The sequence below is a fragment of the Mesocricetus auratus genome, unplaced genomic scaffold (genome assembly GCF_017639785.1).
Source record: "Mesocricetus auratus isolate SY011 unplaced genomic scaffold, BCM_Maur_2.0 Super-Scaffold_100007, whole genome shotgun sequence".
Taxonomy (NCBI): Eukaryota; Metazoa; Chordata; class Mammalia; order Rodentia; family Cricetidae; genus Mesocricetus; species Mesocricetus auratus.
Window position 1 is genome coordinate 32,795,808 of NW_024429191.1, and position 59,640 is coordinate 32,855,447.

The 59,640-nt window shown below is 49.1% G+C and overlaps 1 protein-coding gene, 1 long non-coding RNA gene and 1 other non-coding gene across 11 annotated transcripts; 1 reads left to right on the plus strand and 2 right to left on the minus strand.

The window, feature by feature from the left end:
• Positions 1 to 1,010: 1,010 nt before the first annotated feature.
• Positions 1,011 to 6,511, minus strand: LOC121141330. The gene is made up of 2 exons (XR_005878204.1): positions 6,390 to 6,511; positions 1,011 to 1,841 (listed from the first exon to the last, which is right to left on the minus strand). It is a non-coding gene; the product is annotated as an uncharacterized LOC121141330 (long non-coding RNA).
• Positions 6,512 to 15,020: 8,509 nt separating this feature from the next.
• On the minus strand, positions 15,021 to 15,127 carry LOC121141714. The gene has a single exon (XR_005878668.1). It is a non-coding gene; the product is annotated as a U6 spliceosomal RNA (small nuclear RNA).
• Positions 15,128 to 25,437: 10,310 nt separating this feature from the next.
• Septin8 (septin 8) lies at positions 25,438 to 53,506 on the plus strand. Of its 9 annotated transcripts, none has more exons than XM_040748625.1 (10): positions 25,438 to 25,729; positions 38,002 to 38,122; positions 39,492 to 39,687; positions 40,006 to 40,186; positions 40,988 to 41,149; positions 41,608 to 41,704; positions 42,129 to 42,297; positions 42,481 to 42,613; positions 42,728 to 42,918; positions 52,196 to 53,506. In XM_040748625.1, exons 1-10 carry the CDS (start codon positions 25,700 to 25,702, stop codon positions 52,359 to 52,361), a joined length of 1,446 nt encoding a protein of 481 aa, XP_040604559.1. In that variant the 5' UTR covers positions 25,438 to 25,699; the 3' UTR covers positions 52,362 to 53,506. The 9 variants fall into 9 exon arrangements, with proteins under 9 accessions (XP_040604559.1, XP_040604562.1, XP_040604558.1 ...); XM_040748628.1 differs by lacking the exon at positions 52,196 to 53,506 and adding an exon at positions 46,062 to 48,796; XM_040748624.1 differs by having other exon boundaries at positions 25,440 to 25,729; positions 40,000 to 40,186; positions 52,199 to 53,506.
• The last annotated feature ends 6,134 nt before the right edge of the window (positions 53,507 to 59,640 follow it).

The window sequence follows — 59,640 nt, forward strand, 5'->3', positions numbered from 1 at the left end:
AAACAGGTGTGCTGTTGAATGCTTGCAACTTCAGCTTTCAGGGTGGTGGTGGAGGCAGGAGGAACAGAAGTTTAAGGCTAGCTTTATCTACATGATACTGACTCAAAGAAAGAGGTGGCAGAATTCGTGAGGCCTGGTGACTGGTGTTCTAGACCATGGAGATACATCTTCTGGAGAAAATTTATACTCCTCTTCAAGGGAGTAAGTTGGATCTCTTGGGACTAGGTTAGTTATCAAAACAAGAGTGAGGTCTTAGAAAGGGAGGTCATCTCCTCTGTCTTCTACTTTTGCTATGCTGTTATTGGTTAAGGAGGTCCTCACCAGGACTCTGGCTTGCTGTTTAGATCCTTCAGCTACCAGAATAGTAGGCCTAATAAAGCTCTTTAGAAAGTGTCGTCTACCCAGGCTCAGGCACTTTGTAATAACAACAGACACTAGCACATACAGTGTCCAACAACTACCTCTAGTGATAAAAATGGTAAACAATTTGGCACATGGTAGTAAATTTTTTTTTTTTTTTTGGTTTTTCGAGACAGGGTTTCTCTGTATTGTTTTGGAGGCTGTCCTGGAACTCACTCTGTAGACCAGGCTGGCCTCGAACTCACAGGGATCCACCTGCCTCTGCCTCCCGCATGCTGGGATTAAAGGTGTGTGCCACCAACGCCCAGCCATGGTCGTAAATTTCATCATTCTGACTTTCATTTCAAAATGAGGTCAGGGAAAGCATCTTTGGCTGAGTCAGTACTAGGTTATATTACAATAGGTGAAAATGGTCTGGTCTCACTCCTTTAGGATCTAGGAGTGGGTTCTTAGGAATATTTCTCTGAAACTTTTACTTTGTTTTAATTTTAATTATTTGGTTTTTGGAGGCAGGGTTTTTCTGTGTAGCCTTGACTGTCCTGGAAATCGCTCTGTAGACCAGTCTGTCCTCAAACTCACAGAGATCTGTCTGCTTCTGCCTCTTGAGTGCTGGGATCAAAGGTGTGTACCACTATGCTGGGCTTGTTGTATTTGTTTCTTGGTTTATTTATTTATTTTAAGTCTAGGTCTCCCACCCAGGCTGGTCTTGAAATCTCTATAGCCCCAGCTCCTGACCCTCCCTCCAGTGTCTGAGTGCTGGGATAACAAATAAACTCTACCATGTTATGCTCTGAGGATGGTTTTGAACTCCTAATCCTCCTGCTTCAATTTCCAATTTTTTTTCTGCAGGTAAATTTCAGATGTCAACTGAACATAGAATTGTTAGCAACACAAAAACCCATTAGGCCAGATATGGTGGCTTACACCAGTACCCAGCATTCAGGGAGCTGCAACTGGAAGATCTCCATGGGTTGAAGGCCAACCTGGGCTACAGAATGAAACCCTGTCCCAACATCTCCCCCTCCTCAAAAACAAAAAAACAAAAAAACAAAAAACAAAAAACGAAAAACAAACCCCACCACATTAGCCTTTCAGTGCCTCAATTCTAGACAGAATGGCAGAAGCCAGAGCAGGAAACAAAAAAAGAAAATGGTGTTGGGGGGAGAGGGGCTTGGGAAGAGCAAAGCCTCGTTTCATCTTGGGAACGTGCTCCCGAGAGAGTCGGGGCTGGCCTGGTGACTTGTGTGTGGCGCTGTGTCTTCCTCTTCCTTGTCCAGTCTCTCCCTTCATTAGCAGCTATCACAGAATTTCTCCAGCAAAAGAATCTTTTCTTTTTCTTTTTTTTTAGACTGGAAAAATTTGGCAAAATGTCACAATGTTCTCGTGTCCTAGGAACTCAACATCACTGGGTCTCAGAAGCTCTCCAGGGGACAGACAATAAGACCACAGTCTGCACAGAGCCTTCTGTGTGGCTTCGACAGCTGGGACAGAAACAATCAGATTAATGTTTGCTAGAACTGGCCCCCCCCTTCTTTCTTTCTCTCTTTTAAACAGCTGCTTCTTGGTGGTGGTTTTTCCACTCCAGTGTTCCATCTAATTTTTTTTAACCAATATTGTTTATGTTTCCCATTAACAGAGATTGTTTATTGAGCTGGAGAGATGGCTCAGTGGATCCAGTAAAGGCATTTGTCACTCAAGTTTATGGACTGGGGTTCAATATCCACAACTACAATGGATGGAGAAAAGACCTCTTAACAGTTGTCCTCTGACCCTACACACACACACACACACACACACACACACACACACACACACACACACACACACTGTGGCATTTGACTACACACCAATAATAATAAGTAAACCTGAAATTTAATAAGACAAATTGTTTTTCTATCTCAAATACATCTACGTCCGTGGCACACTCAGAAGTTATAGCACAGCAACTGTCAACCTTCTAAAAGATATATGTCACCCAATTCATGAAGGTGACGTTATTTGAACATCTTTGCAGACATAATTAATTGGGGATTTAGCACAAGATCATCTTTCCTGCGGGGTCACTCTGGTGGGCCCTGAGTGTGCTGAGTGCTCGTGTGACACAGTGAACCTGGAGGCATGTGCAGATACAAGGGGCAGAAGAGGAGACGAAGCAAGAGAAAGGTGGGAACAGCTGACATGGGAGTGATACTGCCATTCGCTGCCTGGGGTGTCTAAGGGCTGGAGGGGCGATGACAGATTCTCACGTAGGAGACATTGCCTTTCTGGCCTTAGGAACTGCGCAAAGTAAATTTTAGTTGTTTTACCATACTCAGTGTTGGGTGTGGTGATACACACTGTCTCCCCAGCCCTCAGGAAGTCGAGTTAGGAAGATTCCAAGTTCAAGGCCAGCTCCAGCTACATACTGAATTTGAGTTTGGTCTGCATTATGTAAGACCCTAACTCAAAAACAAAATAAAATCAAGGCACCCAGATTGCAAGAAAAGTTTCTCTCTCTAAGAGGAATCCTTGTGCTGAGCCTGTGGGCCAGGAGTGGCTTTAGACAGTTGGCTGAACTGGTCCTTATCTTCTCTACTTGTGATGCCCTCACAGTCCCAGTACCAATCCCCCTTACATTGCCTGCATCCCTCTGGAATGGTCTACAAGATAGCATCCAGGAAGTGTGACTGTCTAGAGCAAAATGTGGTACCCAGTCCTTCTCCTTTACAAGAAAGCATATAAAGGGTAATTCATGGCACACCTGCCTTCCATATTTGCAGCAGCCATATAAGCAAATATACGGAAGGGTGTGTTCAGAATGAGGAAGCAGCCTGTGAGCCAACTGGGTGGGAAGGAGGGAGAAGCCTCATCAGAGCCGCTTGTGACCAGGACCTGGCAGAGCCTGAGAAGGAAGGTATTGTAGGTAAAGTACCATGGATATCTGTACCTTGAACTGTTGGGGGATACCCTTCTGTATACTGTGAATATATGTTTCTCTTATTGGTTGATGAATATAGCTGTTTCAGCCAATAGACAGGCAGGATGTAGCCATGCAAGAAGTATAGGTGGGGCTAGCAGACTAAGAGAATTATGAGAAGAGGAACACAGAGAGTGAGTCATGAGAGACACCTTGTAGCTACCAGGAAGGTAGGACACCTGGGCATTCTTCAGTAAGCCAAGACCACATGAAGATACATAGATAAATAGATATGGGTTAATAATTAAGAGAGAGCTAGCCAATAAGAAGTCTGAGCCATGGGCCAAACAATTTATAATTAATATTACCCTCTGTGTGTTTATTTGGGACTAAACAGCCGCAGGGCTGAGCAGGACAGAAACATTCATCTACATGTGGTACCCAACTTGGGGTGCCAAAATGTGAATGGAGTTCTTTTTTTTTTTTTTTTTTTTTTTTTTTGGTTTTTCGAGACAGGGTTTCTCTGTGGCTTTGGAGGCTGTCCTGGAACTAGCTCTTGTAGACCAGGCTGGTCTCAAACTCACAAAGATCCGCCTGCCTCTGCCTCCCGAGTGTGAATGGAGTTCTTAATTGGTCTAATTAATAAAGCCTGGAGTTAGACAATAGAAGAACATGCTGAGAGATCGGAGAGAAGAAGGAGCAAGCCACAGACACACCTTACCTCCTTAGTGTCTCAGCAGACCCGAGATCGAGGTCCTGTTTCTGTCCACTTATATCCTGTCTCCACCCAGCCATATCCTTCTTGTCTGTCTGTGCAAACCTCCAGACCTCTATGGTTAGCTAGTGGCAAGCTCCATTCTCTGACCTCCAGACAGGCTTTATTTGTACAAGCAAGATAACACCACATTGAACAGCAGGATGCTCAGACTGACAGCTCAGGGCCAAAGGGGAAGTTGAGCACAGAAACAGGTCAAAGAAGGTGCATGGTGCCAGGCTGCTCAGGGCAGTACACATACTCCACGACTCACACTAACTTTTCCAAACCAACTGGCCATCTTCTCTCTGACCAGGCTATATGGCGTGATTCTGTACCTCCCCAAATCACCCAGCTCCCCTGTTCCTATGCCAAGCAGTCACCGATTTCCCGGAACATCTGCCCTGGCCCTTCCTTTTCTTTGTCTCTGGCAACCCACCCCTGGCCCTCAGTCTGGATCCCCTGTGTCCTGTTCGGTACCTAATACCAGAGGGCTCCACTTAGAAAACCATCTAATCCAGATGTCTGTGCAAAACACTATAAACTGAGGGCATAGGCCCCGGAGTAACACGGCTTTTGATAGAAATGCTGCAAGCAGCAACAAGGAGTCCACAGCAGAAGGTGAAATTCCCGGTGGCCCTCCCTGGGGATCAGGACACTTCTTCCCCTGAAACACTCTACAGCCAGTTCTAAGCTCTAGTGCCGAGCAACTGTCGGCTGTGGTTGTTGATCTTCATGCTCCCAGAGCCCCAGAGGATGTGCTCACTTCTTTCTTTCTTTCTTTCTTTCTTTCTTTCTTTCTTTCTTTCTTTCTTTCTCTCTCTCTCTCTCTCTCTCTCTCTCTCTTTCCTTCCTTCCTTCCTTCCTTCCTTCCTTCCTTCTTTCTTTCTTTCTTTTTTTGAAGACAAGTTCTCATGACCTTAAACTCAGTATGGAAGTGTGGATGAGGGAGACAGGGAAAGTTGCCTAGGTGGTCTTTTGGCTACTTTCCTCTGGTCTCTCACTTCAACAATGAACACAAAAGACTTTGTGATTACAAATGGTGTTAGTCCTTTGTCAACTCACTACAAGCCAGGCTCATCTGGGAAGAGAGGCGCTCAGTTGAGAAAATGTAAGATTGGCCTGTAGGGCTGTCTGTGAGCCACTTTCTCTCTATTTTTCCTTTTTTCTTTCCTTGTCTTTTTTTTCTTTCTTTTGTCTCTCAAGACTGAGTTTCTCTGTGTAGCATTGGCTGTCCTGGAACAGGCAGTACAGACCAAGCTGACCTCAAACTCAGAGATCTGCCTGCTTCGGCCTCCCGAGTGCTGGGATTAAAGATGTGCACCGCCACCAAGGAAATGCAGTGGAACACTTTCCTTCCTTCCTTCCTTCCTTCCCTTCCTCCCTCCCCCCCTCTATTTCTTTCTTTTCCAGACAGGGTTTCTTTGTAGCTTTGGAGGCTGTCCTGGAACAGGCTGGCCTCTAACTCACAGAGATCCACCTGTCTCTGCCGCCCCCCCCACCCCAGTGCTGAGATTAAAGGTGTGTGCCACCAGACCACTGTTGGGAGTGCACACAGCTGCTCCTCTGAAGCCAGGCTGTGGTGCTGCATGCCTTTAATTCCAGCACTCAAAAGTAAGTGGATCTTTGCAGATTCAAGACCAGCCTAGTCTACATAGTGACTTCCAGGACAGCTAAGGATGCACAGAGAAACCCTTTTGGACAAAACAAAGCAAGCAAACAAACAAACAAAACAAAAAGAAAGAAAAGCAATCTGAGCAAGCCAAAGAAGCTAGCTTTGTTTCCCACCCTTCACTCCTCTGCTCGCCACTTTAGTTCATGTTTCCAGGTTTCTGCCTGGCTTCCCTCAGTGGTGGACTGTGACCTGGAAGCCAAACCCAAATTAACTTTCTTTCCCAGGTTGCTTTTGGTCAATGTTTTAACATGGCAGCATAGAGGCAAATTAGAACAGAGCAGGAATTCTGCAGCAACCCTGACCAAGTGTCCTTAGTACGTTCATTCCTGATACAATGGTCTACCTGAGAGACCATCATGTCCCAGAAACCAAAGGTCAGCCCTAGGACAGTTCCTATTTTATTTTAAGATTTATTTATTTTTATTTTATGTATATGGGTGTTTTGCTTGCACACCTGGTTCCCAAGCAGGCCAGAAGAGGGCATTGGATCCCCTGAAACTGGAGTTAGAGATGCTTGTGAGCCATCCTATGGGTGCTAGGAATCAAACCTGTGTCCTCGGAATCAAACCTGTGTCCTCGGAAAGAACTGCAAGTGCTCTTCACTATGGAGCCATCTCTCCAGCTCCCCCCACTCCCCTTCTTAATCTTTGCTTCTGACCTACTCACCAGCTGTAATAGAGTCCCGTCCCGGGAAACAGGCTTACCTGTTATTATACTATGAAGGAAATTACAAAAATCACATGAAGAGATGGATGGCTTGAGGTTCAGAAGACAGGTACAAAGTTTCCTTATCCTCTCTGAGTGTTCTGTCCTGCAGGAATCTCTGCCTGCCAGCTGTCCAAAAGCTCTCTGGATCCTGCCCATTGGGTTTTTATGAAGAATGCATTCCACAGGCGTGATGTGAGCACGGACAACTAAGGACAAAGGTGATTGGGCAAAAAGCCTGTCATCTTATGCAAATAGACCGGGTGGAGAGACCCAGCGGGGCCTGTCAGTTCAGATTCTTTAGTATTTGGTGTTGAGTGGGCTGTCACTAAGTGGTGGAGTGTTTCCCTAGTGTGAGGCCCTGGATTCCAAACCCTGGTACTGAAAACACAGTAGCGTAGCGTTTGTCATCATAGGCAGTGGGCAGCACCTTCTGGGACATGGGGATCTCACAGGGATGGGTTGTAGAATTTTCGAGACAGGGGTTCTCTGTGGCTTTGGAGGCTGTCCTGGAACTAGGTTTTGTAGACCAGGCTGATCTCGAACTCACAGAGATCCACCTGCCTCTGCCTCCTGAGTGCTGGGGTTAAAGGTGTGTACCACCAACACCCAGCAGGGTGTAGAATTTCTTTATGGCTGCTTCAAGCCAGGAGCAGGGGTGAGAGGGAGAAGTCCGAGGATTGCAGTTTCTGTAATCTATCCATGTTCAGAACCATGGATGAAAAGCATGAAAAGAAATGATAATATCTGAGCCGGGATAGTAGTGGCACACACTTTTAGTCCCAGCACTCAGGAGGCAGAAGCAGGTAGATCTCTGAGTTCAAGGCCAGCCTGGTCTACAGAGTGAGTTCCAGGATATCCAGGGTTACACAGAGAAACCCTGCCTTGAAAAACTGAAGGAGGAAATATATATATATAATAATCACAAGGGTGATGTTTACATTTAAGAAATGTTAAAGAACTTTCTTTATTTGTTGTGGATGTGGGTATGCACATACATACATGCCACAGTGTGCATGTGGAGGTCAGAGGATAACTTGTAGGATCTGGTTCTCTTCTCCACTATATGAAAGGTGTGTGCCACCGTGGCCAGCTTGTGTGTGACAGGCCCTGGCTGTCCTGAAACTCACTCTTTAGACCAGGTTGGCTTTGAACTCAGAGATTCACCTGCCTCTGAATGCTGGGATTAAAGGTGTGTGCCACCACCACCACCACCACCACCACCACCACCACCACCACCACCACCACCACCACCACCACCACCACCACCACCACCACTGCCCAGTTTTGGTGTATATCCTTCTCCTTCCTTCCTTTTTTTGTTTTGTTTTTTTGAGACAGGGTTTCTCTGTGTAGCTCTGGCTGTCCTGGAACTTAACTCTGTAGAGCATGCTCACAGAGTTCTCCGAAGGCAGAGGCAGGTGGATCTCTGTAAGTTCGAGGCCAGCCTGGTCTACAGAGCAAGTGCCAGGATAGGCTCCAAAGCTACACAGAGAAACCCTGTCTCAAAAAAAAACCAAAAAGAAAAGAAAGAGAGAGAGAGAGAGAGAGAGAGAGAGAGAGAGAGAGAGAGAGAGAGAGAGAAAGAAAGAAAGAAAGAAAGAAAGAAAGAAAGAAAGAAAGAAAGAAAAGATTTATGTGTGCCCTTGCCTATCCGTACACCAATCTGTGTAGCTGCACTCAAAAACCAGAAGAGGGCGTCAGATCCTCTGGAAATGGAGTTACAGGCACTTGGAGTCACTTGATATAGGTGCTAGCAACAAATGTTCTTTCTTTTCTTCTTCTCCTTCTTCTTTTTCTTCTCCTTCTTCTTCTTTTCTTTTCCTGAAACAGGATTTCTCTGTATTGCTTTGGAGCCTGTCCTGGTATTCCCTCTGTCGACCAGGCTGGTCTCAAACTCACAGAGATCCGCTGGCCTCTTCCTCCCTAGTGTTGGGATTAAAGGCGTGCGCCACCAACTGCTGGCTGCAACAAATGCCCTTAACTGCTGAGCCATCTCTCCAGCTCCCCCACCCCTCTCTTGTGGCGAATTGTCAGTGTGGCTTATTATAGAATTCTGGGTTAAAAATACTTTTCCCTGAGAACTTTGACGCATTTTCTTCTAAGCAATCGGGGTTCTTTATGAGAAATTTAAAGCCATTCTGGGTTTTGTTTTTCTTGTTATGTGGTCTACATTCTATACTTTGGTGTGTGGGTAGGTGGCTGTGTGGGGGTGGCTGTGTGGTGTATGCATGTGTGCTGCGTGCCTGTCTGATGTCTGAATCATTTTTTCGAAGGTTTTGGGTTTTTTTTTTCTTTTTTAATTCATATCTTTGGAGGCCAGAAGAAGGCATTGGATCCCACGGAGCTGGAGTTACAGATGTTTGTGAGCCACCTGCTTGGGTTCTGAGAATCAAACCTAGAAAGTCTGCACCAGTGGTGAGTGCTCCTGACTGCTGAGCCATCGCTCCTGTCGTCCGCCTCAGTTTTTGAGGCAGGGTCTTGCTCAATCTGAAGGGTCCACTCACTGATTCATCTAACTGGTGAGCCAGCACCATCTGTCTCTCTCTGTCTCCTGCACGGAAGCTGCAGTTTTTGCCACACCAGAGTGTTTGCCTCATGATTGCTGGGCATCTGACTCCGGCCTTTATGCCTACACAGCAATACTTTACCCCCTGAGCCACCTCCCTCCCACTTTGTTCTTTAAAAATTAAAAAAAAAAGTTTACTTCTCTTTTTCTCAGCCTTTATTTTTATTTCATGTGTATGGGTGTTTTGCCTGCGGGCATGTGCTCCACCCCACTTTTGCGCTGTGCCTGTGGAGGGGCGGATTTCACGTCTGCAAGCTCTCCTCTGACCTCCACTTGAGGGCCGTGGCGCATGCGTGTGCGTGCACGTGTGTGTGTGTGTGTGTGTGTGTGTGTGTGTGTGCCTACGCACAATAAATGAGTGTAAAAAAAGAAAAAAAAGATGTGTCAACCCAGAAAATGGGGGAGGTGATGGGATTCCCCTCTCTTTCCTTTGTAGTATTTCTGATATAGCTGACTCCTTTTTTTCAATAAGCATATCAGATTACTGAGAAAGTGACAGAGGTGTCCTTCTGCAAGGTTGGAGTAGGACCAGATACTCCAGAAAGCCATTGACCTTGGTTATTAAGGGGTCATTGATGGTTGCAACACGAAGTGTCCTTAAGGCTGTGACTTAGGTCAGTGATAAAGTCCTTGCTTTATGTGCTCTAAGCTCTGAAAGGACACATCAACACACACAGCTTCCTTTAAGGTATGTGACAAAAGACCAAAGACCCAAGACACAAGTGAGCTGAAGGGCAGAATGCCCAGCATGAGGACCCAGAGGCAGTGTTGCCCTGAATTTCAGGCTAGCCAGGGATACACAGCAAGACCCTGTTGGATAGATTATTTCTTTCAGGAGCTTGGTCAGCAAAAGGCAAGAATGATGAGAGGGAGCCAAAGAAGTTTAGGTCAACCCCAGGCTTTTTAGCTGGTAGAGTTGGGGAACTTGAGTGTGCTAGGAGGGTAGATGAAGGAGGGAAGAGGAAGAAGGAACCGCTGAGGCTGCTGAAGGGGACAGATAACCCAGGAAGGGCTGGGGAGATGGCTTGGTGGTCAAAGCTCTTGCCAGAGTTTGGATCGCACAGATGCAAGTAAATCCATAAATACTGGTTGGGTGTTTCGGCCCACCTGAAAGTCCAGCCTCAGAAGGTGGAGACAGGATCCTCCTGAGCGACACTGGCTAGCAACACTAGCCATCTTGGCAAGTTCGGGGTTTGATTAACAGACCAGGCCTCTACAAATAAGATAGAAGAGTGGTTGGGGATGGTTTCCGCTGATGCCTTGGGCCTCCACGTGCAAGTGCACACACGAGAAAACATTCGTGTAAATGCATGCACATCACTCACTCCCACACAGGAAAATGGAAGAAGAAGAAAAAGAAGTAAACAATCCTCGAGGAGGAGCTGGGGCCCAGCTTTCATGGGGCCCAGGCACCGTGGCACAGTCCTGGGATGGGTGCTCAGTGCTGGAGGGACTGAGAGGAAGGGGTCAGAGGTTAGCCCGGACGGAATGCCAGCTTACTAAGGCACAGCTGGCCTCCTGGGCCTTCTGGGTTGTATTTTCCTGGCCCCCATTGCCCTGTGAGAACAGGAACAAGGCTTGATTCATCCTGTGTCTCCAGGGCCAAGTAGGGCCCTCTTTCATATTTATTGACTAGATTCCAAGTCTAGGCCAAGTGCAAAGAGATGGAATGGTGGTTGACAAGGGTGGTGGCGGGATTAATCCTTGGGACAGCCTGGCTGGGGAATGGGGCCTGGGGGTGAGTAGGCGGGACCTTCCTGCAGGAGGCCTGCCGGGCATAGATGTCAGGATGTGGAGCAGTCAGGCACCTGGCTATGCTCCTTTTTCTCTTCATACCATTCTGAGCAGCTTGGAGCATGCAGAGAAAGCAGATGGGTTTTTTTGTACTGCGATTTGACCTGCTGTCATACTCTCAGTGGGGACCTGGAAGAGTTGTGTAGCTCCCCAAGACCCTGGCTACGTTCCTGGAGACTGTTTTTGCCTTGGGTGGGCTCGTATTTTCTACTGAAAGCTGCTACTGACTGTAGCAAATTAGTGTTGAAACCTCAGCTCAACTGTCACGGCCAAGGGGACCTTCGGCCTTCCTATCCTTCCTGGTGTTGGCCTCTGGATGCTGGCAGGAGACACCGAGTCGGGGCACTTCCTGATTGGTGTGTGCCCCTGTCCCCTCAGGCCATCTGGGCAGGCGGTAAGGGAGCAGTTTTAGCATGGTGGACTCCTCAGAAGTCTGCCTGTGGGCTTCCTGTAGCACAGCCCAGATAACAGGAACAGGGGCAAGGATGCTCCTTAGGGAGCAGGGTTCTGGAAACATCACCTGAGGCAGGGTAGGTGAGCCAGACGTAAAAGGACAAGTGAAGGCTGCTAGTGAGAGATGTAAACAGGCTGTTATCACGAGGCAACTGGGGCTACAGGCTTCATAATGCTGGTTGATGGTGCCCAGTGAGCTGAACACCGGTTTTTAAAAAAAAAGGTTCCTGGAAATTGAAGGTTAAAAAGACAACCTGTGGGAGTTGGGTCTCTCTGTCCACCACGAGGGTTCCAGGGATTAAACTCAAGTTGTCAGCCAGTTCCTTTACCTACAGCCATTTTACTGTCCCACCAGAAAAGACTCTTGAAGGGATGGGCTGTACAATATTTATTTATCTTTATTTTGAGGCAGGGTCTCTCTTCGTAGTCCTGGCTGTGCTGGAACTGCATATGTAGACTAGGCTGGCCTCAGACTCACAGAGATCGCCCTGCTTGAATGCTGGGACTAAACTGTGCTGTGCTCTCATGTTGACGTCTTAGCTATGGCAGCCGGTAGCCATGCCTTAGCCATCTTTTGCTCACAGCATGTAATAAGTGTTTAGTAAATCTATTTTTTACTTTTTTTTTTTTAAAGACAGGTTCTCACACTGTAGCCCAAGGCTGGACTCAAACAGCAACCCTCTCATCTCGGCCTCTTGAATGCTGTGTTCACAGCCATCCATTCTGGCTTATAAGGAAATGGTTGTATAATGACTAAGTGACCTCAGTGTTCAGGCTGCAGTTTGGAGCTGGACTGTCGGCCTTAGGCTGTGTGTTCAAGGCTTGGGGCTATCCTATGGTACTTTTGAGAGATGATAGAACCTTCAGGAGATGGGGCCTGGTAGAAAGAAATGAGGTCGCGGGGCACATGCTCTTGACGGGGATAGAAGGACCCTAGTCCCCGTCCCACCCCACCCCTCTACTCCCCACCCCCCTGCTCCCCACCCCCATACTCCCCACCCCCCTACTCCCCACACCCCTGCTCCCCACCCCTGCTCCCCACCCCCCTGCCCCCACCCCCTGCTCCCCACCCCCTACTCCCCACCCCCTGCTCCCCACCCCTGCTCCCCACCCCCTACCCCCTTGCCCCCACCCCCTGCTCCCACCCCCTGCTCCCCACCCCCTACTCCCCATACCCCTACTCCCCACCCCTGCTCCCCACCCCCTACTCCCCATACCCCTACTCCCCACCCCCTGCTCCCCACACCCCTACTCCCCACACTCCTATTCCCCACACTCCTGCTCCCCACCCCCCACCCCCTGCTCCCCACACTCCTGCTCCCCACCCCCTACTCCCCACCCCCCACCCCCGCTCCCCACCCCCTGCTCCCCACCCCCTGCTCCCCACACCCCTATTCCCCACACCCCTGCTCCCCACCCCTGCTCCCCACACCCCTGCTCCCCACACCCCTACTCCACTGTCATGAGGTGAGCAGGACTCCTCTTGCACATACATACTCCATGCCACAATGTACGGTGCCACCACAGGTCCCAAACAACAAGACCAAGTGACAGTAGACAGAAGCTGTGAGCCCAAACAGACCTTTCCTCCCTGCTAGTCAGTCACCCCAGCTGTGTTGTCACAGGTATGGAAAACGAACACAAGTTCAGAAGTGGCCATGGCTAGAAAGATTTGGGCAAGCCTGGCTGTCTCCTCCCCAACAGGAACTTCACTGATGAGAACAGACTCTGAAGGCTCTACTCTGTCATTTATCAAAGAGTTCTTCCCTTTATCTCAAACGAAGTCAGGGTATCTAGCTTGAAGCTCTGAAGCCTTCAAGCTTTTGCCCAACAGCCATTCTCCCTTTTGCCTGATGAACAGGGCTCTGGTTTTGTTTAGACAACTGTGTTTCTAGTCTTAGGGGATAGCCATTATTTATTGCTTGTCACCAGTGGAATTATCTTGGTACAGGATACCCACTGAGTCCTCTCTCAGGCAAGCAGTCTAGAGGTCATGAAAGACTCACTGACCAATTTCAGATGCTTAAAAATTGCTAGTTTCATCTTTAGACTCACAGTGAGGGGCTGTGGGTGTGGCTCAGGTGGTAGAGTGTTTGCAGACACGAAGCCCTTCAGTTCCCAGCTCTGTAAAATCCTGGTGTGGTAGTGCATGCCTGTAATCCCAGTACCTGGTAGGTGGAGGCAGGGAGATCAGAGGTTCAAGGTCGACCTTGCCCAAATGGTGAGTTTCAAGCCAGTGTTGGACAGGCTGTGTTGCAATACACCTAGCTATAGCTAAAGAGTACCAGAGACCCACCTAGGGAGGACTCCCAGCTAGGGAGGAGCTAGTAGGAGCATACGGGGGTCTCTGTGGAGTCAGAGGGGAGGATAACAACTCTCAATCTAGAGTTGGCAGAGTTTTATCTCATCATTTTGAGTTTCTTTAAAAAATTCATTTAATGGCACTGGGCGGTGGTGGCGCACGCCTTTAATCCCAGCACTTAGGGAGGCAGAGGCAGGTGGATCTCTGTGAGTTTGAGACCAACCTGGTCTACTGAGCGAGTTCCAGGACAGGCTCCAAAACAATACAGAGAAACCCTGTCTCGAAAAAACAAAAAAAAAAATTCATTTAATGTGCCAGGCAGTGGTGCCTTTAATCCCAGCACTTGGGAGGCAGAGGCAGGTGGATCTCTGTGAGTTCAAAGTCAGCTTGATCTACAGAATGAGTTCTAGGATAGCCAGGACTCTTACACAAATGTCTCAAAAAAAAAAAAAAACCAAAGCCAACCAAACAAAAATTATTTAATGCATATGAGTGTTTTGACTGCATGGATGTGTGCGATACATCTGTCCTAGAACAGGGTTGTTGGATCCCCTTGGAATTGGAGTCACAGATGGTTGTGAGATGCCATGTGGGTGCTGGAACTCTAACTTGGGTCCTCTGGGAGCAGCCAGTGCTCTTAAGCACTGAGCCATCTCTCAGCACCCCAGTGCCTTTCCATCTACAAGTAAGCCTCCTCTGTGCCTTTTCTTTTCCCTTGGACACCCGGGTCTCATTTATTCGGCATCTAGTGAGTCTTACAAGTTGCCATCTTGCTGTCTGTACCAAACACATCTTAGCAGCTTTGTCTGCTGTTGTTTCTTAGTTTATCTTTCTTGTCTTCTCCCTCAGACTTAATATACTCATCAGCACAGCTGACAAGTATTGCATCAGCCTGGGCCTGCCTTTTACAATCCTGGGACCTATCATAGTCACTTGACTCAGCTCTGGTCTGGGAGGCCCCATGGGACCAGCTTTGTTGCTGTGACAAAATGGCTGGCATGCACAACTCTCCTGGTTTACTTTCTATTTCTGTGATAAACACCATGACCAAAAACAACTTGGGGAGGAGTGGGCTCATTTCAGCTTACGCTTCCACGCCGCAGCCCACCAATGAGGAAAGTCAGGCAGGAGCTGAAGCAGAGGCCAATGGAGGTCTGGTTCTTACTGGCTTGCTTTTGTTTGCTTGCTCACTTGGTTTTTGTTTTACTTTGTTTTTTGAGACAGGGTTTCTCAGTTTCTGGCTGTTCTGCTCTCCATGGCTTGTTCCGGCTACTTTCTTTTCTTTTCTTTTTTTTTTTTTTTCTCTTTTTGTGTTTGGTTTCCTTGTTTATTTTTTTTAATTTATTTTTAAGTTTAAATTTAGATTAGAAACAAGGTTGCTTCACAAGTCAGTTCCAGGTCCCTCTCCCTTTCCCTCCCCTCCTCCCGTGCCCTCCCCCCAACCCCCCATTATCCCCTCATTTCCCCAGGGAGGGTGAGGCCCTCCATGGGGGTGTCCATAGTCTGTCATTTAAAAATATGGAATGCTACACGAATTTGCGTGTCATCCTTGCGCAGAGGCCATGTTAATCTTCTCTGTATCGTTCCAATTTTAGTATATGTGCTGCCGAAGCGAACACCCGGCTGCTTTCTTATACAACTCAGGACCACCTACCCAGGGGTGGCACCGCTCTCAGTGGCTCGGCCCCGGACACACCAATCACTAATCAAGACAATACCCCACAGACAGGCTTACAGGCCAATCTGATGGAGGCATTTTCTCAGCTGAGGTTCTCTCTTCTAGGATGGCTCTAGCTCATGTCAGAAGAACTCCAGGGAGTGGTTCACTTAGGCTCCAGTTTCAGAGGGCTCAGCCAGTAGAGGCCAGGAAGGCAATAATGTAGGGGGAGGGGCTCTGAGGAAGTAGCAGGGAATGGTAGAGCTCCTGCTGTGGCCAGCTCAGCGAGCAGAACAAGCTAAACTGGGACATTCCAGTGACCCACCCCAGCCAGCTAGGCCAAAGTCCTTCAGGCTCCACAACTCCCTAACTGGCACCCCCAGCTGGGCACCAAGTATTGAGACATGCAGGAGGGTGTTGGACACATTTTGCATTTAAAACTGTACCAGGAAGCATCTGGAAAAGTTATCTTCTTCAGGCATAGGGGGCTGGGGAGGAAGCTCAGTTGGTAATAATGATCGGTGGCCAAGCCTCTGAAACCATGTAAGAAACAAACACCAGTGGTGGTAGTAGAGGCTTGTCATCCCAGTGCAGGGATGGTAGAGATGGGTGGACCCTTGGGGCTCCTGACCGCTAACCTAACCTTTCAGGTGAGTTCCAGGCCAATGAGAGACCCTGCTTTTGTTTTTGTTGTTGTGTTTTAAATAGACAGTTATACAGTGCCCAAAGAATGACACCTGAGCCGGGCGTTGGTGGCGCACGCCTTTAATCCCAGCACTCGGGAGGCAGAGGCAGGCGGATCTCTGTGAGTTCGAGGCCAGCCTGGTCTACAGAGCGAGTTCCAGGACAGCCTCCAAAGCCATACAGAAACACTGTCTCGAAAAACCAAAAAAAAAAAAAAAAAAAAAAAAAAAAAAAAAAAGAATGACACCTGAGTTCTTCTGGCCTCCATTCGTACAGGAACACAAATGTACACACACACACACACACACACACACACACACACACACACACACACACACACGAGGGTGGGGGTTAGTTTTAATTCTAGTTTGTTTTTTTTTTGAAACACAGTGTCACTATGTAGCCATAGTTGGCCTGCAACTTGCTATGTAGACCAGACTGGCCTGGAACTCACAGAGATCCACCTGCCTCTGCCATCCAAAACACTTGCAAATCAGTAGCTTGAAGCGGACAGGTGTACTATGGAGCCTTAGCCACTGTTCATCTGGCTGTCTAGGTGGGTCCTGTGCAGTAGTCAGGTCCTCAGGTTTCTCCTAGGACCTGTGCTTCTCTTTATTGCTTATTATTTCCTCTCCTACTTAGAGTAATTCTGGCTGGTCCCCCCCCAACTTCTCCCCATCTTCGTGGTGGACACACTGGTGTCAGGTGAAACTCCTGTTCACTCTCCTAACTCTGCCTCAGAGGTTCCTCCCAAATCCCTCCCCACAGCAGCCTTTTCCGGAAGTTATTCACGTTGTCTCTGAATAACTTCCCAGGAGTCGCGGTTTCTGGCTTATTTTTAGCTGTAGCAGAAGCCTTTGTTGAAGTTCCAGCCTGATGTATAAAGCAGATGGAGTAGTAATTTGGGGAGGGGGAGGGCTCCACCTGCTGGGCCCTTTCTCTTTGCTTCTTAGCCTCTCTGGGCCCAGCCGGATGGCTCTGCCGGGTCTTCCGTGTTGAACCTGGTCTCACAGATATACCTGCTGTCTTTTGAGCTCTTTCTTTGGCATGACAGCCAGCATGAAGCATTCGTTTTCTTGAAGGTCATGTCTCCCCCCCCCCCAAGAAAAACATTTTAATTTTCTCATCTCTGCCTTGGAGGGCAGCTTGTTGCCAGCTCCCCTGTTTGAGCTGCAGGGTGGGAAGCTACACTCCGAGTCCTCTGTGCTATAGATTGCACTTCCTTGGTTCCTGGACAGGTGGCTCTTCCCCACCCCACCCGACCACACCCCACTCCAAAAGTTCTTTTTGACATAGTTAAAACAAGAAAAAGTGCCCTAGAGTTCTAGTGGGCCCCAGGGCAGGGCAGGCCACAGACTGAGAATCTGGACAAATTGTACACGCCTTACAAAGTCCAAGGCTTCAGCAGAGGCAGGCAGATCTCTGTGAGTTCAAGGTCAGCCTGGTCTACAGAGTGAGTTCCAGGATAGCCAAAGCTACACCGAGAAACCCTGTCTCAGCACAAAACAAAACAATTTGAAGGCCTCTCTTAGACAGGCTAGGCTTAATGTTGCCTCCCTGCTGGGTGGCTGTGTACAGATGCTTCATTAGGATCCTCTGGAACTGGAGGTCAGGGTCCTCTTTGTGGTTCCTTTACTGAAGGCATTCAGGGCCTCAATAAAACAAGGAGACTTCCATTTCCAGGCTTCTCACTGGCAGGTGTCCCTTCCAGACCCTTCTTGTGTGTGTGTCCGTGTCCGTGTCCGTGTGTGTGTGTGTGTGTGTGTGTGTGTGTGTGTGTGTGTGTGTGGCCCCAGTTTGTTAAACAGAGCCTCAAGCTAAGAGCATGCAGAACGATTCCAACAAAGTATGCAGTCTGCTACTGTCCAACTCTTTTGCTGAGTACTCCCTCTCTTCAGATGAGTGAGGCACATGTGCAACTGTAAAGAGGGCCTATGCTGCCTTCAGGGGAAACCAGGCTGGAAGGTAGTAGGACATGGTCAGAGAGTCAAATCTCTCCCGACACAGGTAAGAAGTGTAAAGAAAGCTGGTGGTGGTGCATGCCTTTAATACCAGCAGAGGCAAGCAGATCTCTGTGAGCTCGAGACCAGCCTGGTCTACAAGAGCTAGTTCCAGGACAGCCTCCAAAGCCACAGAGAAACTCTGTCTTGAAACACCACACCCCAAAAAAGAAGTGTAAAGAAGATGTTGGTGGTGCATACCTGTCCTCCTACATCCCAGCAGGTAGGAGGTGGAGGCAGGAGGATCAGAAGTTAAAGGTCACTTTTGGGTACATAGAGATTTGAGGCTAGCCTGGGCTACATGAGAGATACTATCTCAATGTACACACACACACACACACAGAGACACACACACACAGACAGAGAGAAACATACATATACACACACACACACAGACAGAGAGAAACACACACACAGACACACACACACACACACACACACACAGAGCTACTAAACCAAAACAAAATGGGACACATGGCAACAAAGAGAAAATTACTAATGATTAATAATAGGGAAACAGAGGGAAATAAGGGTTCCTCCCTTTCTTCCCTAAAAATCCTAACAGGAGTTCCTTTTAATGGCTTCATGCTACAAAGGCAGTTAATAAGAACATAAGGGCTGGCAAGATGGCTCAGCAGGTAAAAGTGCTTGCCTCCAAGCCTAAAGACCTGAGTTCAATCCCCAGGACCTGAGGTGGAAGGACAGAGCTGACTCTGACCTCCATACACACACATACTGAGCACATGTGTGCTCATACATACACACTAATAATAAAAATAAGTAAAAGACTCAAAGAGGGGAAAATGAAACCAGAAAATGGGACAAAAAGGATGACAAACTGAAGACAAAATTCATCACAGAACAAACAGATCGGTTAGAACTAACAGACCAGTGAGCAAAAGAGTGGAGCTCACCGATGCCAAATCATTAAAGCAGGTGAAGAGATGCAAATAGTTCTATAGGATGACAAAGGTGACATGATGGACATTCTACAAGAAACTCAAGCCAGGACCAAGGGAGGCTTCCTTTAATGGAGAAAGCAGAAACACAACAAAACCTCCAGCCACGGCAGACTGAGAACAAATGATGTTCCAGAAAATGAGATTTGGAATATTGAATACTAAGACATCTCATAATTATCAGTTTTTTAAAAATGAGCTGGGCCGGGCGTTGGCGGCACACGCCTTTAATCCCAGCACTCGGGAGGCAGAGGCAGGTGGATCTCTGTGAGTTTGAGGCCAGCCTGGTCTACAGAGCTAGTTCCAGGACAGTCTCTAAAACAATACAGAGAAACCCTGTCTTGAAAAAAACTAAAAAAAAAAAAAAAAAAAAAAAAAAGAGCTGGGAGAGTGATGGTGCACATCTGTAATTCCAGTGCTTGAGAGGCAGAGGCAGGTGGATCTCTGTGAAACCCAGGCCAGCCTGGTCTACAGATGGAGTTCCTGCACAGCCAGGGCTACATAGAAAGACCCTGTCTTTAAAAAACAAACAAATAAATAAGGTGAAGAGTGATTTTTTTTTTCTTCCAAAGAGAAAAGCATCAACTCTAAGGGAAAAATTCAGGCTGCCTTCAGACTCTTCCTAGAAGGAAAAGGAGCCAACCCAGCACACTCCATGCTGGGAATAAAGGTGCGCCGACCTTTACTTGCTAACTGACATTCTTCAAAACAACTTTTCCTTATTACATGTGGGGGGGCAGGACATGATTGTACCATGGCACACACACACCTGTGGAGGTCAGAGGATAACTTGCAGGAATTGGTTCTCTCTCTGCTTCCCCAAGTGCTGGCATTGAAGGCATGTGCCGCTCTGCCCAGCATAACTGACATTCTTAAGCATCCTAACCCTTCTTGGAAAAACAACTAAATAGATTCCTCCCATTAAGAGTGGAATTGAGATTTTTTTATTGCAAATGGAAACATATAGTGACAGAACAGTTGATGAGCATCAAATTAATTAATTTAAATTTTAGACTGAGTTATTGTAGAATTCTGTTTCCAGAATAGAATGTGATTGTTCCTAGTCTAGACACTGTAAGAATAACAATTAACAAAGCCAAGAAGATGAAGAAAGCCAACACAGTAATGGCAACACATATAACAGATGTGAACTTTAATCCCAGTACTGGGGAGGCAGAGGCAGGAGGATTCTGAGTTTGAGGTCATCCTGGTCTACAGATCGAGTTCCAGGACAGCCAGAGCTACACAGAGAAACCCTGTCTTGAAAAATAGAGAAAGAAAGGGGGTTAAGGGAGGGAAGGAGGGAAGGAAGGAAGGAATGTGAACTTGAAGAAAATGACAAGTCTCCCCAGATAGTGTTGCAATTTTCTTTTTTAACCTTGGTGGTGTCTTTTTTTTTTTTTTTTTTTTTTTTTTTTTTTGGTTTTTCGAGACAGGCTTTCTCTGTATTGTTTTGGAGGCTGTCCTGGAACTAGCTCTGTAGACCAGGCTGGCCTCGAACTCACAGAGATCCGCCTGCCTCTGCCTCCCGAGTGCTGGGATTAAAGGCGTGCGCCACCAACGCCCGGCTTGGCGGTGTCTTTTAGGAAATAATATCTCCTGCAGTCAGGAAAAACTCTTTGAGGCCTGACTCTTCTTTAAGATTTCACTCCAACTTTCTTTTCTATTAAGTTCAAATACCATTAAACAATGCTTCATTTCAGTAGCATCAGTATTACAGATCAAATATTTATTTATTTGGCCTTATTTTATTTTTTGAGATAAGGTCTCATGATGTAGACCAGGTTGGCCTCGAACTCACAGAGTTAAATGTATGTATCACTATACCTGATTTACATTTGTTTATTTATTTATTTTTGGGTTTTTTTTCGAGACAGGGTTTCTGTGTATTGTTTTGGAGGCTGTCCTGGTATGTATGTGTGTATTTGTTCAGACTGCAGTGCCTGTGGAGTTGGAAACAACTTTCAAAGGTCAATTTTCCCCTTTAACCATGTAAGTTCTAGGGATCATCAGACTTGGCAGCAAGCACCTTTACCTGCTGAGCCATATCACTGGCCCATGGTGGATACTTCTATATCTGTTACTTTTCCTCCTGTCTGTAAACAGCCACATAAACCTTTCTAGAATAATGTACAGCAATGCTTGTGCTGGTGGTTTCTTGATGGTGACACTGGGACTATTTAAACTTAACTGTACTGTTTAAATTATTTAAAGTGTATGTATATAATTAAAAAATAATAATAATAGCCAGGTGTTGGTGGTGCACGCCTTTAATCCCAGCACTGGGGAGGCAGAGGCAGGTGGATCTCTGTGAGTTCAAGGCCAGCCTGGTCTACAGAGCGAATTCCAGGACAGCCTCCAAAACAATACAGAGAAACCCTGTCTTGGAAAACAACAACAACAACAAATCAATAAACATTTATTTGATACAGTAATTTTAATACATACAATTGATGGCCCACCACCGTACCACTCCTGGCCAGGGGATGAGGATGGGGACAGATAATCACAAGGCGGGCAGGATCCAAGCTCACCTCAAAACATCTTGCAAATAAAACACTTAGTAGATAGAATATATATGCATGGCCGGGCGTTGGTGGCACACGCCTTTAATCCCAGCACTCAGGAGGCAGAGGCAGGTGGATCTCTGTGAGTTCGAGGCCAGCCTGGTCTACAGAGCAAGTTCCAGGACAGCCTCCAAAATACAGAGAAACCCTATCTCAAAAAACCAAAAAAAAAGAATATATATGCATGTATATCTATGGTTACAAGTGATAGCCACTTGTGTAATGAGAACTGCATTAAAACCAAACCAAGGAACCCACGGTTTAGGAGGCACTGCAGTCTGGTGTGAGAGGTGACCTGGGAACCAGGTCTCGGGGCAAAAGGCCCTGTTCCACCCAACAAGGGAACACAGAAACAACTTCCCTCAGAACCACCATAGGGACAGGAAGTCCCCAAAGGCCCCAGGAGGCACCAATATCTGCCTGTGCAGGAACACAAAGTGCACTCTGGTTGTCCCATGAAATGTCTGTCCTTGGCACTTTTCTGGTTTTTTAGGGCAGGGCAAGCATTGAGCCAGAGGTAGATCTGTAGAGACCATGACTTTTACATTTTGCCAAGGACCCAGGGTTTGTTTGGGTCAAGCCCCCACCTCCTGGAGATCTGCCATGATGGTCCCTCTTACAAGGGTCTGTGTAGGCTGGCCTTGGGGCCAGAGTAGGAAAGTGGGCAGACTGATGAACCCTACCCAGGGAGGGCCTTACCACCTTGGAAGAGCTTTACAGACTAGCTTGCCAAAACCCCTTACCAGCCACCACCAGCTGGTACCTATCCAACTGCCACTTTTGCCTGCTGCCCCCAATCCCACCTCAAAGACAAAAGAGTTAAAGTGCTACGTGTATCATTTTTATAAAGTTTAGCAGGCTGACACCCACAGCACTGGAGTCACAGATGTGCGCTCCCACACTGGGCGTTTCAGGTGGGTACTGAGAATCTGAACTCAGACCCTCAGGCTTGCACAGCAGGCACCTTGCAGACTGAGCCTGTTCCCAGACCCTTTTCTAGAATTTCATAGAATGTTTAGCTATACATGTGCTGGACAGAATAATAAAGACCTCATTTCCCAGCTCTGGCTAGTGTGGTGTCAGCAGAAATAGTAGAGGTACATCGTGGCAGCCTCTGGAATTGTTTGAGAGTGTTTGCTCTTTTCCTCAATATCATCTCCATCCCTGTTTGCTGCCTGGAGTGCAGACACACCCAGTGTCACCACACTGGACCAAGAGGGCAAAACATGGGGTCCCAACAAGGGGGGCACTAGGGGAAGAGGAGTCAGCAAAGCACTAGGCTACTTCCCTGGACAACATGGGAAGGCAGGGATGAGGAGGGAAGAAACTTTAATGTGGTTGAAGTGACCGTTCTAATTCTAACTGGTATGTGACCTACATCCATACAGAAATGTAGTTTGTAGTTCCCTTTGCATTGTGCATCAGTGGAGAATATGAAGCAACTGGCTTGGCATACTCTTAGACACATCATCTACATCTGACAGGGTTTCTTTGTGTAGCCCTGGCTGTCCTGGAACTCACTGGGTAGACCAGGTGAGCCTGGAACTCAGAGTTCTGCCTGTCAAGTGCTGGGATTAAAGGTGTGGACCACATGGGGGAATCACTCCTGCAATCCAGCACTTGAGGGACTGAGGCACAAGGATTGCTGCAAGTGTGAGCTCAGCCTGGAAAAGAACAGGTCAGGGAGATGGCTCATCTGTACGCACACGTGGACCTGCGTTCAGATCCCCAGTACCCATGTGAGAAGCCTGCACAGTGCGCATCTGTGATTCCAGCGCTGGTGGTAAAGGCAGGTGGATCCCAGAGGCTCTCCGGATGATCAGGTCTGGTGGAAAAGGGAGCTCCAAGTTCAGGAGGAGACCTACACACACACACACACACACACACACACACACACACACACACACACACACACACACTGGGGAAGAGATCGAATCTCGAGTCTCTGGAATGTGCCTGTACACACATGCACACATACATCTCTAACATGCACACCCAGAGAGACAGCATGTACAGAGAGAGAGAGAGAGAGAGAGAGAGAAGAAGCAGAAGAAGTAGTAGTAGTTAATCATGGTTATACCTGTAATCCAAAGAGACAGAGACAGGAGGATCACTACAACTTTAATCCTCGCTTGTTCTACAAAAGCAAGGGTAACGTGATGAGACCCAGTCTCAACCACTTCCCCAAATATATAATGAAAACAACAACAACAAAAAGTACAAATAGAACTCTAAGAACAGACTTAGCAAACTCACTGCAAGGCTGTGGGCTTGGCAGTAACCACAGTACACAGCTCCTGGGTGTTGGGGACCAAACACAGGGCCCTGCTCCTGCTAGGCAAGTGCTCTGCCACTCAGCCACCCCAGCCTCCCATCCTTGGAACTTTTTATGAACTTGGGATAAAGATCAAGACCTTTTCCCCACCACCACAAGGGTTGTGACAGTCCTCAGGCCCCTGTTGTCTCCCCCCCCCCATCCCCAGCTACATCCCAGGCTTTTTATTAAAGAAGAAAAATGAAAGTCATAAACAAAAATAACAGGGGAACCATGAAAAATTTGAACCTGTATGACAAACTCTACACAGACACAGGAGGAACAGAGGCCAGGAAGGCCCTGTTTCCTGGTAGGCCTTGTTTAGATTCCTGCTGATTTTGCATGTGGGTGGGGATGGATGGTGTGGGGGGGGGTAGAGAGTAACATAGTCTGCTTTCTCTGTGACAATGCACCTCAGGCATCACAGTTCCCATTCAAAGAGGGAAATTTGCCACCACTGATCCACCTCTCCAATCAAACCACTGAACAGCACCCCCACCTTTTTTGGGAGGGACAGTTTCTCCTGTGTTCCATGCTAGCCTCAAATTTGTTATACAGTGGAGGATGATCTTGAACTCTGAATTGTTCTGCTTCCACCTCCCAAATGCTAGGATTATAGATGTGCCCTGTCACATATGGCTTATGCCGCTTTGGGGACAGAACTCAGGGCTTTCTGAATGCTAGGCAAGCAAGCACTCCAACAACTGGGCTGCATGCCCGTCCCATTTCTTGTCAGAGAAATGTACAAGAAACAACAGCACGCAAGAGCATACAACAAAATAAAACATTGTTAAGTCCAGCTGGGTGAGATGCCAGTTCACCTTGGAGACAAACTATGGTTTGTAAAGAAAGAAGGGAAAAGCCACTTCAGGGAGAGAAGGTGAGTGGTACCACAGCTATTCGGGGAGGGGGAGTTGGACGTGTTCTGCAGCATGGGGGTGGACCAAGTCCAGATGTGGTCTCCAGATACCTCCAGCAGTCACAAGTTTCCAAAGAGTGGAAGGACAGGGTTGTTTCTCAAGAAGACATTGGAGGTCGGAGTGGACATTCATGGGAAGTAGGGGGACAGAGGTAAACTTTGCCTTATTATCAGGAAGACCAGAGAGAATGTCGCGGAAAGGACTTGGGGAGAGCTGGATCTCGTACAGTCACTGGAAAATATTACCAAGCCCGTTGAGACGTTTGTGTACTTTTTTGAGTGGTAAGGTTGGAAAAGAAGATGAGCATGCTGTGGGAAACAAGGTCCTCTTTGCATAATGACATAACTCCAAACTCGTGGGACAGGCAGGGTGAGGATGGCAACCAATACGCTACGTAGATGGTGGAGCTCCGCTTTCCAAACTGTGCATCTTTCTCCGGTTCATCATTGCGCAAGGAGCCAAAGGCTGCCTGGCCGGACGCACCGGTCCAGCCTGGGGTTCCCGCCCTAGCTCCTGCTTAGAGCATCAGGTGGGATCCACCGGGCATAGGCAGAAGAGGCTGAGGGGGCCTCTCATGGATCTGCAGAGCATGAACCCTTAACCTGGTGGTCCCAGGGCATTTGCAGGTTCCAACAGGGACAGTCAGCTTGGAGGCGGAGCCCCAGGGCGCACGCAGCACCCCTCTGTGCTGTGCACTGAGCTAGCTTCTCAGGGACACGCAGCAGGCCTCGGGAAGCGCTCCGGGTCCCCCAGACGTGGCAGTCCGGGCCCCCCCACTTCTCGGACTACAAGTCCCAGCAGCACCCGCAGCTAGTACCTCCTGCCACGCCGCGGAGACCCCCGGTCGGTCCTAGCCACGGGGAGCCTGCTGAGCTGGGGCTGAGCCGGTTAGGGAGGCCGGTCCCGCGGGCGGGGGCGGGGCCCGCTCCGCGGCTTCTCCCGCCGCCGCCGCCAAGGGGAGTTTCCAGGAAGTGGCCATATTGGATCCATTCAGCCGCAGCCGCCCGGGCGGAGCGCGTCCCGCAACCGGCTCGTCCCCGCCGCGGCCCCGGCGCTCCCCGTAGCCCGCCCGCCCGGTGCGCAGCTCGCCATGGCGGCCACCGACCTGGAACGCATCTCGGTGAGGCCCGCGGCGCGCGGGTGCGCGGGAGGGGGCGCGAGGTGGGCTGTCAGCACCGCTCGGCGGGACCTCGAACCCGGGGACCCCTGAGCTAACCCCGGGAGGGGGTCTCGGATTGTCGGGCTTCGCGCGACGTAAGCTCCTTTTCGCGGGAAGAAGCCAAGACTTTGGGCAGGTGTGAAGACAGACTCGTGTCCAAAGGGGAGGATCCCGGACGCCCCCCGAATCTCCTTGCCCAGGGTGTTCCTGCACCTCTGGGGACTTAGCAGTGCTAGTGCTGTTAGCTGGGTGCAAAGAGTTAGGATAGAGCCCCAGGGATCCAGGGGGTCCCCCCACCCCGCAATACACACACACACACACACACACACACACACACACACACACACACACACACACACACACACAGAGCACACGAGTGCTCAGGGGAGTTGCAGACTTTAGTCCTGAAGAACCCAGGCCTGCTCATCATCTCCTTTACTGTCCCCTAGGAGCCTGGATGCAACTCCAGACAGGTCCAGGGCCTCAGTGGTAGTAGTCTGTGGGTCTGCGGCAGCCATTCTCAGGAGCTGAAGTGATTCCAGATCCAAACCACTGAGTGTTTGTTTGGGCTCCTGGCAGGGAATGCCTTCCTCTGGGCTGATGTCCCTTGGTGGTCTTAACAGGGTTGTTTGTTGACCTGAGCCAGAGCTTAGCACGTGGAGGGAGGCCTTTTGGGGGTTGTCTGCACTCCCTTGGTGTCTAAGGCTGGATTTGGGTGTGTCTGGGAGGCTAGGCTGTGACAGTGAAGGAAGCTGTGTCCTCTTGCCAGCATGTGAGGCCCTGGTCTGCTGGAAGGGGAGGAGGGGAAGGGAGGGAGGAGGTGGAGGAGGCCCAGGGCTGTTGGAGGGAGGGAGAATTCTGAATGTGTGACCGATAACGAATTGGTTCTGGGGCTAAATAAGGGAGCCAGGACTTATGTAATTATGCTATAAATATTGTCATCTGAATTTATATATGCAAATTTCTTTAATCTGAAAATACATTTGTTGGTCTTTGGGACTATGCATAATAACACAGGAGCTCTTGGTTTCATAATGTGTAGACTAGTGTGTTCTGTGCCCCTTGGGGAGGGGGGACTGTGTGTCTGTTAAGTAAGTTTGACTACATTCGGAATCTGCAGAGGCTGGGCCAAACCAAGATCCACTTCACTCCCATGGCTGTAAAATGATGGAATTTATGTACTCCAGGAAAATAGCCGAGTTCTTATAAACCTGCTGAGTCGATGGAGACCGAGAGATGTGTGTGTGTGTGTGTGTGTGTGTGTGTGTGTGTCTGCATGCCACATTTTCTGTGCCTAGCTGACCGGAAGGTTATGTCTGGGTTTGCTTTGAGGTCAGAGGCTTGTCTAACAGTTGATCTTGCACAGATGAGAGTGTGTGTAGAGCAACTGGAACCAGTGGCTGAGAGGATTCCTTGAAATGCTACTTGTTGGTCATGGGACCTCTGGCAAACACTCTGTGTTCTCATCTATGCAGCAGGAGGAAATGTCGTCTCCCTCACAGAGCTGTGTGGCTTCTGTGAAGGAATGCAGGTGAGGTGCTTGAGGTTTGTCAGGTCCATGATAAGGACTCAGTAAACCCCGTGTGTGCGATGGCAGTGGGATGTATGTGCCTGGTTGTGCCTCCGTTGGTCACTGTGTGGCCAGAGATGGTCGTCAGAGGGTCAGCTGAGTGTCTACACTGTATAGCTGAGCTTGGGAGGACCTGACTCTGCTTGCTTTTGGATCATTTCTGTGGGAAGTCTTCACATTATCCCCACAGGGCACCAGAACACAGGGAGGGGACAGGCTCAGTGCAGCTGTAGTGCTGGAATTCTGGGACCTTGCTTAGTGTGATGGTTACTATAGAGGGATGGATGCCTTCCCCGCCCTCTGCACTCTGGGCCATCAGCCTCCTGGGAGGATTTGTATGGGATTGAATTTGGGTGGAGATACTGGGTGGAGTTTGGCTGGAATTTAGAAGTCTGGTCTTTTTCCTCCCTTTCTTGTCATCCTGGGAAGGTAATTTCCTCCCTTATCTTGTGCATAACCATACTGAGTCCTTAAGGAATTTTTTGAAGGTTAACTGTAGTCTTTGGATTATTGGAGACATGTTTGGATATTTTTTCAGCTGCAAATTTTGGTGGTGCTGTGGCAGGTAGCCACTGCCCCTCTGGCTTGTGCAAAGATGGTCAGAGCAACCCTTGAGGACCTGAAAACTGTCTTAGTCTGGAGCCTACAGATCACACAGAAGGGTTTGGGCTATAGCTCAGGGGTGGAGAACTTACTGAACTTGTGTAGGAAGCCCTGGGTTCAATCCCCAGTGCTGCCTAAAAGAAAAACTGAACTCTGAGTGATGTACTTTGTGCTGGAGATCTGTTGGTATCTTGACCCACTCTTCCAGCATGCTGTGCGCACCATAGGCCTGTCTTTATTATATTTTACTTGTTATGTGTGCCTATGTGTGTGTGTATGGTGTGCAAGTGGAGGTTGGAGGACAACTTTGAGAGTCTCTCTTTCACCATATGGGTCCTGGGAATGGAATTCAGGCTGTCAGATGTGACAGCAGGTGCCCTCACCCACAGCCATCTTGCTGGCCCCACATCTTTGACCTCTGACTGGGTCCTGCTCAGCCTTGGCCAGCTCCAGCTTAGGTTGATGGCTGTTGCGTAGGTGTGTGGGGGCAGCTCTCAGCAGGTTCTGTCATCCCTTGCTCTCCCTGGGTAGTCAGACTCCTGCCACACTCTTGCTTCTTGGTCTCTGACTCTGAGGCTCACTCCCCTCCTATCCTGACCAGCTGCTCATATGACTCTCCTGTCTGCCTCTGATGGAGCAAGGTTCAGACTCCTAGGTGAGGGACCCGGTAGGTCCCAGGCAAATGAAGATGTGCGGGGGAGAGGAAAGAAACGTGAGGCTGCCTCATACTTGGCATTCTTCCCAGCCAGTCGCTTACCCCCCCCCATCTCCTCTTTATCCTCGGCACCATCTGTTACATCCGTTGTCACCCTTGTAATCTTGACACTTCCCCAACAAGCATGCTATCCAAGGAGTGCCTATTTTGTCCTCTAAAGCTAGGGATGTGGGAGGCAGCCTTCTCACCCAAATGTGGCGCAAGGCCCCTGTGCCTGGGATCTCCGTAACCTGTGTAAATGACCAGTAGCCATGCCAGGCCTTTCTGGGCAGGAACGATAGATAGCAGAACAGAAGATACCTGTGTAGCTAACTCCCACTGGCTAACGTTGAGGGGTCACATGCGAATGCGTCAGGCAAAGTCAAATCCTACACCCTTCTCTAGGAGGTGGGGTTGCCCTATCCCTCCTTCCCTATTTACCATACTAGGGAACCAACCTTACTGAGACCTTATGGGATAGATCAGAGGTATGAGTCTGGTGAGAAGGTGTTGATGACCCAAGGGAGCATTTAACTATGGACTGCTTGGGGCAGGAAGAGAGAGGATGGCAAGAACAGACTGACTGACCACAGTACCATAGAGGAGGGAGGGCAGGTGGAGGGGGAGCACTTAGGGCATGTCCTAAAGCTTTGGATGGCAGGGTGTGGGGGGGTGCGGGCAATGGATGTTTTGAGCTCATGTCTTCTGATGTCAGCAGGTTGAGGTTGGGTGAGGAAGCCAATTTTGGTCAGTCAAAGATGGGCCCAATACCCAGCTGCTAGCTTCCATCTGATGGCTCCTTGAGCTGATGGACTTTTGAGCCCTAGGATGAACTAGGTAGTGGTGTGTGTTTGGGACAGTAACTATCCCAGATGCCTTTATGGCTGAAACCCAGCTTCCTTGGGGCCATGTCCCAGCTGCAGGATGACAGAGCAAAGAAGCAAGGACTGACTGGCCTCCAGGTGTCTCTCAGGGCCTCTTCAATTTCCTACTTCTGTGCTCCCTGTAGGGTCTTGGGACTACCAGATAGCTGTATTCTACTGTGCACTAACTTTGTGGACAGCCAGACGTGGGGCTGTTAGGTAGGAGGGAGACACGTCTGCTTGGGGATGTCTCCCAGAATCAAAATGCCCTGTTCGGGGGCTGGGGTGTTCTCTATTAGCTTCTATAGGAGTTTTCGAATCCTCAGAGCTTCCTGTGGGGGAAGCCTAGCTGGACAGGGCAGGGAGCTTCTTGGTAATAACTACAGTTGCCCCGTTTGCCTGGGGGCAAATTGGTTATTCTTGGATTAGTAGCTTCCGGGTACGTAGTAGGTATTGTGACAGAGCCAAGTTAGAGGGACAGAGCCAGAGGAAGAGAAGTAAGAGTCCATCCATCTCTAGCCATGCTGTCTGGCTGTTCTCTGTGGGACCTTTTGGGTATGGGCCTCCCAGAACCTTGGCTTCAGTGGGCCTGGACCCAGAATTCTCTCCACAGGGATAAAACTGACTCTCTGCCTGCTGCTGGGGTGGATGGGCAACAGAGATGCATAGCTGTGTCTACACAGCCCCCTTTGGCCATATTGGTGCAAGAGCACCCCTCTGGTTCTTGACAGCATCACTATCCATGCGGAGGTAAATAAGGCAGGGACATTTTGGAACCCGCATTCTCCATTCAAAGGCTGGTGTTTCGTTTATGAGGAAACGGAGCCTTCTCCTTTGAGTGAGGTTGGACCACTTTGTGGCTTTCCCTATTGGCAAATAGTGGTGGCTGCCTCTAGAGTCTCCAGCCAGGTGGGGAACTGGGGCTGCTATACCTTCATCAGCAGAGCGCCCCATATGTGCTTTGGGAAGATGGGACATTTCCTCTTCCTCCCTGCAGCACATCAAAGCCTAAGAATGTGTCTATCCCAGGCCTTGTGGGTGGTGGGGACAGGCATGGGCCCAGGAACTGTGCTTTTTTCTTTTTGGTTTCTTGGAAATCTGGTTTTGATAGAACTATGGATTGAACCATCAGTTGATGAGCTTCAGCTTGACTGTAGGAAGAGGGAGAAAAGTATCTTGGATAGAAAACCAAGTACTGGGGCCTAGGGAGAATGGGGGTAGGAGTAGGGGATAGTTATGCTACCAAGTTCCAGGTCTTCCTACAGGAGGGTGGGGAATGACTGACTGGTCTAGTGAGAGTGACTGGTGGCCCAGCAGCCGCCTCCCCACTGTTAACCCTGTGGGCCACCACGGTGCTACTATGAAGGTTGATCTGGGGCTGAATCTTCTCCCAGGTGTTCAGTTGCTACTGTAGAAGAGAGACACTGCTGCCCACCCAGGTGTCCTGTGGATTGAGGACAGTGTGTCCTGCTTCTGTTCTCTGTAGGTCCAGGATGACACCTTCTCCATCTTTGCCCTCCCACATACAACCTTTTAGTTATTTCCCGTAACCTCTGACCTGGGTTTAGAAGTTTGCTTGGAATCCTGGGATCAGAGCCTAAGCCTTTCCTGGGAAAATTCCTAGGATTCCTCTTGGGCTCAAGGACAGTTGTGCTTATAACACCACAGTTCTGGCCAGAGGCCTCTGCTCTGGCTATTTTTAAGGCCCAGGCTACTTGGGAGGAGAAGGCTCAGTGTCCTGGGTCCATTGCTTGGGATCTTCTTCCTCAGCCAGGGCTAGTGTGCTCCTGGGGGTGGGCTTCCTGTCTAACTGGCAGGGTGTACCCGAAGATGCCTTGAGAGGAACAAGAGGGCAAAGACTTTGAATTTTAAATCCTAAGATAGCCTAGGAGGCCAGCGGATGCTGGTACAGGAGCCAGGGAACAGATGTGTTCAGAGACCAAGGCACTAGAGAAGTCTGTCAAAGACCTGGCATTAGGGAACTATGCTTGATCCAGGATTCAGGAACCACATTTCTTCGATTGAATATCTACTCTGATACCCTCCCAACAAAAAAACAAAAACTGGGATTCTTTTTTTTTTTTTTTTTTTTTTGGTTTTTCAAGACAGGGTTTCTCTGTAGCTTTGGAGGCTGTCCTGGAACTCACTTTGTAGACCAGGCTGGACTGGAACTCACAGAGATCGGCCTGCCTCTGCCTCCCGAGTGCTGGGATTAAAGGCGTGCGCCACCAGGGTTCTTTTTTTTTTAATTAATTAGTTTATGTGCATTGATGTTTTGTCTATATGTATGTCTGTGTGAGGGTGCTGGATCCTCTGGGACCAGAGTTATAGACAGTTGTGAGCTGCCATGTGGGTGCTGGGAATTGAACACAGGTCCTTTGGAAGAGCAGTCAGTGCTCTTAACCTCTGAGCCATCTCTCCAGCACACCCCCCCCGCCCTGGGCTTGGGGTTTTTCATGCATCTGCAGCTTCGCCAGTCTTGTTAGTACGGATACTTGAGCTGATGATTTACAGTCTCAGTATCGTCTGCTTTTGTGTGGGGACAAACTCCAAGGCCTGATTTCTCCCTAGATGCCACTTTAACTCCTGGTGAAATGGGCAGTTCTTCATGTCTGTCAATAAGGGCCGATCGTGAGGGTTCAGACAGCCGTCTGGACCAGGAGAGGATGTCCCAGTTACCCACTGAGCTGTATAGTAAACAGGTTCCTCTACTTTGTTCTGGATGGCAGGGCATGCAGGACTGCATCTCTTAGTTAGGTTGTTTTCTCTGCTGTGCCAAAGAAAGGATGATGTAGAAATCTGGGGCTTGGCTCAGGATCCAGGAGCTTGTTAGTGATTAAAGAGAGGATCTTGGCCCATGGAGTTTCTTATTGTGTGCAGATCTCCTCTCTCTGTCTCTCTGTCTCTCTCTCTCTCTGTCTCTCTGTTTCTCTCTCTCTCTCTCTGTCTCTCTGTCTCTCTCTCTCTCTGTCTCTCTGTTTCTCTATCTCTCTGTCTCTGTCTCTGTCTCTGTCTCTGTCTCTCTCTCTCTCTCTCTGTCTCTCTCTCTCTCTGCCCAGGGGCCCCTTTGAAGATGTTTAGAGCCCCTAATGAGCACCCTAGCTTGCTGGATGTGAAAAGGGCCCGAGTCAGCAAGCTCTGTGCTTGTCTAGGGCCTGTCAATCTAAAGGCTCATCCTCATGGAACTGTCTTCCACAGCCTCCATGCCGCCAGAATGGAGTGGACACATCATTCCCCAGGTTATCCTACAAGACTAGCTTGTGCAGTAATGTCTTTGCCCTAGATCCATTCTCTAAAATGCCAAAATACCATGTTTGGCCCAGTATTTACTTCCTTTTATTCTTTTGTTTTTATTTCCTCTTTCCTTTTCAGATTCTTTCTTTTTGAGACATAATCACATGTAGCCCGGGCTGTCCTCAAGCTTGCTAAATACCTGAGGATGGCCTTGAATTCCTGATTCTCTGTCTTTTGCATCCCAGTGCTGAGAGTACAGGTGTGTTCCCCCATACCTGACTTCTATTAATGGTATACACTTCTTGTTTTCTTTTCACCTTGTTTTGCTTGGGGAGCTAATAGGGATAGAACTTGGGGTCTTACAGGCGGTTAGACAAGTGCTTTACCACTGAGCTACATCCCTAACCCTAGGCAGTCCAGGCTGGCCTAGGAGTCATGGTCCTCCTGCCCTAACCTCATTTGCTAATGGCACGTGCCACCATTGCTTATGTTTTGTAGTTATGCTTTGAGACAGGGTCTCTCTATGTAGTTCAGACTAGCTTTGAACTCCTGATCCTCCTGCCTTAGCCTCTCTGAGGTTGGGATTGCACATAGGTTGCTGTGCCCTGCTTGGATCTCTTGGGAGAGGGGGTGAAAGAATCAGATTTCTAAATAGTAGACAATGCATCTCCACAGTTGACTGGAAACGCAGACCTGTGGCCACCCTGGGCCACATCTGAGCATGGGCTCTGCCATTTCCACCTCTTCCTGAAGGATTCTACACTTGACCATGTCAGCTGCTGTCAGGAGGCAACAGAGTAATGTGACCAGAAATGTGAGTTCCCAGTCACATTGTCTCCATTCTGATCCTGATCTTGTAAATGGCCACCTCACTGTGCCCCTGTGGTCCTCACGGGGCTGCCGTGTGGAGTGAGTGGGATGGAACTTATAAATGGTAGCTGTAACTGTGGTGGTCATCAGCATTGCTATATCCACCCTTTGTCCATTTACAGTGCCACCCTGACCTTCGTGGCACTTGAGTTTAAGAACAAGCCTGGGGTCACGGATGTGGTGGCCCCACCTCACTGCTGACTGTCCCACTGCCTGCTGCACAGCAAATGTGTCCAGTGATGACTGGGATGGATTGGGAGCCTTCCGATACAGAGCAGAGTGCTTTGGCTAAGTAAGGGCTTGCTCTGCTAGCCATCCCAGGTGGGAAACATTAAGTGAGAGACTGTAGCTGTTTTGGTTTAGTTTACACAGGCGGTTTTTTAAATGTATTTACTTATTAGATTTATTTATTTATTATGTATGCCTGCATGCTAGAGGAGGGCACCAGATCTCATTAGAGATGGTTGTGAGCCACCATGTGGTGGCTGGGAATTGAACTCAGGTCCTCTGGACCTTTGAACCATCTCTCCAGTCCCACAAGGTAGTTCTTTGTTTCTTTGTTTGTTTGTTTTGAGACAGGGTTTTTCTGTTAGAACTTGCTCTGTAGACCAGGCTGGCCTCGAACTCACAGAGATTCGCCTGCCTCCGTCTCCCGAGTGCTGGGAGTAAAGTTGTGCACCACTATCGCCCGCACGTCCCCCCCCCCCCCCAGGTTATTCTTAACAAACGACAGATTGTTTGTGAGCTCCATTCCTCTTTGAGGCTGCAAGCTCAGACGCCTTGGCCTTCCTTGCCTCCTCTTAATAGCAGTCACAGGGCTTAGAGGTGTATGCCACACGCGTAGCCAAGTGTCCAGAGGTAGGGCAGAAGGAGCTCCCTAACTGCTCTGCTGTTTTCTTGGCCCTGCTGCCCTTTCTGAGAGGGCTTTAGTCCTAGGCTAGCTCCACAGGGTAGTCACAAAGGCTCCCCGAGCCACTTGGCTCTGCGTTGTGCTGATTGTTCCCCAGCTGGAGACCTGGTATTCTGTCTGAGTCCTGGTGACTGCATCCATCATGTAGGGGACACTGGTTATTGCTAGTTCTTCCTATGACTGCTCAGCTTAGCGAACATCTGAGGGGAGGGTGACAGTTTGCAGTAAGTAGGACACTTTGGGTCATGAGTTATTGATGGCAAATGTGTGATCAGGAAGAGTGGCATTAGTGAGAGTCATCCCTCAGTAAAGCCAGAAGGTCACATCAGTTTCCTGAGGACAGGGAAGGACGCTGTCTCTGTTAAGGCAGTAGCCCTTATTCTGTGTGTAGGTACACCAGAGATGGACGTCCACTCAGGTCCCTGATGCCCCTGGGCACAGTGCAGCCTGGGCAATAACTTGGGGGTGATGACCTCCTCATCCTTCACACGTCATAGAGAAAGCCACACTGTGTAAGGGGAGAGGAGGCATGGCTGCTAAGCCTGGTAGGTGGACTGGTGCTGTCCTCAGTGCTCTTTAGCCTGTGGAGCCCAGAAATGTCAGTGAGGCATAGGCTGGCCCATTCTTTCCCTCTCTCTTTCCTCTCTCTCTCTCTCCTCCTCCTTCTTCTGCAAGTGTTTTGCTGTGGAGTATGTGTGTATATGTATGCATGTGAGGTATGTGTGTGTGTAGTGTGGCGTATATATGCATGTATGTGTATGTGTGTGTGTGTGTGGGTGGTGTGTTTGTGGGTGGTGTGGTTTCCAGACACAGCTGACTTGGTCAGTTTTGGAGGCAGACTTCAAGATGTTGGATTGCATCTTGATTGTGTCACCCTTGGAAGGAGAGCATGAATAAATATGCAGCCTCCTTGGCAAGCACAACATGCCCTCAACTTTGGAGATTTTCAGTTCCACCTAAAAATAAGCTCCAGACTGTTCTGTCCTGCATTTGATCCTCAGGCTGTCACAAGCAGGAAGGAAGACTGAATAATGAAGTCCCAGGTAAGGTGGGCAGGTGGCACCTCCAATGAGGTAGCGGTTGAAGATGGTGTCGTGGCAGGCAAGGGTGGAAAGCATAGGGAACACAGGCGGCTTCTCCCAGCCTGTGCAGAGCTTCCTGAAGTGGGGAGAAGAGGTGGAGAACCTGGATGCCTAAAATGTTAAGGGTTGGTGCCAGGAAACAGGACGCTGTCTGGGAGGGTCTGATGTGCTGTGTAGGGGCGAGCTAAGGTCAGGTGCCAGCAAAAATGCAGAGAGCCCTGAGAGCCCAGGAGTTCAGGGAACCTGCTGAGCTTAAAAGGGAGACTTGGGGGCTGAGAAATGAATGGCTCAGTGGGTGAAGGTGCTTGCTGTCAAGGGTGACGACCTAAGTTCAATCCCTGGAATTAGATTCTACACTGAGGAATTAGAGACCGGACAAGCTGTCCTTTTACCCCTACAGGAGCATTGTACATGTGTGAACCCACCCCTACCCCACTAAATAATTCATTAACAAAATATGTGGCATAGGCCTGGCTCACGGTAGTTTGCTCACCTACATGTCCTGCATAAAACTAGGTATGGCAGCAAATGCTTGTGATTCCAGTACTGGGGAGGTAGTGGCATGAGAATTAGAAACTCAAAGTCATTCTTGGCACAAGTTCAAAGCCAGCTTGGGCCTGTCTCAAAACAAAACAACAACACCCCCCCCAAACACACACAGAGAGAGAGAGGGGGGGGGGCTGGAATGGAATGGAATTGAGCCTGTGAGGAATACCTGAATGCCAGGCAAAGGGGTGGTGGCAGGGGAGACTCTATGTATTGTTTCTGATGAGGGCATCTGGGAAAGAAAGCCCCCTGGTGGTGCCTTTGTCAGGTTACATTTGCAGCCCCTAGGGGACTTGTGAATGGGTAAATTGGGCCATGATGCCCTGGGGATGGTGATAGGAAGGAAGGGTCATTGTGAAAAATAGTCTCCACCAAGAGTCCTTGAAAACAGGTTTAGGGCAAACCTGGCTTGTTTGTAATAGGTAGAAGAGTCACGTAAGATCTAGGCTACTTATAGGCATATTTAGGCATGATGGGACAGGTGCCAGTATCGTAAGGCAGGTTGGATTTTTGTGCCAGAAGCCAGACAGGCAAGAGGTACGGGCCAAGCGTGGCTGCAGAGAGCTGATGTCTAGGTGCTGAGGAGGCTCTTGTGTAGCGGAAGCCTCAGGTGTCTAGGTGCTGAGGAGGCTCTTGTGTAGCGGACGCCTCAGGGTCTCCCGCCTACCCCTGACTCCTTTGCCCACAGTACTGTGCCCACATTTTCAAAAGGGGTTGCTGTGACACTGCTTGGAGCTCCACTGTGGAGCTGTAGACAGGAGAGACTCCTGTGTACCTTCTGGTGGTGGTTAGGGCATGGGCACAGAGGAAGGAAGGTATGATTCTGCCCAACATGGAGCTCTGTGGACTGCAAACCTGCCCTTGGGTGGTATCTCACTCCCACTCCCAGGGAAGCCAGAGAAATTGTCCGCACAGAGTTGAGTCCAGCCTTGACTGTCTCTTCAGACCGTATTGTCTCTCTTACAGTGCTATAGACCAACTTCAGTGGGGACTGATGCCCACTTTTCTGCTGAGGTCAGGCTTCAACTTTCTCTCCCAGAATCCTCATTCTAAATAGTAATTGCTAGGGTAGGCTTGGAGACCCCTCCAGATCCTGAGGTCTCCAGAGACTACCACTGAGGAGGAAGCAGACTCCTCCCCTGAGCCCTAGACCTGGGTCCATCTTCAGGAGTCTTGGCTCTTCCAGCCAGGTTCCTGCAGGGACTCTGTGTATGATACATACGCAGTGGAAAGTGGTTGTGGAGGACCACCAGCCCAGCCTGATAGGGAGGGCCGGGAAAGGGCCAATGAGGGAGCAGCAGCATTTCCACCTTCCTCCGAATTGGCTGCATGGAATATACACTCCAACCTGTGCCTTTTGGGCTTTTGAAGATCCAGGGAAGGGTTGGGGATCTAGCTCAATTGGCAGAGTTTCTGCCTAACATTCATAACACTTGGGGACCTAGCACCACTTAAACCTGGCATGGAGTGCATGCCTGTAATGTCAGCACACAGGCAGTGGAAGCAGAAATTGAAAACTGAGTATTATTCTTGACTATGTAGCAAGTTAAGGTTATCTTGGACTACATGAGACTCTGTTTAATGAAAAGATCCAGGGAACCGGGTGGGGTGGCACACACTCATCATCTTAAACACTTTGGAGACTGAGGCAGTGGGATAGCAAGTTCAAGACCAGCTGGCCTCTAAAGTGAGGGGGGACTCAGGGACCCTCTCTGGGAGTGTGGCATGGAGTTGGAACCCTGATAACTTCAAGGTGTGTCCTGGGTGGTGCTGAGAACTCAGGCACCAGCGTCAGGGCTGGTTTGACACAGACATATCTTCCCTCGGGGGGCTCACTGTCTCGCTGTGCTTTTCTTGGCAGAACGCAGAGCCTGAGCCTCGGAGCCTGTCCCTGGGCGGCCATGTGGGGTTTGACAGCCTCCCTGATCAGCTGGTCAGCAAGTCAGTCACACAGGGTTTCAGCTTCAATATTCTTTGTGTGGGTAAGTGGTGGCCTGGTCGGGGCGGGGATAGGAGAGACTTCTTAGAGATGGTGCTCTGCTGTGCTGGTACCTCTCAGGCTGGGGTGGAGGGTTCCCAAGAAAAGGGAGATCTTGGGTTCAGGCTTTGGCCTTGCCTCTGCAAGGATCAAGAACAGGATTAGAGCCAGGACCTGACTCAGAGTCACCACAAAGAGGAAACAGAAGTGGGTCCATGAAAGTGCTGCCTAAACAGTGGGTGTTTATCATAGAAATTCCACAGTCACTAGTTCATTCATTTATTTAAAAAAAGCACAGGGCTGAGAGATGGCTCAGTGCTTAAGCTCTTCCAGAGGATGGGGCATCTGCTCCCAGCTCCGGGCGATGTCAGATGGCTACAACTACTTGTAGCTCAAGTTCCAGGGGACCGGACACCTTCTTTCTCGCTTCCCATAGGTATTCACACATACATACACATAGAAATAAAAATAAATCTTTAAAAAGTTCTCTTCTTACTATGTGACAAGGATACAGTGATGAATGAGACCCTGCTTTATCACCAGATCACAATGTAAAGCTCTAGTACGCTTTGGAACAAACACAACCTGACCGGGGAGGCTCCATGTGTCCAAGGCCTAGGACTCCCAGAGGCACAAAGACTGTGCAGGGCCCTCTGCAGGTATCCCTTGGGAAGGAGACCACAGGAAGCTGAAGCTGCTCAGGCTACAGCTCCTGGTGGTTTCAGGTCCTGCTCCTGTGGACCCATGACCACCTTGACCTAAGACGGGTGATGCTCAGAACAGGCTGTGTGTGTTTTATGACTAGGTTCCTTTGAAACCAGCCTACAGTGGCGTCTCCATAGCCTGGTACTGCCTTTTTCCCACTCCCTGGGGAAATGTCACATGCCCTGCATAGCCATGTCTTACATCAAAGGCTTCCTTTATGACTCTTTCTTCTGAATATTGTTTTCTTTTCTTTTCCTTTCCCTTCCCCCTCCCCTTTAAAAATTTATTCATTTTACTTGAGGGGGCCCATGACAGTGGAAGTCAGGGGACAGCTTGGAGTCACTTCTCCCCTCCTACCATGTGGGTCCCAGGGATTAAACGGGTTGCTAGGTTGGCAGTGAGTGCCTCTACCATCCCCCCACCCAGCCTTTTCACAGACCTTTGTTGGGGTTGGGATGGAACCCTAGAACCTTATACATGCCACGCAAGTACTCTAAAAATGAGCAGCAGCTCAAGCCCCCACACTTTCCAGAGGCCACCAAGGATGGGGCAGTAGGTGGCTTCCTTCCCCTGTCTCATTCTGAAGCTTTGAACCTCACCTCGTCTAGCCAGGTAGCCCTGGTTCCAGCCTTTGATATTCACTTCTCCCTGCTGTCCCCACTCACCAGGGGAGACTGGGATCGGCAAGTCCACACTAATGAACACTCTCTTCAACACGACCTTTGAGACGGAGGAAGCCAGTCATCATGAGGAGAGTGTACGCCTGCGGCCTCAGACCTATGACCTCCAAGAGAGTAACGTTCATCTCAAACTGACCATCGTGGATGCTGTGGGCTTTGGGGACCAGATCAATAAGGATGACAGGCAAGAGGCGGGAAGGGAGCTCCAACTACCCTTGTCCACTCTGAACTGGTTGACCCCCATCCTGAAACTTCCCAAGCGCTTTCTGCCTCACACTGCCCCGTACATACGGCTCTAAGGTGACCTGGGAAGGCTGCTGGGCAAGGACTGAGGTCTTGGGCCGTTGACAGAGCAGTTCTTCCTCTAGGAGGGTATAGGAGAAGGGGCCAGTCTGCTTCTATACCAGATAGGGCAAAGCTGTTCCCAGGGAGGAGAGTGGGGATAGCCTGGCTTGGGCTCTGGTGTCTGCCTCCCAGGTGATGAAGCTGTCTGTAGTTACAGGCCCATAGTTGACTACATCGACGCGCAGTTTGAAAACTACCTACAGGAAGAATTGAAGATCCGCCGTTCCCTCTTTGACTACCATGACACGAGAATCCATGTTTGCCTCTACTTTATCACTCCCACCGGGCACTCCCTGAAGTCCTTGGATCTGGTGACCATGAAGAAACTAGATAGCAAGGTATGTGCCCCTCCTTGTCATCTGACCTCTGCCTTCCACCTCTGGAAGGGGGTGTGGTGACTGCAGTTGGCTATTCTGTGGTCAGCGTGGTCCTCTCTGGCTGTTCACATGGCCCTCGCTGAGCTTTTCAGAGCCCTGTTCTCAGCAACTGCCTTCTCATTTGGAGCCTTGCTTGTTTTTATTTCCTTGTAACCAACCTCTCCTGCTGACTCTCTGCCCAGAGTGTCCTGCTTCCATCCCAGCCTCTTAATCTCTTGTTTCCCCCAACATTTCTTTCCTGTCTGACATGGCTTCCCCTTGGTTCTCTTCTGAGCCCACTAGGAGAGCAGAATGACTCAGAGTTGGATTGTGAATGAGGGTAGAGGAAAGTTTCATAGGATGTCAGGAAGAGTTGGGGTCCTGGAGGACATGTGCCCTCCTTAGTTATCTCTCAGCCTTTGTGACTGCCTTTCCATCTCTGGAGTTAATTGTCACCATGAAAAATGGGGTAACCTTGGCCTGGGAGAGTTCAAGCACTTTTCCATAGCAGCTACTCCTGGGTCATTTTACTTACTTAGTGGGTAGCTTAGTCCCCACTACTGTTTCTGTCAGACCCCAAGCCAATTAGGACCTTCAGAGTATCCTGGGTCCAAGTTGAATGTGCCTGGGGTTCCGGATATCACAGTGGCCACAGATGGCTGGGTTTGGACTGTGACTGCTTCCTGGAGCCACTGCTTTCCCACTCTTAGGACTTGTCCATGGTCAGTGACTATTACTCAGAATAGCCAACCAACCCTCTGCCTCCTCCCCTGACCTTCACAGGTGAACATAATTCCCATCATTGCCAAGGCTGACACCATCTCCAAGAGCGAGCTCCACAAGTTCAAGATCAAGATCATGGGTGAGCTGGTCAGCAATGGAGTGCAGATCTACCAGTTTCCCACGGACGATGAGGCTGTTGCAGAGATCAATGCAGTCATGAATGTGAGTTTTGGACAAAGGCCTCAGGGCTCCAGAGCCAGAGGGCTTGGAGACACCAGTCTAAGACAGCCCCTGGGGACTCAGCTTCCAAGAATGTTATCCTTCCTGTCTCCAGCATAGGGTGGGTGGGCGTTCCACACCTCCCCGGTCTGAATTCTGGGAGCACCAGACTAGAGGATTTGGATATTGGTTTACACTAAGGATCCACTAGATCTGAGTCACAGGTTCTAGACTAAGGGTGGGAAAATGATGCTTGAAGGAGCAAATACATGCATGGTCCTGTCAGTGAGCTCTACTGGCCCTTGAGAAGAACACCCCACAGGCAGGGAAACCCAGGCAGGAGTCTAGAACAGATGGAAAGCGAGCCTTGAGCCCAGAGCCTCCCTGGGGTACAGGGGTGGTGAGAGTCTGTCCCCTCCTTCCCGCACAGTGCTCTCATATATACCTGGGTCCCCTTTCAGGCACACCTGCCTTTTGCTGTGGTGGGCAGCACAGAGGAGGTGAAGGTGGGCAACAAGCTGGTTCGAGCACGGCAGTACCCTTGGGGAGTGGTGCAGGGTGAGTGTGGGGCGGCACATCCCCAGCTGGGGCCTCAACTCAGTCTCCTCTTGTCCTGCCAGTGGAGGCCCTAACCACTGTCCTGCTACCCCGCTGCCCATCTTCATGTTCACCTCACTCTGGAACTCCCTGAGGCACCTGGCCACTCTCCTGCTGTGCCTCTGCCCGTCTCCATGCCTGCTGCATGCTGCGGGACCATGACGCATCCAGCCACTTTCCTGCTGTACCCCAGCCATCTGCATGTGTGCTTTGCTCTGTAGAACCACCAAGGCCCCCTAACCATTGTCTTACCTTTCTTTCCCCTGCTGATCTGAACACTTGCCTCATGAGGCTTTGGAGCCACCAAGGCACCCAACTACCACCCAGCCATTCCCCCACCTATCTGCCTGCCTGCCTCATGCCTCTCACGCCCCCCCGCTTTCAGTGGAGAATGAGAATCACTGCGACTTCGTGAAGCTGCGGGAGATGTTGATTCGGGTGAACATGGAGGACCTGCGGGAGCAGACTCACAGTCGACACTACGAGCTCTACCGACGCTGCAAGTTGGAAGAGATGGGCTTCCAGGACAGTGACGGTGACAGCCAGCCCTTCAGGTGATAGCCTGCACTGTGCTGCCTCAGCCTCTCCTGTCACGCCAGCACTTGCTCTCTCAGGCCTTGTGAGCCCGAAGGCAGAGGCTGGTGGGAGCCCCGCATCCTCTTACCCCGGCTTCTACCTGACTCCATTGCTCCCATGCCCTCAGTTCTACCTGTGGCCTCTCCTTTGGGTCTCCACAGCCTCCAAGAAACGTACGAGGCCAAGAGGAAGGAGTTCCTGAGCGAGCTACAGAGGAAGGAGGAAGAGATGAGGCAGATGTTCGTCAACAAAGTGAAGGAGACAGAGCTAGAGTTGAAGGAGAAGGAACGGGAGGTGCGTGCCAGGCCCAGGGGGCTGTGGAGAGGAAGTGTGGGGGTAGGCTGGCGGAGGTGGAGCTGGGGGGCCTACACCGCCCATACCCAGGTGCCTCCCTCCTCCCCTCCCCAGCTCCACGAGAAGTTTGAGCACCTGAAGCGAATCCACCAGGAGGAGAAGCGCAAGGTGGAGGAGAAGCGCAGGGAGCTGGAGGAGGAGACCAACGCCTTCAACTGCAGGAAGGCGGCCATGGAGGCCCTGCAGTCCCAGGCCGTGCACGCCACTTCCCAGCAGCCCTTGCGGAAAGACAAGGACAAGAAGAAGTAAGTGGCGTCTCCCTCCCTGGGCTGTCTCCTTACCCTGGACTCAGTCATCTCTGCCCTCTGCTTCCCAGCCCTCTGGGCCACCACTCCTCACTTGCTCTCTTCCCGTGCACCTCCTTCTTGCTCTTGTAGTGGTCTTTCTCCGTCCTCACCCTCTCTCTCTCTCTATGTCTCTGTCTCTGTCTCTCTCTCTCCTCTCTGTCTCTCTCTGTCTCTGTCTCTCTCTCTCTCTCTGTCTCTCTTCTCTCTCTGTCTCTCTCTCTCCTCTCTGTCTCTGTCTCTCTCTCTCCCTCTCCCTCTCTCTCTCTCTCTCTCTGTCTCTCTGTCTCTGTCTCTCTCTCTTTCTGTCTGTCTCTCTCTCTCCTCTCTCTGTCTGTCTGTCTCTGTCTCTCTGTCTCTCTGTCTCTCTCTCTCTCTCAGCTGTTTACTCTCCATCCAGCCCCCGCACCCTACACTCACCCCTCCCCTTTGATCTCTCTCTGATCTCTCTCTCCCTCTCCTCCCTCATCCCCCACAGCATCCTCAGTATCTGGGGCCTCTTCACTGCTGTAGTAGGGAAGGAGCTGGGTCACATGGACAGCCAAGTAGCCAGGAACAGCCACGCAGGTGTAACCACAGGAGACCGGGACAAGTCTGTCAGGCCAGGCGAGGGATGCATATGGGACTGTCCTCATTTCCTGACAGATTCCAAAAGAACCTGAGCAGCTGTGACACATGTCCCCCGAGGCCTCTGGGGCAGGGGTTGTGGAACTCATATTAGCTGGTCGATGATGACACATAACAGCAGGGACTCATAATGGCAGGCCAGTCAGCACTGCCCAAGACTGTCATCTCTACACAGCTACTTTGGAAGGCCTGCAGCGGTGAAAGCATGGCAGCTCCCTGCAGGGCTCCAGGGCTGTGCCAGGGAGTAGGGCTGCTCCCCTTGTAGGGGCTGGAGCAGTTTCTGTAGAGTAGAGAATGGCAGATGGCAAGGAGGCTCTTTTAAATGTGTCACCTTAATGGACACAGAAGAGTTCCTCGCCATGTTTCCTTAGCGTTAGCTTTGCTTACTCCTCCTTCCACCCTGCTGCCTCCTCCTCTTCTTTGCCTTCTTTAAAACAAACAAACAAAACCCCACTGTTTATTGTTTATTTTTGTGGTTCTAGGAATTGAACCCAGGGCCTTGCACATGCTGGCTAAGTTCTCTACCACTGGTCTGCATCCCCGACCATATCGGTGCTCTCCACAGCCCTTTCCCACATTTTATCTGGAGTCTGATACCCTGTCTCCAGTGGCCCTCAGTCTCCCACTCTGCTTCATCCAGAGACTCAGGCCCCATCATACCATGGTGTTCCCGTCCGCCTCAGCATCTGGGGCCTCTTCACTGCTGTGGTAGTGAACAAGGCTGGGTTTCCCTGGCCCTTGAATTATATTTGGTCTCATTGTTTTCTTGCCAACCCAAAAAATAAGCAAGCATCCATTCTGACCCTCGTTCCCGAGCTCCTGTTTTACCTTGTATTGTGTAAGGAAACATGTACCCGGGCCTTCTGTTCTTGGGGTCATGGAGTCTAGTGGTCAGGCCCACACAGTGGACTGTTAGCTGTCACCCTGGGATACATCTTGATGCATAAACTCGACTATGTCCTGCCTCACCCCTAGATGACATTCACCGATGGGCAAACACAGACACATGCATGCACACACACACACACACACACACACACACTCACACAGACACTCTCTCTTACTCTCCTGCCTCAAACTTAAAAGTGCTTCTCTCTGGGGCAGACAAAGCACCTAGGAATAGATGCACATTGTGGTTCCCAAGGTTTGCTCTCTGCTTTGGGACAGGTGTTTCCCCTTCCTATAGTCTTCCCCCATCCTGATGTCTGACAGCTCACCTCAGATGCCTATTCCCAGAGGACTCCAGGCCCAGCTCCCCCCAACCAGGAGAATTTATAGTTGCTTTCAGCCCTGGTCCCATGCCCAGCCCTTGGTTTTGAGTGTGGAGGTTGAGGTGCAACCAGTGTGGGCTTTAAGTTGGCATCTCAGAAATGTGCCCCCTTGTGAGAGGGACAGAGTCTGTATACTCAAAGTGACTGTGCCCTGCTTCCTGGTGCTGTGGCCTAGGCAATCTCGTGGGAGTAGAGGTTAGAAGAAAATGGGAGAAGCCCCAGGGCCAGTTAGGTGTGGTAGCATATGCCCATGTTCCCAGCACTGGGGAGGCAAATGCAGGAGGCTTGCTTTTAACTTTGAGGTCAATCTGAGCTATATATAATGAGTTGCTTGACTAGCCTGGGCTACATAGCAAGGGCCCTGACTCAAAGGAGAGGAGGAGAGGAGGAGAGGAGAGGAGAGGAGAGGAGAGGAGAGAGGAGAGACTACAGGGCGGTTGAGGGTAGAACCCCACTGTAAAGATAGACACAGCTCTCAGTAGAGGCCTGTCCCAGCTATCTGGTCTCCTGGAATATTCGGGGATTACACTAGAGAGCTTCAGCCGATTTGACCCTGGGGGAGAGGACACTGTACCTGTGGAGCTATAATTGGGGTTCAGGGGTCCTCATCTCCTCTTGCACTGGTCCAGTGGGATAGGGTGGGCCAGTCATGCATTTGGGAAGTGGATTTTTTCATGGCCATTTAGTTAAATGGCTTTAGTTGGTTTGTATTCTTTCTTTAAATTTTAATCAATTTTTGCGAAATTACTTCCCAATCAGATTTTGACCCTCAGCCCGGGACGCCACAAAATGAAGCAAGTTCCCTGCTTTGCTCATCACAAATGCCAAACTGACTGCCCTTTCCCGTGTTCACCTTGCTGTCTTTTGTTTCTGTTTGATTTGGTGTGCGTATCTTTTAATGTGTCTGTTTTTGTTTTGTTTGTTTTATTTTTATTTTTCAGTTAAAGCACGCACAGACTTACATGTCAAGAGCGGACTTTAGACTTTCATGTGTTAAGTTGCTTGAGTTACACCTTGTGACCCTTCTCCCATAACATGGTGTGAGGATGGACTGGGAGCCGGTACAGACTCCAGTGTTTACAGCCTTGCCTTGTCCCTACCTGCTGGCTCCAGGCTGCCTGGGCCTGGCCAGCTTTCCCTCTCTATGCAAGCGTGTCAAAGCCATGAATGCTGGAATCCGAAACTGACAAGGTTTATTTTTTCCAGAGCCGGTGGCTGGTCTTCCATTTACAGTGTCACTATCCCTTGACGGAGCAGTTATGTGCCAGTCTAGAGATGGCCCCAGCCAGTGATGCTGGCCTGATTGTTCATCGTCAAGCCAGCGACTCATGTGGTGCCTAGGCGTGGCCTGTGGTCTGGTATATACATGCTGCAGAATTGGCCTGTTTCCCCTTCATTTTAATTTTTCTAACCTAGAGCTTAATTTTAATAACTTTGAAACACTTTTAATTTTTATTTGGCACCAGTGTAAAGACAAATAATATCTATCTTTCCCATTATTTTCATAAGTAACACAGATTACCTGATCTTTTTTTTTTTTTTTTAACTAAAAAGACTTCTAAACCTTCTGACATAGAAAGCACCCCTATGACAAATAGGGAGAGGTGGGAAATAAAGTTCCTATTCTGGCAGTGTTTGGGACTTCTTTACAGACTGAAGTGGACCCCGAACAAGGCCACACCCAGCCTTTTTACTGTGAATGTAAATGGAACAGCAGCCCAAAGCCCTTGTCTCTCTCTGCCCTAGAGGTGCTACCGGTGACAGGGACCAAGTGCGCGTGTGTTAAGTGTTTGACTCCAAATAAGCTGCCTGCTCCCGACAGTGTGCTCAGTGGGGAGAAGGCTGTCATGTCAAGGTCATTGTTACTTCTTTCCTGGCTGAGGCAAGGAAATAAAGGTGTCCCAAGTATTAGGGCAATTTGAGATGGGGGTAGGAAGAAGAAAAAACAAAACAAAAGCCTAGCGGCTAAGAGCTTCCCCTCCAGCTATAGTTTCCAGGTAGACACTTAAAAGTCTCTTCCAGGTGTGATGGTGCAGGCCTGTAACGCCAGTGCTTGGGAAGTAGGAAGCCAGAGACTGGCCTCAGTCACATAGTGAGGTAGGAAGCCAGAGACTGGCCTCAGTTACATAGTGAGAGAGAAGCCAGCTTGGCTTACGTGAGACTGTGTCTCAAAAATAAAAACAAGAAAAGTACTGACAAAATCTAGTCTGCTCTGCTCCCGATGGTTTGCAAGCCTCAGAGTTGAAAATGGGTGAAAACTAATGTCCTTAGTGTTGGTGCAGGACAAGGCTGGACACCAGGCTCCCCAGAAAGATAGACTTCATCCTGAGGAGCTGATGACCCAGTGAGAACCCGAGGGGACCACACTGATTTTACACCCCCATTTCCCTCCCACCGCCATTTCCCCCTTTCCGCCAGGCCTGCTTCTGTTCGTCCAGGACCAGTCTGGCTTCTTCTGTCTTTCTAAGATGATGGTCCATCCAGAGTGAGCTGAAGGGGAAGGTTATTGTGAGTCCACTTAGGCTGCTTGGACCTGTGAGAGGCCACACACAGCAGAATAGTGTTTGTTGATGCTCTGAGGAAAAATCCTCCATGTCCAGGGTGGATCCTGGCTGCCAGGCTGGACTCAACTATTTACCAAGACTGTTTTAAGCAAAAGAATATAAAATTCAGTCTAGGCCTTGGAAGCCTTGAGAGCTTCACAGCTCGTCTGCCTCTGGTCATGGCTGAACTGATGTGGGGCTTTGGTGTCTGAGGCAGAGGTGAGCTGCAGGCCAGTGGCTCCTCTTAGGGAAACTGTGTATCTGGAGGTGTATTCACTCAGGTCCACGCCTGACCTTCAGAGCGGCCTCTCCTAGCCAATATATTTAGAGATTAGGATAACCCAACAGGTCTACTGGTTGTATAAAATAGGATTGCTGGCTCCATGCTGGACTCTGGAGCCTGCAAATTCTACCGTTATCTCCTGCAGCTCACCAGCCACAATGTGGGCATACTGGAAGGCTGTTACGTTCAGTGCCCACCTTTTGGCATCCCTGGGGAGACCTGACTTGTACTTTCTAGGGTCTAAGTTGCCCCCCCATGGATCCGGTCAGCCATGGCAAGCTTTTCTCCTGCTGTGTAGAATTTAGTTATCTGTAGCTGAGGTTAAGTTAATCCTTGATGTGCAAGAAAAATGGGAAACTTGCCCCTTTGGGGATGTGATCCCCATGTACACCTGTGATTTACTCTTTCTTCCCTGTCATTTGTTGGCTTCATGGGGACTGTCATAGGATCATGTTGACATTTGCTGTTACGTTTTCCTTTAGTCATTTTGTGTTGTGGTATAATCACCATGTAAATTGTGGTTCAAACCTGGATTTTTGGTAGAAAAAAGATTGTTAGTAATCATGCCAAATCCCTAGGCCCTCAGGAGGCTGAGGCAAGAGAATCAAAAGTTCAAAGCCAACTTGGGCCACTTAGTGTGTCAAATTTTTTAAAAATGCTGGGCATGTGACTCATTGCTAGAGAACTTGCCTAGCATGACTGGGAACTAAGTTTTCTCCCCAGCACTAAGAAAAGAAACCCAAGTCAACAGCCATCAAGCAGATGTATCCCAGGCCAACCAAGAAGTGTGTTCTCCCTCATACTGGGTGGCCTGAATCCAGGCATTTTGTGATTGTGTGCACACTGACCCTGTATATGTGTGTGTGTGTGTGTGTGTGTGTGTGTGTGTGTGTGTGTGTGTGTGTGTGTGTGTGTGTGTGTGTACTCCCCTTGTCTGGGGCTCATACTGGGTAAGAGACCCAGGAAAGCCTATTTGCTTGTCTGTTATGTTACCATGCATTTCTAAAACCACTTCAGTTGTTAATCCATTTACTCCTCTATCCATCGACTTGTTTCTGTTCCTTTCCTCCCACTTTGTACTCATTTGTTTTCATTAAATTTTGCATTTATTTTGAGTTTTTTTTACCGTGTCATTTTTGGGCAGTAGCTTTTCTGATTCAAGTTTCTTGAGCATATTAATATTCTGTAGCTGTGGCAAAATACAGCCTGCTTCTGCTGTGACCTTTGTGGGGACAGATCTCTTGAAAAAAATTCCATTTCCTAGTGAATCCTGATGCAGGCACCTATGTGCTTGTGGTACGAAGGAGTCACAGGAAGGAGAATCTGCAGTCTGTGGCTTTTGAGGAGTTGTAGGGTCCAAGACTGAGAGAAGGCATACCCTGCCCTCAAGGAGTTTCCATCTTTACTGAGGATGCTTGGCTTGAAACAGCTAACACTTATGTGTTCTCAGCTCTTGTAATGACATGCTCTAACATCTCTAGTCCTCACCGTCCTGTGACTAGACACTATTTCTGACCCCATTTTATGGGGGAAGTCAGAGAGGGTTCATAATTACCTAAGGCCACACAGCAAGCAACTGGAAGAACTACAGTTTGAATATGGGTTATCTGCGTCCTTAGTTTCTGAGCTAAAGCTTGACATCCCATCAGGATCGCAGGAGAAGAGTGGAAATGTGGTCACTGTTAAAGTATCGTGTGACGGCGTGGGATGTGGGCCTGAGATGGTTTTGTGGAGGTGGGACGCCTTGGGAGACGGAAATGTTTGGAAGGAAGGGTGGGCTGGTGGTTGAAAAGAACTAGCTACCTCTGGTCTTTCTCCATCTCCAGTTCCTCTGGCTTCAGTCCTTCACTAGCCCCTGGCCCTTCCAGGTGGGGACAGAAGGAAGATGGATTGTGTTCATATTATCCAATCATAGGGATTCCCATTGTGTGTTGAGGTGAGGTAATTTCCTAGTTAAAAACAAAACAAAAGACAACGAAGAGCAGACCCCAGGCCCCTGATGCAGTCTTTAACAATGCACAGTGGTCCATTGGCAGTGGAAGCATTCACCACCAAGAAGAGTAATTTCATTTGTAGACACACAGGCAGTAAGTCACCTCCTCATTCTGATATGATACTCTCGGGGCTTCCTTCTTTCTCCATGAGCTTGAGAATAGAATCAACAGGGACATTTTATAGCTAGAGCCACCTGGTTGATAGACCCAGGTGCTATGCATGCCACAGAGTACCCACACTGGTGTGAGCCCTTGAGATGAACTCCTATGCCAACCACAGCGTCTACTTACACATATCGGCCTCTGGATGGAAACAGCAAGAGGCCAGTCAGCTGTAGTTAACTGGAGATGTCTGAATGTCAGGTTTCTGGCCACTGTCAGCTCCCTACCCTTATCCCCATTTTCCCCTGGTCTTCTCAGGACCTACCTGGAGGACAGTTATTGACAGGACCCAGAGGACAGGGTTTCAGGTATATGTGACTCTAGTAAGAGATGAGCAAGAGTTCTATTAATGGAAAGTAGGTCTTCCGCAGCACCGAAATCCATTCCAAGTGTATTTTTACTGAAACCTCCAACACCCAGGTATGGTGCCATGTGCCTGTGATCCCAGCACTCCAAAGGCTGAAGTAGGAAGATTTTAGGTTTGAGGTTAGCCTGGGCTGCAATTTGGACTGGAAAAAACGGGAGGTGGTAAAATGACTTACCAGGTAAAGATGCTTGCTGCTAGTCCTGCCAACTTGAGTTTGATTCCCCAAGACCATGTAGTGGAAAGAGAGAACGAACTCCCACAAATTTTCCTCTGATCTCCACATAATACACAGATAAATGTGTGTGGAGGGGAACTCCAATAAGCAAAACTAACAAAAAGCTAAAATGGTACTCTGGCCTCACAATGGCCAGTCTGGTCCCTGACTACACAGTGAGCATCTGGCAACAGACCCACCCCTATCCCATGGCTTAGCTCATAATAAAATTGTCTCTCATGGTGACAAAGCTTCATGGATCACCTCTAGATTTATGGCCTAGACATTCAAGTCCCCAGTTTGGGGACTGACACAGATGCAACTAGCATCTTGGCCAACTTGGCTCCACAGTATTGAGAATGGTTTGACAGTAGCACAGCTTCAGAGAGGCAGCTGGCTTCTTCCCTGTCATCCGTGCAGGTCGCCTCCTGGCATCATGGCAGGCAGGGCAGCCTGGACTCACACCCAGCCAGCAGCACAGGACTCTGCATCCTCTTCATACGTGTCACAGAAGCATCCTTAGTGTGAAGTCCTCTGCGTGAGGGAACTGTGGGGCTTCAGAGTCCACCAGGGAAATCGCCAGCACATAGCAGGTCTAGAGAGGAAGCGGGGTGGCTGGGACTGGAGTGCTGCTCTCATGTTTGCGAGACGTCTAAGAAACCGGAAGGACCCCACCAAGCCTGGCATATAGAACAGCAAGAATTGGTCTGTGAGGAGCAGGCCGTGGTGGCACACACCTTTAATCCTAGCACTGGGGGTGCAGAGGCAGGTGGAGCTCTTGTGAGTTCTGAGGCAGCCCTGACCACATAGTGAGACTCTGTCTCTGAAAACACCCCAGGAGGAGTCCCATCCTTCAGGTGGAGGAGGACTCACGCTGGCTCTTACTCCAGCTCAGAGGGACAGAGCCAGCCAGCTGAGGAAGGAAAAGTTAGAGTGCAGTCTTCTCCCTGGCTTCCTGGTTCCTGGCAAGGTCACAGCTTCAGGGTGCCTTACCTCTTCTGCTCCTGATATAACTTTCTTCTGAGAGCAGAGGAGCTTCCCCAGTGGTTCTAGAACTTTCTCCCAGTCTCATTATGAGACAGTTAAAGCCAAAGAGTTCACGGGTCCTGGGTGGGGGGGGTCTCAGGGTGGTAACAGGGAGACTGACTGGGAGGTGAAACAGAATTGGTCTAGGAGGGTAACCACAGATTTCTCTGGTGTGGCTTCACAAGCACCTTGCAGCCAGGGTACTGCTCAGCACTGACGGGTGTCAGCACAGAGTGGTACCAGCCATCAGACACAGGAACAGGCAGTCGAGTGCCAAGATGATCACGAGGCACTTTGAGCACCGTATAAGTACCCTACTTCATAGCATTAATTCTACCATCCTAGGAACCTTCATCTCCAACCTCAGTAATTATCACTAATCTACCATCCCACCCTAATCTGTCCTGAGGGCTGCTGACACGGCGCCCACCCTATGCCTGTCACCACACACTCAATTTAAGCACTCAGGTCCTCTCTCTGCCCATTCCCCACCTTGGCCATCAAACTCCTGTATTCTTGTTCCTCATTGCCAAAAAACCTTCCCCATGGGTTCAAGGTTTGCCATCCTGGGGAACACAGAGCATAACCACATACAGAAAGCATGGACTACAGTCAGACTCTTGCCATAGCTGTCGTACTCAGTGCATCTTCTGGAACCCCCAAAAGAACAAGAAGGGCCACGGGTGCCCCTTTCAGCACAGAGCATGTCAGCCAGAAGGACCAAGTTGATGTCTACCTGTGCTTTCTTTAGCAGATCAGATATAGGAGCACAGCAGTCGGGCATGAGCCTCTCCAACTCTAAGGTGATGATGACCAAAACCAATGTGGAACCCTTGAACTGCAGCAGCTGGTGGCCCGCCTTACAGTGCTGCAGCTGCCTGGTCAGGGATGCGACGTGGAGGGAAGGATTCCTCTGAGGCAGCGGTTCTGCTACACGGGGGCCAGCTCAGGACCGTCAGGGCGTGGAACTGGAGACCATGGTTTTCAATGTTAGAACAGAGTCCCACCCTCTCCCCCTAGTTTTCACATATCAATAACCAAAAGTGCAAACGCTTTCAATTTCCATCAGGGAGCATCGGGGTGGCCCAATTCTTTTCGTTCCCAGATAGTCTGATGTGTGACATGGCCACTCTGAGGCTTAAGCGTATAGATGGCCATGTGTGGATTCTGAGAAATGTGAACCTACTGTTCAAGCTAAAGGGAGCAGGGAAGTTATCTGGAACCGCTTGACTTGAGGAGAAACCCGCAACCTTGTCAGCAGTTTTCCGTAATGAAACTGCCCTTAGTGATTTAACCTTCACGCTTTGTAACAGACCAAAACGCCATGCCATTTCCTCATTTGCATAATTTTGCCTTACTAACAGAAGCACATCCTGAAGGATGGCCTCCATCCCCCCAACTAAAACTAACACGAACCGGTGTCGGTGTCTGATATTTTTTTTTAAGTGCCAGATCAGTACGGTCTAACGCCTCAATAAGGATTGTGTGTAGGTGAATAAAGACAGCTAAGTGAATGTGTGTAAAGTATAGCAAAGGCAGACAGATATTTATATACAATATTCATAGAATGGAAAGTTAAAATATTTTTGCAGTGTGTATTTAAGAGAGAAACTGACCATAATAGTGCCGTCCAAATGTCTTTGTCAAGTGACTTCTGTGTCCTTTAGACATGAGAGTCTGGTGGAATGGTGTGGGATATAAAGATCTATAAAGATAACTCTTTTCACTCTTCTGTATGTCGTGAGCCTTTGTGGATCACCTCGCCGTGGTGCACCTGCAAGGACGTGTTGCACGCCTGTGCCTTGCCTGTTCTGTGTTGTAAACAGCTGTTCCCAAGGCACAGATGAGTCTCAGGGAGACTCTATCAACTCCTGCTTATTATAATAAGAAGCCCAGCAATGTTCCCATGTGGAGGTCCTAGTGAAGTCTGTCCAGAGCAGCCAGTCCTTCCTCCGCAGCTCACCCCAGGTACAGCGAGAGCCACGATGCTCTATGAAGTCTTTTACGTGTGGAATTGACTGTAAAAAGAAAATAAAAGGGGCCAAAGCCCTGTGTCATATCACAGTAGCTTTTGTTTTCTTATCCATGGGGACTGGGGCATCCACAAACTGAGTGGATTTGCCTTCTAGTGGCCTGGCATGAACATACTTCTGGAAAAAAAACCAAACCATCACTAGGAAGTGGTGACTTCTAATGCACATCACATGGACTCCCTTTGCGAAAGGTCTCAAGCCCCCACTGCCTGCCAGCGCAGACTCAGAGGTGCTGCCCAGGCTGGGCCATCTGGGGTCAGGGCAAGACCTCACCCCAAGTTTCCTAGGGTCTGTGGGGTTTGCCCACTCCTCCCAGTCCTGGTGTGGCTACATGGAGAAAGAAAAAAGATGCCTTCCAGCTTCCCGAACAGGCACTGTTCAAACTGCCCATGGCCTTCACAGTCCTGCAGCTTCATATCTTCCTTCAGTCTTGTTTTCCCTTTGGAGTGCGTGCGTGCGTGCGTGCGTGCGTGCGTGCGTGCGTGCGTGTGTGTGTGTGTGTGTGTGTGTGTGTGTGTGTGTACGTGCGCGCGCACTACACAGGCCTGTGAGGCCAGAGGATATCCTCGAATGTCATTCTTTCGGCATCAACTACCTGTTTTTTTGAGACAGGGACTCTCATCTCCTCCTGGCCTGGAACTTGCCAAGTAAGTGGGGCTAGGTAGCCTGCAATCCCTAGGGATTTATCTGTCTCTGCTCCACCACCCCACAGCTGGGATTATAAGTGTGCCCCCACCAAACCCGGTTTCCTATAACAACATGGGTACTGGGAATCCAACTCAGGTCCTTACTTCACAGTAAGCACTTTACCAACCGATCCATAGCCCCACACCCCTGCCTTCAGCCTTTAACCGAAGATGCTTCAGTTCTGAGAGAACTGTCAGGTGTGGTGGTACACAAACAATCCCAAACAATCCCAGCACTTTCAGGTGGAGACAGGAGGGTCAGGAGTTCAAGGTCATCTTTGGCTACCCAGTGAATCTGAGTGTAGCCTGGCTTCACAAGACCTATCTCAAAACAAAACAAAACAAAAAATAAACAAACAAACAAAAAAACCAAACAACTATGTTTTATCCTCAGAAGCCTTTGTAAACTTCTTAATGCCGAGGGCATTAATGATAGTCCCACACTATTAGAGAAACAAAATATTACTATAACCTCCGCCGGGCGTTGGTGTCGCACACCTTTAATCCCAGCACTCGGGAGGCAGAGGCAGGCAGATCTCTGTGAGTTCGAGACCAGCCTGGTCTACAAGAGCTAGTTCCAGGACAGCCTCCAAAGCCACAGAGAAACCCTGTCTCGAAAAACCAAAAAAAAATAAAAATAAAAATAAAGGTCATTCACTTGAGGTTTAGTTGGACAAAAACAAATTTTAGAGGGCACAAAGTGTATCTTTTTAAACATGTTTTTGAAAGTGTGTGTGTGTGTGTGTGTGTTTATTTATGTGGGGGTTTATGGGTTTATGTACAGGAGAGCAGGTGCCCTAGGAAGCCAGTGGAGGAAGACAGATGCCCTATAACTGGAGTTACAGATGGTTGTGAGCTACCATGTGGGTGCTGGGAAAGAAACCCAGCTCTTCTGCAAGAACAGCCTATGTTCCTAACCACTAAGTCATCTCTCCAGCTCACAAAGGATATTATAATAATAGACATTGTATTGAAGGTTTGGAAGTGGACACACAAGCCATATTTTTCTGCTTCCTTGGAGAAGCCAAGGAAGGCACAGGAGAAATGGCAGTGGTGTCCCCATCTTCAACCTGGACAAGATCAGAGGGCGTGTGAAAGTCTGGAGAGCTGACTGGGAAACCATCTCCCAACAGAGATCCACAGTGGAACTCTGATAGCCAAGCAAACCTGCTGTGAATCCAGAGCTTCTGCTCCTCCTCCAGCATCTGGGCCTCCTGCTCCTCCCAGAGAAGGGTCTCAGCATCACTAAGGACCAAGTTCATGGGCACAACCATGGGAGTAGACTTGAAGTCACTTGTCCTAGCAACTGTCACCATCCCACCACGGCATCTCTGCCTTCCTGAAACCACATGAGTGTAGGAAGGTGGCAGGAAGAGCCAGGTTGAATGTGGCCTTCAAGGAAGGGCTGGAGAGATGACTCAGAGCCAAGAGTGCACATTGCTCTTGCAGAGGACCAGGGTTTGGTTGCCAGCGCTCACATGGGGCTGCTGCAGCTGCCTGTAACTCTAGCTCCCAAGTAATCCAACATCTCTGGCTGTCACAGGCACCTGCACTTACATGCACAAACACACACTCAGACACACACCCACATAATTAAAAATAGTTAAGAAATGGAAGACATTATCAGATTTCCAGCAAGGTGTGACACATCTCAACATGTTGGGAAAAGAATGAATGAGGGTGACACAGAGGTTTGGGGGAGTCTTGGCTCAGCAGTGTTGGGAGCCTCCTGACTCAAGTGACCAAAGGGGCTATGAAATTTTAAGCACAAGTCAGGCGTTGGTGGCGCACGCCTTTAATCCCAGCACTGGGGAGGCAGAGGCAGGTGAATCTCTATGAGTTTGAGGCCAGCCTGGTCTACAGAGCGAGTTCCAGGACAACCTCCAAAACCATACAGAGAGACCCTGTCTCGAAAAACCAAAAAAAACAAAAAACAAAAAAAACAAAAACAAAATTTAAGCACAGATGGAATTAAACACCTCAGTGGTGACCCGTTGTAAGGCAGAAGCGCCTGATAGCTATGTGAGGAAGACCACTCCTTGGAGCATAGGGTCCTGGGTACTGGAGAAGAGGCGATGGGTTGTTATCAAGGCACAGGTTCATGTGGCGTCTCCATGTAGGATGTGCATCAGGAGGGCAAGCTTTGGACACTATTGAAGGAGACACTGAAGATGCTGCTGGAGCCCATCCTAGGCTTGAGGAACTCAAAAGACCATCAGGGGTCCTCTGACCAAAGGTGCCAGGAGAGCAAAGGCAATGCAGGACTCAAGAGATAGCTAACACCTCTCACCCTAGGCACCAGTAGGTGGAGCCTACATCCAGGCTGTGACCTAACCTAGCTATTCACAGCCACATGTGACCCTACAGTTGGGAGCACCTCCGAGAAAGAGGTGGGCTTGGTGGGCTCACATGCCACTCCTGGGCGGCTGCATCTTTTTTTTTCCCCCAACAGGGTTTTTCTGTATTGCTTTTAAGTCTGTCCTGGCACTCACTCTGTAGATCAGGCTGGCCTTGAACTCACAGAGATCCACCTGCCTCTGACTCCTGAGTGCCGGGGAGTGCTGGGATTAAGAGCGTGCACCACCAATGCCCAGCTTTGGGTGGCTGCATTTTAAGACTCACTGTGATATTGAATGGTAGGCACCTAGGACTGTGGAAGTCTGAACCTGATAGTGAGTGGGAGACTCCTCCCCCTCTTCCTCCGTTATACCCATGCTTCAGACCTCTTCCCTAAACAAGCCTGTGCCTCAGACAAAATCCCTGTTTTCATGGGATATCTGGTGTGCCTGACCATACATCCTGCATGCGGGCATGAGACCAGATGGAGGAGCATCAAGAAAGTGCTCCTCAGTCTTGGGATGGCTCTTGACCTCCAGTCTGCACTGCTACTGAGCCTTGATCTCAGGACCTGGTTTCTACTTATCCAGAAGGGTGATAATCCCAGCTGTGGATGCGGCTCAGTTGGTAGAGTGCTTGTCTACAGCACGTGACACCCTGGATTTGATTCCCAGAACCACATAAACGCAGAGTGGTGATGCATGCCTGAAGTCCCAGCACTTGGAGGTGGAGGCAGGAGGATCACAAGTTCAAGGTCATCCTCAGCTACATAGTGGATCTGAGGGCAGCCTGGGCTACACAAGACCCTGTCTCAAAGAAAAAGAGATAATCCCTTCCTCTAAGGGTAGTTCAGTCATTTCTGCCTGTATCCATTTACATACTAGCTGTCTGAGTCAATGTTCTATTGCTGTGAAGAGACACCATGACTATAAAACTCTAATAAAGGAAAACATTTCACTGGAGCTGCCTTACAGTTTCATAGGTTTAGTTCATTATCCTCATGATGGGAAACATAGTGACATACAGGCAGACAATGTGCTGAAGAAGTAGCTGAGAGTTCTACATTCAGATAGACAAGCAGCAGGAAGAGAGAAAGACATTGGACCTGGCTTGAGCATTTGAAATCTCAAAGCTCATCCTCACTGACACACTTCCTCCAACGAAGCCACACCTACTCCAACAAGGCCACACCTCCTAACAGTGCCACTGTTTGGTGACCAAGTATTCAAATCTATGAGTCTACGGGGGTAGGGGACAGTTATTATTCAAACCACCACAGTAGCCTTGGGATGTTGAATAATGATAGAAAGGGATACAAGGAATTTATAGGGAGCTGGTAACGTTTTTTGTTTTTGAAACAGTATCTCATGTATTTTAGGCTTGCCCAGGATGATGTTGAACTTCTGAATTTCTTCTATCTCCCAAGTGTTGGAATTAGGGACATTCACCCAGAGAGGGTGTTACAGAAGAACCCAGGGCCTCATGCATGCTAGGTGAATTATCTCCCAACTGAACCAGTCTCACCTTGGAGTTGAAAATGCTTTGGATTGTTTTGTTTCCCTCTTACAGCTTCCATGAGCACTGGGCACTCACATGGTGCACATACATAATATAGGCAAGCAACGTTTATAACATCAATCTTGCTAAAAAGGTGCAAGAATTGGTTTTAAAAAGCCACGTGATGTAATTCCATTTGGTTAGGTTTTTTTGTTGTTTGTTTTGTTTCGTTTTTTCAAGACAGAGTTTTTCTGTGGCATTGGAGGCTGTCCCACAACTAGCTCTTGTAGATCAGGCTAGTCTCAAACTCACAGAGATCCTCCTGCCTTTGCCTCCTGTGTGCTGGGATTAACGGCATGTGCCACCACAGCCCCGCTTGTAATTCCATTTGTATGAACTATCTATAACAGGTAAAGATATAGAGAAGAAAATGATTGTCTAGGACTCAGGGTACTGGGAGAACATGGGTCATGATGGAAGCAGGGAATGAATGACTCCTGTAAGCATAGAATGTCTTTTTAGGGTGAAGAAAATATTGTAAGCTGATTGTGGTGATAGTCATGCACTTCCACTCGTGTTAGCAAAACCCAACGAACTGTGCGATTTAAACTGATGAATTGTAGGGTACAAGGCATCAATAACATCTTAATAAAGTTTGTATGTAGAATCAGCAACATTGCTCAGTGGATGAAGGCCATGCTGCCCTGCATGATGCCCTGAATTGGATCTCCAGGCTCTGTGTGGTAGAAGAAGAGAGCTGACCTCCCCAAGTGGTGCTCTGACCTCCCGTGTGCCTCCTTGCTCCCACCAAAATAAATCAATGAATGTAATTTAAAAGCTTGTATGTTTATAGCATATATATTGTATGTCCATAGCATATATATATTGACTTTCACATAACTATTGTGATATATAAAGTAGGGAGAGGAGATATGCAGGGCTGGGTCTGGGGAAAATTTAATTACAGTGATGTTGGACTCACTGAGAAGATGTTTTCCGAGTCAGGTAGCCATCTAGGGGACCTTGAAAGAATTCTCCTTATTTATAAATTAAGGATAACAAGTACTACCTTTTTCATAATGTATGGGTCAGATGATTTGTTTTAAGACAGGATCTCTCTATACAGCCCTGGCTGTCCTGGAACTCACTGTGTAGACCAGACTAGCCTCAAACTCACAGAACTATGCCTGCCTTTACCTCACCGTGTGGGATGCAATGTACAATGGCCATTTCTTTTATTTTTACTTTTGTATAGTATTAATAATTTGATTTTACACAACTAAAAATCTTTACATTAGTAGAAGGTATTTGAATGCAAAGCAACACACTCAAAATAGATTAATTTCTTTCAGCAAATGCTTTAATAGCATTTCAGAGATGTAACACAAAAAGAAAAAAAATATCGGAAGTCCCTAGATTCCAGATGCTTCTAGTGGCCTCTACATCTCAGTGTAGTGTGATGTAATACAGCATGCAGTTGAATGCTGTATTCCACAAGGTAAAATAGGCATGGTTAGGAAACCGGATTAGTTTAGAATAAAGACATTTAAAAAAAACTTTAGGGGCCAGCACGATTGCTCAGTGGGTAGAGGTGCTTGCCACTCAGCCTGACTACCTTAGTTCCACTGGTGAGATCCACATAG

Bases quoted from the DNA above. Each gene is read 5' to 3' on its own strand.
- Septin8 (XM_040748623.1), top strand. From the start codon at position 25,700: ATGGCGGCCACCGACCTGGAACGCATCTCG. The intron at 41,150-41,607 runs GTGAGTTTTGGA...GTCCCCTTTCAG, and splicing joins AGATCAATGCAGTCATGAAT to GCACACCTGCCTTTTGCTGT. The intron at 41,705-42,128 runs GTGAGTGTGGGG...CCCCGCTTTCAG, and splicing joins CCCTTGGGGAGTGGTGCAGG to TGGAGAATGAGAATCACTGC.